The following is a 60,948-nucleotide window of genomic DNA, read 5'->3' as shown; positions in this document are numbered from 1 at the left end:
GCATTTACAGGGTAACCCTTAAATTCATCAGGCTTGACTTGTGCCCAGTTTGGCTAGTTTGGTGGGTTATTGTCTTTCCATTTCCAAATTAAAACTAAATCTTTATTAATGGTAAACAGTGTTGGGCATTTCAGTTCCAGAAACTATAAATCCAGTCCAAGATTTTGTTTCTACCAACCAGTTGAGCATAAAGAGTCACAGTCACAGAGGACTCAGCTAGTTGGGATAAACAAAACCTTGGTCTGGATTTGTACTCTCTGGACCCGAAATTCCCTCCACTGATGGTAAAGTATAGTATAATATATATATTCATTTGTACAATATCCAAAACAATTATACTGGACAAAATAATGACACACAACATAGTTAATCAATGATAAAAACAAAGTTAACTGAAAAAATCTCATAAATTACGTGCTAATGGATTCTCATCACTGAAGCTCAAGGTTCATTTTTCTATTTTACATAAACACTCGCCTGACTTCATTCTTGTGGAACTCTTGATACATAGAGCATCCTGACCTGTTATTTCCGGCATCCCAATTAAACTTCAGTATTTTTGTAGGTAGGTTGTAGGTTGCTACAGATAGTAGTTAACTATGACCAGCGTTTTATGTTAACACAATATAAGCACCTGGTGGGAAAGTTAATTACATCGCAAAAAAAAAAAAAATGCAAATGTTTATTAGCGGTTGGGGAAAATGTGTCGTGTATTCTGTAGGTGGCGCTGGACACCAACCTATCCTAATTTTTTACTTCCCAGCACCACTAACGTATTTGGAGTGCCTTGTCAAAGCAGAGAGAGAGGGGGGGAAGAGAGAGAGGAGAGAGGGGGAGCTCTGTACCATGTAGCAGTCTACTGGCTACTCGGCTGCCGTCACGCCGTCTCCCTGCCCATGTCATCACAGCCAGGGCTGCACCCACCTCAATGCACCGGCGGAGAGGCAGCGCGTGGGGCGGGAGCCATGCACGGCAGCATCCCTCTAAGCAGGGACGCGCTCTTCTCTAGGCGGGGCATGCACAAGTCCTTCTGAACGGCGAACTTCCCAAGGACTATTTATAATGTCATCTATAGAGGAGAAAATCTCAGTCAGGAAATCTCATCATTTTCTCTAAATACGCCGTTGCATTTTGCGTGCTATTTTATCCCCGTTAAACAGGAGCGAAGATGGGTTGCGGAGAGACCATGCCACACGTATGAATCGCACAGTTTCGCCGTCGTAAAACGACTTAGGTTGAGCAAGAGTACAGGTTGACAGCCTTCGCTTAAACATCGTTAGCTTTTGTATCAGCGTTACAATTGTGCTGATGGAGAAACCCACACAACCACAACCTCCGCCACAGCAAGCGATGTCTAACAGTGCAGAAAGTCCGGCGGAAGACATCTCCAAGCTGTCGGACGAGGATCTGCTGAAGTGGAGCAAAGAGGACTTGGTGCGGCGTTTGCGAAGGGCGGAAGCGGAGAAGATGAGCATCATACTGGACCACGGAAACCTGATTCGGGAGGTCAACCGCAGTCTCCAGTTGCACCTTAATGAGATCAGAGGACTGAAGGTGAGCCGCCACACAGAAGCATCATTAGAGGATCCACACAGCAAGACCAAGTAATGCATCGCAATACGCTAAAGATAGATTTAGATAATAGGTGAAAAACTACACTTTAAGAATATCTGCGCAAACCTAATAATGAATTCCAAATCTTCTTAAAATTTCCAAGTTATTTAAGTGAAACGCGTCAACAAGGCAAAAATTTCGATTTGGTCGAGATTTTACAGATCGCGATGGGTGTTGCGTGGCTGCTTACTTGTGAAGAAAAGCTGTGATGTCTGTCAGAATGAAAAGGGCACGGAAGCGCATATCAGAACTATGGACACTAATATATGCTGTACTGAACATTTGCTGCATTACCGTCAGCTACTGCCAAGAACTTGGCTCAGCCTACGCTAGAAGAGCACCTGTTGTCTGTTGGGCAGTTTTTGAATACTGTGATCGGCTTTACCCTTACCTAAATGTAAAGGATCTTAAAATCATGCCAAGAATCATAGCATAATGTGCTAGAATGAAACCCACAAGTTAGTGCTAGAAATGCCTGCTGTAGGAGTTTAGGTTGTGCACGTTCTTTACCTAGCAAAAAGATCAATGCATTATGTAACATTTTCAAATGCTAAGGCTCAGAATAGAAATATATAAATGCTTATTGGGCACTAGCTTCTGTGCCAAGTTACATTATGTATTACATAACAGGACTAATGAGGAGGCTATGAATAAGGCTTAATGTTGTTCCATTGTGGGGGTGATTTGAATGGTTTATGTTCTAAAATGTTTGTTCATTAATGTAAATAGTCAGACTGTGATTAACCAATAAGGATCTCTGACACAAAAGAACAATAATGTCACCCAATCAGCTGACACGAGACAGAAGGTCACAGAGGATGACTGTGAATAAGTCCCGTATATGAAGGGGTGTGAAGGAATGTACTTTTCTGCAAAGGAGCCAGGTAGAATGGGTGGCACAACCTCTCGTGCCACTCCCTCTTGTGGCTTCAAGTCTTCCTCGGATCATTTAATTATATCGCCATCTTGTCTTGTTACGTGCAGGACGTGAACCAGAAACTGCAGGAGGACAACCAGGAGCTGCGTGACCTGTGCTGCTTCCTGGACGACGACCGGCAGAAGGGGAAGCGGGTGTCACGGGAGTGGCAACGCCTCGGGCGCTACAGTTCCAGCATCATGCGCAAGGAGGTGACCCTCTACCTGCAGAAGCTGAAGGAGCTGGAAGTACGCCAGGAGGAGGTGATCAGGGAGAACCTGGAGCTGAAGGAGCTTTGCCTCATGCTGGATGAGGAGAAGGGGCCAGGGGGTATCGGGGGGGTCGGCCCGGGGACGGCGGGCTGCCGCAACTCCATCGACAGCCAGAGCAGTCTGACCGTCCCCGGGGCGGGGCTGTTGCGGGACGTGGGCGACGGCAGCAGCACCTCCAGCGGGGGCAGCACTGACAGCCCTGATCATGTGCATCACAAGCAGCAGCTCCTGATTGCTCCTGTAGGAGGCAGTCCCGAGCATATTCAGAAGGCCAAGGACCTGGTAGGGGGAGTGGGAGAGGGGGTTATCCCAGAGCATCCTGGCAGGCACAGGAGCACCAGTCTCGATTACCCTCTGCCCTTTCCCCAGCCCTCCAGGCCACGTGGTGGCTCCATCTCCAGCCCCGACCACAAGTCCCTGCGGGGACTGAGTCCCGAGAAGCACAGCCTGATCCTGGGCCGTAGGAGCCCGGAGCAGCACCCCAAGCACAGCACAGAGACGCTATCACCAAAGCACCTTCTCGGGTCGGCGCCAGGGAGCCCGGAGCAGTTCCACAAGCACAGAGGGAGCATCAGCAGCAGGTGTGGCAGCCCCGAGCCCAAGCAAGCCCTGGCCGGTGCCACGGAGCTGCTGCACAAGGCCCGCTTAGGTGGGGGCAGCCAGGAGTCGCTCAGGCTGCAGTACGCCAGCAGTCCGGAGCACGTGAAGTTCGGTAGCCCGGGCAGGGAGATGGCGGCGAGGAGGCCGGCCGGAGATGATCTGTCACCCCACCACAGGAGCATCTACAACGGCATGAACGGTGAGGTGGCCTGGCGCTAGGAGCGGCTTCGTAATGCATCGTAAACTTCCCATTTTCTGTATGGACACACACGTGGCCACATGCTCACTCCTAGACACAGGTACAGCGTAGCATTGCCCTGTTATCGTTAGCTCGTATTCAGCAGCAGAAGTACAGTATTTATTTGTCTGTTTTCATTCAACAAGCATTTTAAATTGTGTGCAGTTTTATAAAGTTTATTGGACGCTGCTGTGATGTTAAGGTCGTGTTGCCATGCCATTAAAGTCCATAATTTGGAATTAATTGCTGGAGAAATGCTTTGTGTGGACTTCTTAATTGCTCTAATTGGTCTGGAGTATGATTTACTTCTGTCAGTTTTTACTGTGCTTGTGAGTCGCGATGTAGCTTTAGAGATTCTCCTCAAGGCCATGTATCTAAGGTTAACCTGACTTTCATGTCGAATTATTGTGTAGGTCAATGTCTCCATCTCTGAAGTGGCTTGCGATGGTCTCCAGTGGAGCTGGGGTGATCAGCTGATCCTATCAGGGGGGACACTATGAGCTACTTCAGCTTTTACAAACTACTTTAAAAGTGAAAGGCTCCTGTTCTTGGCTAAATTGTTTGGTTCGTTTTGTACTTTTACTGGTTTGTTTCCTTGATTGAAAGACTCATCCAGTGTCTCACATTAACATTAGTGGCACATGCGTGATTATAGGAGACTGACCAATCAGCACACAGCAAGAACTCAGTGCTAAAGTGAAAGCCAGGTCCTTTTAATTTATGTTGTTGAAATGGTAGTTTACAAACGCCGTCGTACCTCGTACCGTCTCTCCTGACATGGATTAGTTGGTCACCCTAGGTGGAACCATTAGTTGAAGGTGCTTGAATGAAAATATCAAAGTATTTGCCAGGCTTGTGTTTTTTTGTACCCCATGGTGGCTGGTAATGATTTTCAGGAGACACAAATGTGCTGAGTTGCCGACCTGAGTAAAGCCGCGGGATATATTCCTGGAGCGAACCGTTTGCCTTACTTAGCAGAAAAGAAATATATGGGTATCTTGTTTACAGATCACAGGCTGGGTCTGCTAGAGTAACAAGATGCACAGAACAGACACTGACCAAGACGCATCTATTCATACCCCAGGGTCAGTGAGTATCACTCAGGTCTTCAACCCCATCGCTGCCCCAAGCCGGCCTGCATTTTTGTTCCAGCAATAAAGCTAATTAAAGGACTGCATACTTAGTTGAAAATTAAAATCAGGTGTGTAGATGGTAGAACGGAACAAAAATGTGGACTGGATTGGGGGAAGAGGGCATGAGAGCCTAGTTGATAACCTGTAAAAAAACAATATAAATGTAGGTAGATGAGATTTCTCCTGAATTTCAAGAATCATTTTTAAAACAAGGAGTCAGAGTATAAGAATACTGAGCTAACCACTTAACGCTGTTGTAGGGTTTGGTGACGCTGTGATGCTTATGGTATTCCGCTATCGTTTCCCTTAAGTTATCTCTGGTTACTACAGTTACCGGCTGAGTGCCTTGGCAAAGACTGGGTTATAAACTTCGGAAACGGCAAACATTGAATAGACATGTAGAATACTCCTGTTTTGTAAAGAGGTACGACCTGCACCTTTGCTCTATGTCAGGGATGATGTTTTTCTGTCGAGGATTTGAAGCTTTGTGATGATGTGCTGTACTACGCTCCTTTGGAAGCCTGTCAATGATGGCTTATCCCAGAGGAGATTTTGAAGGAATTACTTGGGATTTTTTTTTTTTGGGAAATGTGTAGCCTTTTCTGACTTGATATGATCTCCATGGTCTGTAGAATTCAACAGCAACCGTAAATAAGAGCCCAGATCTTATGTTTTCTTCCAAACGCCTTAAGAGCAGTAAACAGTGTGAGGTATTTCTGAACTGCTTCTCCATGCTTGCATTCTGAGTAGCACATGTGCTTTAATATCTTCCTTTGAACGAATTTAAGCTGGCTGTGGCTCTGGGGCTAAAGCTGTTTTCCAACGAGCCTGTAGCGGGGTAATAGTTCAGGGTCTTAAAATATGTATTTTATTTACGGACCTAATTCACTGAAGAGTATGTCACTTGAAGGAGGTGCGTTTTAGAGGAGCATTTCGACTGCTGTGTGACTGTGTGTGTGGCGGTCCTGCGCCTGGAGGATTCTGGGAAATAGCAGATTCAGAGGTGTGATCATCTCTGTTAGAAGGATCCTTTCTGCGCAGCTACGGGCAGGCGAATCTGCAGCGATTGTCGTTCCCTCGGTTCATGAATTGTGATTACCGTGTCAGATCACGTGACCTCTCCCGAAGGTATATAATCGCCCAGACAGAAAATCTGAGCAGCACCGCGTTCCCAGCTGGGACAGAATTTATCATGGGCTTATTATTACGGCAGAGGGAGGGACGGAGGGAGAGTGAAACCAGAGCACTGTGTGGATCTGCTGCCCAGACGCGACATCCACTTCTGCTGTGCCGGGGGGGGTGACGTAATCGCGCTCTGAAGGTCTGTGGGAGTGGCCCTGTGGAGGTTTAACTCTCCGGGGTCACGCGTGCCCCAGCTGAGCGTGGTCGGCCAGGCTGGCACGGCGGTACAGGCCGTACAGGTGGCTGCTGGGTGGGCTGTAGTACCGCAGCGCTGTATCCCTGCCACAGCTCCGCCGTGACCTTGAGAAATCCTCCGCTTTGATTTGCTCTCTAAATATAGCTCTGCTTCCCTATTGTTTATGCTGAGATTCCCTGTGTCATCCTCCCTATTAATGAAATGAGTGAAAACGATGCATGCTGCCTGTTATGTTCATGATAAATTATAGGATAATAATAGGGCCCAATTTAAGATGTTATTTAAACGTTTAATTCTTGTGCTTTTGTGGTTAATTTCTGGGCTGTTTAGGCTGCCTTGATTTGATATGGAGATCAAAGGTTAATAAATAAAGCAACTTGAGTTGTTGGCTGGAATGTTATTGTTTTTTTGTGAGATCTTGTGACCAGGGTCACGTCAGCTGTCATCTTGCAGTATCTTCTTGTGACCTTCTCCTCAAACTCGCTTTATAGCTAAGCTGGCTTATCTGTCAGAATTTGATTTAGAAGGAATCGGCGCTGAGATCTCTGGTCCTCATTTGGAGTTTTTAAGGTTCTGCACACTCATTTTGTGTTGCATTGAATGATTATGAAAACACTTCTTGTTACTTTTACACCGCAGAAGTATCCATTAATTTGTTGTGTTTGGATATAGGTGTGTGGCTGGTGGTGTAGGCCGATCACACCAGTGCACTTGGTGAGTGGAGCAAAGCAGCCTTTAGCTTGGAACGCTGTACTCACTTAGCTTCTCATGTTGGTCTATTAGATGACCAGCAGATTCATGTTTTAGGGATCTGTTGATGTCAACCCTATTGCCCTGGGCAGTGTTTCCTAATCCGGTGCTCAGGAACCCACAGCTGGTCCACGTTTTTGCTCCAGGAGCTGGGAAGGAGCAAAAACATGGACTGTCTGTGGGTCTCCATGGACCGGATTGGGAAACACTGGTCTAGGGTAACCTGACCAACATGCAGGCAGTCCACTTTGGCTGAAAGACTGCAGTGTGTCGAATCTTCTTGTGACATTACTTCTTGTAAGCAAAATGTTAACCATCCATCCATCCATCCATCCATCCATCCATCACTCCACTACTGCTTATCCAGGGCAGACATACCCAAGATGCTCAGATTCTATCCCAGGAAGCGAGCTACACCTTGAACTAGATCAGTAGTTATCAATCCTGTTCCTGGCGCCTCCACTGCCAGAATGTTTTCATTGCAACCTTTCAACCTGCCACATTCATTATTAGGCTATTAAGGACCATATAAGCTAGGTTAAAGTAGGGTTGGAATGAAGATATTCTTGCGGGGGGGGAGGGGGGGGAGCAGGAACAGGATTAAGAACCACTTGACTAGTTGGTTATTATGTTAGCAAATGGAAGTGTTTTCTAACTGCAATGAGTCAGTGCTTTCCTAGTGAAAGTCCTTTAATATCGATGAATACTGAAGCAGCTCAGGTTCAGCACCTACATCACCTGCCGCCTGTTTCATATTGGGCTACTCCTGTCTTTATGGAGTTTTCTACGTAACATGATACTGCAAATGCACGGAGTAACTAATACTGGGAGATGTGTAGCTTAGCAGCCGCACATGTGTTAGCCACAGGTTTTTGGTTTCCCCTCCATTAGCGCTGTCCTCGGCTTCGTAGCCAATCAGCTAACGGGAGCAAAGAGGAAGAGCAGGCGGTCGGTCGTATCATCGTCATGTGGTGCGAGTGCTTGGAAGGAGGCCTCACTGGCAGCTATGAAATTAGCATGGATAACCATCACGTCACCATCCGAGGCTGCGGACACCGGCGGCCGCTTTGAAAGTAATTTGTTTTTAATCAGGCCAGCCGTCACCTTTGGACCGATTTCTGAGGTGCGCCATTAAATCGGCACGCTAAATTTAAGCACTACAGCAAGGCATGCTGCCTTCTCCTTTCGACGACGCTGCGGTTCAGGTCCGGCCTTCCAGGCTAGTTTTGGGAGAAATCAGGAAGTCCCATAAAACCTGTTACTGTTTTTTAGGAACTAATTTTTGTGGTCCTGTTTTAATCGGCTGGCAGGACAAGCTGTCAGGCTCATAGTATTATCTTTGTAATAATAATAATCCATCCACTTTCTGAAACCGCTTAATCCCAACTGGGGTTGTGGGTACCGGAGCCTATCCCGGGAACGATGGGCGCAGGTAGGAACCAACGCTGGTCAGTCACCAACACACAGCAGGGTGCACACACACGCAGGGCCAATTTGGAACCACCAATCAACCTATACTGCACGCTTTTGGACCTTGGGAGGAAACCGTAGCCCCTGGCGGAAACCCACGCGAATACAGGGACCCGCTGCACCACTGTGCTGCCCAATAATAATAATAATAATAATAATAATAATAATAATAATAATAATAATAATAATAATAATGCTTAATGATGATTATTGTTGTTGTCATTGTTAATATTATTTCCATTGTTGTTGTTTTGTTGTTGTTGCTATTACTAATTATTATCCATGTTACAGGATAATGCAACAGATACTGGCATATCCCATGACCTTGACCAGGATATGCGGTTTAAAGATAAATAAAAAATTTAATAATTTTCTGGGCCCAGAGATAAGTTACATGAATATAAGACCAGATCTCTCAATCTATATACCATATATAATACTTTTTTAATGTTGTGTAAAATGAGTCTTAAACGGCAGCATCAGTTGGATGAATTCAAATATGTGAGCAAACTGTTTACGTTGGGAAAACCCGAAATACAACAAAAGGACACGACAAGAAATGATTACGTGTTCAGGATCACCAGAGTGCAGAAGCTCGCGAATAGAGCGATGATGGTTTTTCATATTGTCCTGCTGTCAGGCTGAAAAACATTCCTCTTTGGAAAAAGGTGCAGAAGAAAAGTAGATTTTATTTTTCTCGGCTAAGATGATTGCAGAGTGAAAATGATGGAAAGTCTGGATGAAATCTTGGGTGATGTTTTAAGAAAGTGCGCCTTGACAGTCCTCAAATAGGACCTCTGGCTTCCCGCTGGATCTGTTGTCTGATTTCAAAAGTCCCTAGAGCCTCTGATCTATGCGCCTTACGTTCTTGTTTCTTCTGCAGAATTGACCATTGTCCTACAAGTTGTCATAACTGAAACGGCTTTCCTGCAGCCCATATCGAGTTTTCGTGCTTTTCTGTGATCATGCAGAAAATGTGACAGTGAGGAATAGGACAACCAGGGAAGCAGAAAAGTCAGCAAGCGGATCAATAAAGAAACAGCCATCGTCTTATTTATCAAACTTCTGTACTGAGGCAAAATGTGGTCCTTTTTCATTTTTTTTAAAATAAAGCCCCAAATGTCTAAAATAAACCCTTTCCACCTTTACCGATGTTGCAGATTTCACATTAACTGTATGTAAAGAGTCACATAGCTCGCTGATTTCATGCCGGTACGAAGGAGTGGCGGTAATTTTCACTGTGGCGTGAGTGTAGGTGTGAATGCCCAGCCCAGGCCTGGCTTATGCTCCTCCATGGCCTCTTGGGAAGTGACATCCTCATTCCCTGAGCTGAGCTAATCTTCTCAAACGACTCTCTGCTCACATTCTTCTGCGGGGCGGATTTCGAGATCGAGGCCCCGCTGTCCTATCCCCGCCCCGCAGATCTGTGGTTAAGGCTGAGCCACACTCTGCTGGATGTGGAAAGGGAGCTTCTGAGCCCAACCTCTGCCCTCCCTGGGGGCTCTCTGACCTCAGCGTGACAGTGCAGAGAAGGCCGGGGCAGAGCCGTGCAGAGATAAGTGCTGATGCATCAGAGCCTGGCGGCCCAGGAGGTGACTTAGAGGTGGAATGGGGAGAGAGAGGAGGGCCTGGTAGGGGGTGTGTGGATGCCCCCGCACCACCGGAACCGGGGACACCGAGCCGGCTAACCCCATGCAGAACAAACACGTTCCACTTTCATCAGAGAGGATGCTGAAGACATCTCCCGGTCACCGTCACTGTTGATCCCGTGCAACGCACATCGCAGGGCAACATTAACCCGGCGATCCGTCGGATATTTTTCAGTGAATTCTGGCCCAGTTTAATGTCATTTTTATTGAACACCCCATCTGCCTCATTAGAATAAGGCGTGACCTCTGCAGAGAGAGACTACCTAAGAATTAGCTGCCCTGGAGAGAAAACCTGCGGGCCGAGCTCAGTCCTCTGCTGCGAAGAATTAAAAAAGATCGCATCCAGAGCCAAATAAAGTGTCTGCTATTCTTAAAGCTATTTTTGTGATCTTGTTTTTGCCCATTTTAATTGCCAAGCCGAAATATTATTCCTTTATTCCACTTTCAAAATCTCCTTTCGGTGTCTTGCTCCATGTCTGCATGGTTGTAAATAGTGCCGTGATAGGATACCTAAGGAATGTGCTAATGGATCCAATTGGACTGTTTGTTTTTAGGGGTGTGGCCAGAATGGAGCAGTCAGCAGACAGAGAGTATGCGTGTGCTGGGGTTCAGCTGCCTGTCCCGGTCATGCGTGACGTGGGTGGTGGGATATTATTATTATTATTATCTGCGATGGGTTGGCACCCCATCCTGGGTTGTCCTCTGCCTTGCGCCTGCACTCTCCGGGACAGGCTCCGGACCCCCATGACCCTGAATAGGACAAGCGGTTTCAGAAAATGGATGGATAGATGAATGGATTATTATTATTATTATTATTATTCACCCAAGACCTTGTCCAGCAGCCTGTATAACTATGATGGATTTCTTGCTAAGCTGGATAACTTGTTTAAGGTACCCCAGTTTAAATGGACTTATTCTTTGAATGCTTACATTTGGCCAGACTACCTTAAATCCGAGAAGTTATCCTGGTAAGCAAGAAATCCTGTTTCGTGCCGGATAAACAGATTGGAAGGTGTAATTATTATTATTATTATTATTATTATTATTCGTAATAATATCTGATGCCTGCGATGGGCTGGCCCCCCATCCTGGGTTGTTCCCTGCCTCGTGCCCATTGCTTCCGGGATAGGCTCCGGACCCCCCACGACCCAGTAGGATAAGCGGTTTGGAAAATGGATGGATGGATAATATCTGATGCATATGTTCATACGTGGACAGGAATGATGGGCAGTTGGCAAGATACCTGGAACGGCGCTGGGGTGCCTTTATGCCATATTCCCGCAGTTACCGTGATGAGGAAATGTCGTACTTCCCGAATGCTTCTTACAAGCTGAGCTGCAGGTGGTGGGGAGCAGGTGAAGAGCGCCGCCCTGCAGCACGTACTGAGGTGCCCTTGCACCGGAGGGAAGTCTCGTGCGCTGCGGCATTTGACGTGCCGAACGTGATGGGGAGCAGCATCCCCAGCGGTGCCCGTGCCCCCGCTCTCTCACTGTGCTTACGCAGAGGGTCTTAACTCCGAGAAAATATGACGAAGGCAACAAACAGGAAAATATAGTAGAAAACAATTCCACAAAAATAAAATTTTGATGAAAGTGCGCTTCATGAAAAGCACTTCTTAAGTTATTGAAATAAGCTGCGTCTTTTTTTATTCCGGCCTGATTTTTTTATTCGGTTGAAGGTGCCAGGAAGGTAAATGGACTGTGGAGTTGGCCCGTTTGAAACTGACAAAAAACATTAGTGATGTGTTCTTTTAAAGACAAGGGGACCTTGCCTTCATCTATTTCCTGTTTGAACTGCTAATAATTGAGTAGCAAAGTGAGGTTTCCAGCAGGTGTGTGTGTAAATCACAGTGACATCAAGCTGCACTGTGTAATATTCAGCCTGACACTCGCTACTGTAAAATCGCAGGTAGGAGATTTCTATGGCAAATTTTGCATGATTTTTGTAAACTGAGCACGAGAGAAACATGTTTTTTTTTAGCTCACTTACACATATACTGCTCAATTTTTGCTCACACTGCAAAAAAATCATAACAAATCAATCAATAAACAAACAGCACTTCATAATGTATCAAAAGCTGTCAATATTTTTTATTCCAATTTTTTTATGTGACATAGATGTTATGCATTATATAGATATAATTATGCATAATGCATAATAAACATGGCTATAATGTGTTATACCTTTTTATGAATAGTTATAGCTGTGTTTATAATACTTTATGAATGCATTATAATGTATTATGAAAGTTATCTATAATGCGTTATGATGACTGCTTTATGTGAAGTGTTACCAACATTTTACTTAGTACTAGATGCATGGTGGTCAATATAATGGAAACAATTAACAATTTATATATCGAGGCCTGAATAAAGTGTAGGGCCACCCTTTGCATACAGAACATCTACAGACTTTCTTAGAATGTTGTCATACATGTTCCGAACTGTATGCAGTACAGATATTAGGCCACTCTTCCGGAAAGTTCTTCCCAGGCTGAAGGTGAGGGCCATCGATTTGCCGATCTGCTTTTCAGAGCTTACCGTAACGGCTCAATGATGTTTCGATCTGGCGATTTTGACTGGAATTTGCTTATTAGTGTGCATCTAGTCCTGCTCTGTGGCCTCATAACCCTTGGCTGTTATTTAGCCATTGCGAGTTTTCGTCGGACCTGATAACTCCCATGAGGTGGCTGCCCACAGCAACAACAGTGGTGGGTGCGATCATCCTTCGTCTTTTCTTAGTCAGAAAGATGCATGAAATGGAGAAAGGTGACTCAGTCCATATCACATTTCCTCCCATTGCTCAGGGGTCCAGATTTCATGCTCCTTACAGCAGGTTACGTCCACTGGATATTTCCAGGATTCCGCACGTCAGTCCTGCCGTAATTCCGGATATGTGAAGCCATGGTTTTCGTTGAGACTGGGTTGCAGAGGTGCTGATTCAGTTTTCTGGTCATTTTAGAGGCCAGAGTATCCTGGCCAGAGTTTGTCTCTTCCTGAATTTCAACTGTTTCTCTTTGGTAATACAGTTTGTCCGTGATTAGCAGAAGCACTCATGATAGCTGAGACGTTCCTCTTGACGCTCACGATAGCTGAGACGTTCCTCGACGTTCATGATAGCTGAGATATTCCTGTTGATGCTCAAATAGTTGCAATGTTCCTCTTGACGCTCATGATAGCTGAGATGTTCCTCTTGACGCTCATGATAGCTGAGATGTTCCTGTTGACGCTCATGATAGCTGAGATGTTCCTCTTGACGCTCATGATAGCTGAGATGTTCCTGTTGACGCTCATGATAGCTGAGATGTTCCTCTTGACGCTCATAATAGCTGAGATGTTCCTCGGCACATTAAATGACTTTTTTTGTGATCGATCCACCTGCAATTTGAGCCTTTTTGTTACTCTGCCACACGTTGTTTTGAAAATGTATCAAAGCGAAGACTGTCTCACTTATATTACGTGCTGCTAACTGGCCATTAATCTGATGCGGTTAATTTTTAAGGGTAGACCTTGGTAGGGTGGTGGTGGGAGGGAGGGGGGGTGTTCACTGCCCATTGAGCTGAAGCTAACTTAGAGGGAGGTTCAGACTTGTACTTTTAGTTACCTGATCAGTCATTAAAATGACTTTTGGGGGTTCATACCCATCATTTTACTACGTGGTTATGTGACCGACCCTTTCTAAAGTTTAATCTGAAATTTAAATTCTGCTTTCTCAGAATTTAAATGACTCTTTTTTATCTTGGTAGAATATATAAAGCCACCTCTGTCCGATTCCTATTGTACAATGTCGACTTTAATTCAGACGAGGAAAGGGAGGGACACAGTGGTAGCATGGTAAAAGGCCAGTGAGCGAATGCATTAGGCATGTAACTGGTGAGGTGGCAGGATCTCTGTGGATGGGTTCGCAGAGAGGATCTACGGAGCGTCCCTGGGGAGCCGCCGCTTCCTTTGTGCTGGAATGAGAGATCGAAGAATTCCTCACGCCTCCTTCTCAGCTCCGGCTTCAGGGTTTCCTGTGGTTATTTTTAACCCGTTTGTCAGATGGAGATGCGATTTCAGCCTCCTCAAATCGGGCCGCGGGACCAAAAGGACACGGCGAAGGGGAAGATGGGTGTAGAGCATCAGCGCGGCGCCAACTGTGGTGGCTGGATCAGGGTCCCATCCAAGCCGAACCAAAAACGATAAAAGCGAAGTAATCCTCAGTTCCTCTACTGTAGCTTTCAGTCGATCTATCACATGCCCATATAGAGTTTTCATAATTTCTCCTGATTTTTTTATGCTTAGCTTCAGGTAGACGCTGGACATCAGGATAGATTTGGTGTGAGAGGAATAAAGTCAGTATTTGTCAAAATATATGAAGTAGATAAGTAAAACTGACTGTTCTCACTGAGGCCTGCACTGTCGTATGCGGTCGTGCTAACATGCCACATTCTGTGACTGGTCATCTCTTTAATGACAATTCTACTGCATATTTGTATTGTTTGCTTGATATTTGCCACAGTTTAGGGCGACAAAGTACACTTAACAGAAATTATAATTCTCGTAAATTAGCGACTTCAGGTGGATTTGAACATCAAATTCGCAAAAATGAGTACCCAGGAAGAGTTGTAAGTGCAGTGGTCTGAGGACGACTGCAGTCACTTCTGCAAGAGCAGCTGTATATACATGCTGAGCGCATTAGCACACCGTGCTGTTCCTGGCTAAATTACAATTCTGTGTGCAGGGTTGCGAGTTTTAGATGAAAAGCATGCATCTGGGTCTGTAAAAGGCACCACTGCGTTGGCCCGCTGTCTACGGGTGATTCTGCGGACTCCGTCTCTCTGTAGGGCTTCTTTTTGGGCGCCTCTACACTTTTGTCCTGCATCTGTCCCTCATAAGTGAATCCCCTCCAGGAATTCCCATTTCTGTCCCGTGGACTGGGATAAATGGAACAAAAGCTGTACAGAGGAGCTCAGAAAATGGCAATAAAAGGTCTAATCGTTTTTTATTTTGCCCTGGGGCTCACAGGTCACTGAGGTCCTCATTCCAAAGATATTTGGAGAGAAACTAATCAGTTTTGGATTTGGTGCTCAGAGTGATGCATGCTGGGACTTCGGTCTGTCCAGATGCCTGTAGGAAGTTCTCCTTTAGGTCTTTGTTATGTGTGTATGTATTATTTATGTGTTTATTATTACAAAGCAGCGCTTATTAGTTGGGGGCCAAAGCCTTTCCTACTATTGCCTTTATGTCTGGAGTGAAGAAAATAACAGATTTGTGTGTTTTCTTTAGGCAAAAAAAATCCACCTCACAGCCTTCTTTCCACTGCTTTGCTGCATTTATATTTGTAGACTGACTCAGTTTTTTTTTTTTAGTATAAGAACATTAATTTTGCGTAAATAGTATGATATTATTTCCGAAACCACCCGCAGACGCCTGGCCACTTTTCAGGGGGTGGGAATATAGCAGCCACCCCGTTGATGATAGAACTGCATCTGAGGGATTTTCCTCTCAGTCCAACACCAGTGACAATCTATTTATAACAAGTTCATGAGTTCAGCATAAATGACATGTGTGAGGCTTACAGTGGGGGCCAGGGAGAGAATCCCCTCCCCCACGCTTCGCTCTGCCACCCTGATATTTGTACGATAACTTGAAATATAGGCCACTCCACTGTAATCCACATGTAATACCAGCTTGTAGTCTACATTCCGTAGTCGGTGGGCTGTGGGAGAGGTTGCCATTTTAGGAGACCCAGGAGGGATGATCGAACGTCAGGCCTGCACTATTCTGCATCCCTCCATGCCCGTGCTCCCTGTGCCAGCCATGAGTCGTGGTTAGCAGCTGTAGTGTTTACCATGCATGTGTGTGCAGCCCCCTGAGGTTTGAGGCTCCCTGTTGGTCACAAACAGTCATTACACTGGGGGAGGTGACTTTCTGATTGGAGTCCCACAAAAAACAAATCTGCCCCTGGCAGTTAGCCAGCTGTGTGTTGGCAGCACCTCCGCACTTGGGGTGCTTCAACCTATTAGGCAGGGTGGAGAGACACTGGCTGAGCAGGTCATTACACAGCAGCAAGCCAGGTGCGGTGACCTGCAGCTCGTTAACATGTGTTAGGCACGCCCCCATCCTGTGTTTAGAGGCATAACGTAAAGCAACCCAGCTGAATGTGTAAATAAGCAATGCATCATGGCAGCTGGAAATATGTATGGTCAGACTCCGAGAGGCAGGGCTCTGCCTGCACTGTGAGCGGGAAGATTTCGAACAGGCTAGTTAAATTGTCTCCCCTGGTCATTAATGTCCATCGCAGTGACACTTCCTGTCTGGACAGGAAGTATGTGTCACTCTTCCTGTCTGGACAGGAAGTGCATGTTGCTCTAGGGTTATTCCTCCAGTAAGATCATCTGTCTCTCTGAGATGGATGAAGGGGCACCTTTGCTGTCCTTATCACTTGTAAGACCTGCCGGGATGTGGGTTTGTGTGTAGGAGGAGAGACAGAGGCAAAGGTTTGGCTGCAGGGCGCTTTGGCTGGCGTCATGGCCTGTAACCCCTGCCTGTATGGGGCTGATGGTGCTCTGCGCTCAGAGAACCTGGAGCAGGGAAATCCCCATGAGATCAGAGTGTGCGAATCAAAGCGTAACCACACGTTGTTATGGCATGTTATGGCATGTTATGGCATGTTATGGCATGTTATGGCATGTTATGGCATGTTATGGCCTTTCAGCTCTGTACGTGGCGTTTAAAGGTCACTTTGATGGTGCAGGAATAAACATGTGGAATACGTCACTCGTAAAAGTCAAGGGGGACAGTAACAGTGTAGCCCTCTGCTGTGTTTGCATGTTCTTCTGGCTGTAGCCGTGAGGTTTTGGCTCCTTTTGTGGTGCCGTTGATCTCCTTGTACGTGTTCCCTGGCAGGACACACTGTGTAGTAAACGCCAGCTCCCAGCGTGTGTTGGCATTATTTTTTAATCAGATGAATAATTGATGATGTAGACTTAAGATGATCTTAGCTGCATTGATTTCAATGACTAAAGCTTTGATAAGTACATGAATAAAAAGGGATAAAACTTTTCATCGCGAAATCTGTGTTTTTCCTTATTACAGCCTGTAAAACCGAGCTTTTCTGCAATGTGCCATTTTCAGCTTTTGCGGTTCATTATAATAATCAGCGATAAAACCAATTAATGAGGTTCACATCATTCACCTTTAATTTTAAAGCATGTAATGATTCAGAGCAAAAGCATATCATACCACTTAGATTTTCACTATTATTAATGGTGTTAAAGGGTGACAAAGGTATTCCCTTGTGAAGAAGCACAGTGAATCAGGTGTGTTTACCTCAGGGGCACTAGTTCCAGCTGAAAGTTGATTGGCCCATGGAGTGTTCCCTCCCCTGTCACTTACTGATACAAAACATATGATTGGCTAATGATTAGGTTGATCCCATCAGTATGAATTATGGCACCCCACTTATGCTCATAGAATTGCTCCTGCAGCTGATGTATTGTAGGGTGTTCATAGCAGGGTGCAATTATATGGCAAATTTCTGGTAATTGGTAATATATATTAGCTATAATCTATGTAACTATGATGAACAAAATTAGCATTACTTAGTAAGAAACTCTCTCACAGATCACTAATGTGCTTACATTTTTACATTTAACGTACTGTATTTAGCAGAAGTTTTTATGTGTAGCAACATACATTTTTGAGAAGTCAAGCAATTGGGATAAGGACCTTGTTCGGAAGCCTAGTGGTGAGATTTGTGTACCAACTCTGGTATTTGACCCAACAACCTTCTGAACACAAGCAGAGAGTCCTAACCTGCCATGCCAAACTCCGCCCCCATATCACTTAAGAGCGCCATCAGGTGTCTGTCTGGGTAACGGGATGGGATCTGAACCAGGTGCGATGCCATCACCTTTTCTGGAATGCAATTTACACCCCGCAAGAAGGACTGAGAAGCACAGCATGGATGGAGAGCTCTGACCAGGGCACTACAGATGCCTTCCGTAAAAGAAGAGATGCAGATGCCTGCCTCTGATGCACATTGTAGTTTTTTTAATTACAAAATATTTTTTCCCAGTTCATTCCCTGCACTGTCTTAATGAACTAACACATGCAAGCTTGCAGTTTTACCCAAGTCATCTCACACACACATACACACACACACACACACACACACACACACACGCACGCACGCACGCACACACAGGCTTGTAATAATTTCTTTATGGGGACTCTCAATTCATTTCTATGGGGAAAACTCTAATCCCAACATGATGATGTTAATACCTACCCAGCCCTAAGCTTAACCATAAGTAACCAAACAAGATATGAGACTTTTGGCATTTTTACGCTTTTGAGTGCATTCCCAGATCTTTGTGGGGACCTGAGAAATGGTCCCCATAATGTCAAAATAATAGGTTTTTATCACATTGTGGGGTCAGAATGTGGGGTATACCTTAACCCCCCCCCACACACACACACACACACACACATACAAACATTTTAAATAAACTATATTCTGAGATTTCATGGAAATGAGGCGGGTATTGGATTAAAGAAAATAGCATTGATTTTTTTTCCTGCATATTAAAATTGGCCTTGGATTTAGATGTCTTGGCCATTCGATAGCAATACTAATGTTACATTTTATTTTAAGGTTCCGTGAGATCACGCCCTTTCCCTTAAGTATGCAGACAATGAGATCACATTTAAGGAGACGTGTTTACATCACCCCAGACTTAAAGCCGCCTAGTACACTTGTGTCTGTGTGTGGGAGAGAGGGTGAGAGAGAGAGAGAGAGAGAGAGAGAGAGAAGAAGAAGAAGAAAAAGAAGCCTGTCCAAGCTGGCACTAAGGGAAGGCAGTTTTCAAAAGAATATTAGCTCTATCACACTCCAGTGTCTTGGTGCTTGTGTCAAATTGATAGATGCTAGTTGAGAATATGGAAGGTGAAGTATATCAGGCAGATAACATGAGTAGAAAAAATGATGAAGTGAGTATGAAAGGGCTCGGAAGGCAGAAGTATGGTAGATGTCACTGGTGTTGATCAACCATTGATTGAAACATGCAAGACAGAATGTTGCCATGGAGACTGAAGACGACTCCAGGTCTTGGGATGCTCTCCTTGGGATGTTTTAAATGCATGTCATCAAATGTCTATACCTTCTGATTAAGAAAGTCTTTTCAGTTAGACAAAAATGGTGATGTCACTGTCGATTACGGCATTATTTAGCCAACTTGTAGTCAATGAAGTAACCAGTGTAAAGACAATTATACCAGAACAATATGGTCCATCTGACGCTGGGTCTACAAATCGTTTATGTAATCCAGTACAAAAATACAGGGGCTTGTAATCGTTGTTATTCAATGAGGTGATAGCTCCACAGCTTTCAAGGTGTAAGTGTAGTAATTATCGATTAGTACATTTTCAGGGAAATATTGAGTGAGGAATGTTTTAAGTGACCCATTATGATATTAATGTTTCAGTTATGCTTTAAATATTTGTATTACAGTTTTGATCCTTGACCTGCAATTCTATCTATAGCATAATATGTGTGTAACTATGTATACTCTGCATGTAGAGTAGTAATAAACAGCCATATATACAAAAGTAAGTACTGTATGCTATATAATCCTGTATAAACGCCCAGTGCTTCTTAGCTGGAAAGGTATTGAGGATGCCATCACCATGAGGTGTGGAGAACTTATTCCTGGCTATTTCTCATCCATCCATGTACAAAACCTGCCTGTCTAATCTGGTTAAGCATGCGGCACATCGCCTCTGACGGAATGCTATGCTATTCCATAGCAGCATTCCTATGGCTGCATGTTCACTCGCACTAAAGGCAAGTCAAAGCCCATCAGCTCATGTGCACCGCACTTTGGTGCGATCGTGTGCATTGGGAGCCGGAAAGTAGAGCAGAAGAGGAGCAAATTGCTTTGGGGATCAACACCTGAGTGTCAACATTGATATGTATTTTTCTCTATAAAATGCGGTTCTTTTTAAGGTATTAAAAATATAAGTTGTGGGTGTAGCGAATGTCTTTCCATTCGATAACTCAACCTTACTCTAAATTTAACATCCTCCCAGCATAAATATATAAGTTTAAGTTGCGTCTGCACAGGAGTGCATCATAAATATATTATAAATTCAGATTGTCTCTGCAATGGTCTCCATTTATAAACCTAAGTTTCCTGTCGGTAATGCAATGCCATTGTAAAGTATTAATTGATGTAAGAGCTAACTGTAAAAGCTGAACTTTTAGCTGAGGTATTTTATTGTTATTTTTGAATTAACCATTACATTATTAATTTGTCTTTGCAGGAGAACTGTTTCATGAATGTAAAAGTGATGAGCACTGTGAATATCTGTATGGTATTGGCCAGGACTTGCTTTGTTATGCTCACCTAGCTATAGCACTGATTAGCAGTCACATTTGCTTCCATAACTGCTTCAAGGATAAATTAGTTGTTCATTCAGAGAAGCTATTTTGTCGTATTCAGCTGTTATTTTTACACTTGTGACCTATTAACAAACTTGGCCATGTTCCGCTGACCTCTCTCATTAACGCGATGTTTTCAGTCGCAGAAATGCCACCGGCTGCATGTTCTTTGCTCATCCCACCGTTCTCTGTAAACTCTACACACTGTAGTGTATGAAAATCCCAGGAGGGCGGCTGTTTCAGAGATGCAGGAACTACCATGACTGGTAGCAACATTCGACACGTTTAAAAGGTCTTAGCCATCCAGATTAGTGATGCACTGATAAGGAAATTTCTGCCAGATACTGGTAGTCAAAGAATTTCCAAAGCTGACACCGATTCTGATACCGATTTTTTGGGACGTTCTGCTTAAATAAATTTAAAGGTACACTCCACCCAAATAAATAAAAAATAAAATTAATTATGTTTCAAAAATATTAAAAGGTATTTGTTTTTTGGTTATAAAACACAAACTCTGGCATGCAACAACAGTCCCAGAGTACTATATTTTAAAGCTGTATACATGTTATATATTCATCATCAAGTGTGATAACCTGGGCAATTTTCTGAGTAAAATCTTTTGATTTTGCACGGTCTACACTGAATTTTCTCCACGGTGAAATGTTTTCCTTAACGAACTAGCGCTATTCGGCGGTACTGCAGGATTTGTTCTTCAGAAACACTTCGAACTCTTCCGTCTCACCTTAAGGTGAGCAATCAAATTTGTGTTGGTGAAATGTTTATTAATAGATAATTCTCTTTAAATTTTTGTCAGAGTGATGTTTGAAAAATGCATTTCTGATGTTATTTTCACTAAAATTAAATAACTCCACCCAGCAGACTCTCCTCTAACTGTTTAGTACTGTACGTGGGTGTGCAAAGCAATATGGGTCACCGTTTTAAATGGTATTATCGGTGGTAAATATCGGTTCATTTTTAACTATTGGTCAATGACGATAGTTGCTATATCGGCCAATACAGATAGTTGACAGTCGGTGCATCTCTACTTCTAATGCTTTGCATACCGGTAACGGAACTTTTTGACTTTGTCTGTGTGCTGTATGTATTCATTTGCAGTCACCCGATTGGCTATTCGAAGGACCAGGTTGTTTGCGCTGACTAGCAGGTTACCTAATAAACCTGCCGCTAAGTGAATTCATTGCTACTTCCCTTTCAATACATACACACAGTGTCTTACTCGCTTGTTTTGATGTCTTATTCCGCAGCTCTGATATCTGCTGGCTGTTGCACCACCAACTGTAGAAGTGTAAAACTTTGGGACAGGTAAGAACTTTCTGGAAAAATCAATAAATTACTATTCCAAAATAATATAGCCGAGTAGTCTAAGCCTGCGTGATAGAGAACATCTGATTTATTTAAAATATCTCAATGTCACGAATCACATGGTGTTCCTAAATTTCTTTAATCTTTTTTAAGTCTCATTTTAAAATAGTAAAGCTCCTGTTGTGTAAAATATTCTTGGAGAAATGTAAAAATAAGATATCAATTAGCCATTAAATAGATTTTAACAAATATGTAGCAATAAAAAAAAAATTGAAAAACAGATTGTGTTGTGATTTGAAATAAAGAGATTGTGAGACAATAAGAGTGGAGAAAAGGATAGAAGACACTACAGGCATGCATTTTTAAAGTATATCAGAACTTTGTTGTATTTTTGTAGATTTCTCATTGGGATGATCAATGAAATGGGAATCAGAATCATGGATGCAGTCATCTCATCTTTCTAGATCATTCTTATCAGAAAACCATAAATCTCACTATGGATTAATTATCACGTACAATTAATCTTTCAAAATATCCATCTTTTAATATATACATGGCTCTGTATGCAAAGGAGTAGCATTTATTAATTGAGAGCTGTGTTACCGGGAACAGTTAGGCAGGTGGTGATTACAGACATTGAAGGGATCTTGGCGAAATGAATAACTGCACACGACAATGAACCTTAAACAGCGTCTGACGTGGAAGAAGCGCCGCACCATCGCCGCCTCAGTCGCAGGGCCGCCTTCCGTGCAGAAGCGAGAGCGAGACGGATGCCGTCTGTTTTCCGTGGCGTGTAATAACCGAGACATGGCAACAGGCTTATGAAGAGCGAGACGGAGGTCACTCTGTCCGTCGCTCTCCTCCTGAATCTGGTGTTAATATTTAATGACTCAAAGGCAGGAAGATGCACACCTCCCCTTTGCTGCTACAGCTTAGAAGTGGGCAGGACTGAGTTAACATGCACATCGATGAAAAATGTCTAGTATCATGACATCCATACAGCACTATTACAGTTAAAGCAGAGGTGGGCTTTCAGTGACCAATCAGAAGATAGAATAGGTGCTTGGCCCCTCCTCCTGGATGAAAGGACGATCTGAAGAATAAAAAAAAAAAATAGACTCCAACTCATTCTTTATTTAATTCCTGTTAATTACTTGCTCATCTTTGTAAAATAGAGTATTTATATTTGTCTTCTGTTCCTTACAGCTTTGACGCATCATCTTGACCATAGTATTGCCCGGCGGCTTGTGACGGAGTGGGGGGGGGGGGGGGGGGGGGGTTGGGGTTGTGGCCTGGAAAGCAGCCATATTACCTCCCCTGCCCACTTGCTCCGAGTGAAAAGAAAAAAAAAATGAATCCCCAACGCTGGATAGTGTCGCCATCGATGGCCGTGCGCTTTTTACAACAGACCGAACCTCCACATCTCTCCCACATTTCAGTTTCTGCATATCGAAGGTCTGGATTTCCAGTCATTCTGAGAGCGTGACTAAATCCCCAAGACTGCCGGGGGATGTGAGCGAGGTCCTCTCTGCCAGCGTATAACAGTGTCCTACCTCTTTAAAGGGAAGAAAAGGAATTTTGCTGAGGAATAATAGCGGGATTTTTCAAAGCGATCAAACCTATTGTTTACAGCTACATGTCAGCAGAAGCGGTCACACGCCGGGCTAATTCGGCTTCAGCTCCCTCCTCCTTGGACATCTTGTACTGTCTGCTGATTGGTCTGCCTGTGGATGCCCCCCCCCCCCCCATCGTGACCGGTGATGAACCAGTAACAACTGAACATTCCACTGTTGCTCTCCTAGGCCTGCACCCCAGCCTATTCTGGTGTGTAAAAATATTTACTATAGAAAATCAAGGGTATTGGACAATACCTGTAACTGTTCCTTTGTTGTTGAGGAGAGCTGTTGGGAAACGTTCCTTTCCAGTACGATAGTCAATAGCTACTTTGTAACTTTTTTTCTGTGATCTTTTTTATTTTTGTTGACAGATGAACAGAAAAAAAAACAACAGAGGTTAAATTCAATTTTATGTTTTTAAATAAAATACAGAGTAGTTTATTGGATTAGTTTTTTAAATATTATAATTATTATTTTTGACTTACAAGTATTATAACAATTATATGAAAGATGTATGTATAGACTAATAAAGTTTAATCTTTATGTAAAATGGTTATGCTTGAAAGACCATTGAATCTCACATGGGTTGAAAACGCTTCCAGGTGCAGAAAATGACGTAATGTTTTATTCATACATTTACTGCTCACTAGAGGATTGTTTTAAATGGGTGTGCTAATGTTTGTGGGGAGGGGGGTGGGTTGCTAACATTCATAGAGCTGCATGTCTAATTCTAGTCCCCCCCCCCCCAAGCTGTTAAGTGTAGTTGGGTCCAGATATAACAAAAAACTACCCTGCTCTTTACCTGCAGATGTTGATCGATGGAATTAGTTAATAATGATTCGACGAGGAGTGGAATTTTAGATATAAAACACACTTTCTGTAAGGGCTGTCATTACTGAATTGATCTGGAACCTGTTTGTAAATGTCTGTGAACGGGGCCCTAATTACCCCCACCTGTCCTGGCGGAGAGTACAGTCCAAACGTAACTCTTGGCCTCCCTTTAGTGCTGTCTAAGAACAGAGAGCGTAGGGCTTAAGGTGTGGCTGTGCTGTGACGTCACGCATGTGCCCATAGGTGCTGAACGAGTCCCATCATCATTACAGAGGTGCCTGATATATCACGTTTATTAAAGTCGGTCCGGCCATGGATACAGCGTGACTCCCGAGCGCAGCCTGCCGTGCTGAGCTTTCTCAAGTACGTTAGCGCAGGTGTGAGGGGTATGCAAATGAGGGGATTACATCAAAGCCTACCCCCTCCCACCTCGCCCCACCCTTATGCGAAAAGTATCCTCTGGGCGCAAGGTGATCTCAGAGCAGTAGCTAGAGGTGGGGGGCTGGGAGGTGTGTGTGTGTGAGTCTGGACCTCCTGGCAGAGGCACCCATGGCAACGGGACAGGATGGGGGGGGGGGAGTGTCGCGGGCTGATTAAGACGTATCACTGGCAGGATCTCCGGAGCAGGTGGGGGGTCCGTGCTGCATTGCAGTCTGTTTCACTCCCTCATGCAAGGTCATGCCGATCAGTCATCGATAGAGCCGTGTATTGCCATACATGCAACCAGTTCACATTCAAACATACACACACATACCCTCCTAAGGTTTTTTCAGGTGTCTAGTTTAATGATGAGCTATGCGAAGGGAGCAGGACGCAGGGGAAGTCCCGGCTTGACGCAGAGTTCCTTGACCGGCTTGTTGGTGCAGTGATGAGTCTGTTGTCCGATCTGCTGTGTCTAAAGGTATGATAGAAAGCTCTCAACATAGAGAGAATTTCTCCTACCGTATAAAGGCTCTCATAGAATTCCCCATCTTCAGCCAAGCCTGCTGGCGATCGGCACATTTTTAAGTACCTTGTTTGTAGATAAATCAAAATTGAGGCCTGTATGCGTCTCTGCATACCTGAATAGGAGCCTTGTCTTTGAAAATAAGTCATTTCCGTAAGAAACTGCACCACAATTTACTTTGCTTTGCAGTTGTGTTGGTTTAGGCCCCTGGAAGTAGAGAAGCTTTTGTGATTGTCCTGACAAGGCACGGGTGGAAAGACCTTTTGTGTTTACCTGAGCATTTTCCCAGAATCCCGCCCTACTAAATATGCTGCCTCTACTGTAAGGTACGTGACTTCTGTGTTTTTAACTACCCCTCCCAAAATATGTGGATGCGGTTTTTGTGTTGCTGCCAGGATCTGCTATGACATCTGATCAACGTAAAGGAGTTCAAGCGTCAAAGAATCAGAAATCAGACCTTCGCTATTATTAGCTGCCAGATAAAGGCGGTTATCTCTGTTGAAAGAGTTGCAAGTCTCACGCGTTCCCTCTGTAAATCTGAAGGAAATCGTGTCTCTGAGGACTCGATATAAGGCCGTGGCTGGCAGAGTGCATCGGACATCTGCGTTTAAGCACACTATCGTTAGACTGCCTGCGAGGGTACCTCAAGCTTTGGCTACAGCAGAATGAAGCCCACAGAGGAAAATTTAGTAATTACGGAACACGTTAAACACCCAGAAAATAATTCCATCTGTTGACCAAAATCCCATCCAGTAACATGAACATATTCTTATTAAAAATTTACTGTCTTAGGCGGCTGAACGGGAATTTATCCCAGAGTAATATCGTATCCTTTCTCTCATTCCCAAAGCATTGACCACCGACACACACACTGGGCAGGATTTTTTTCCCCTCTTCAAAAGCTTGGGATGTGTCAAGATGTCACGATAGCGACTGGCAGTGTACAGCAAGCAGCTTTGGGGACGCGTGACGCGCCGGGGGCTGCGGGAAATTGCGCATTAAACATAACAGATGACTGGAGTGCCACCCAGGGAATTTTAATTGCCGTTTGCATGGTCTCGCCGGATGCTCCCCTCGCCCGAGGAGCGCTAATATTTATTTACGGAGCAGAGTAACGTGACGGCTGCAGTCGCCGGGGGAACACCGGAATTTATCTGGAACTTTCCATCCATCTGAAAGACAGGCCAGTCTGATGTTTTTCTTTTCTCTTTCAGTGAGTTAAACTTTCCCTCTTTGTAAGTAATCAGGCACTGTTGGGTGCAGAGATGTGAGAACAGTCTCCCTGGACTGATGGCATGTTCATTAGCGCTCTGACTTCCACCGCAGGTGAAACACAAGATGACAGTGATTCCTAAAGTATCTACAGGACATTCGCCCTGTCAGGTTTTGTTGATTTTGGGACTTACTTGGTGACAACGGCATAGGAGAGACTTGGATGTTGAGGAGAGGGGACACAACTTAATCATATATGATGTAATGGTCTGTTTATAGAGGGGATGAATGAAGCCAAATGAATGAATGAATGTTCAGTTAAATCATTCGATGCCATGAAAGGCAGTGAGATAAGCACATGTACAAGTCAGTATGCCGAGGAGTCACTAAGCAGCAGGCTATGGGTTATAGATGATTTTCTCCTTATTGAACATGAAATCCCAAATAGCATTCCTTACTGTCGTGGTTACAGTACTGCATGCCAACCAACAACAGCACGCTTGTTTTTTGTTGCTATTTGCTAAAGATCTGTACTTCAAACAAGCTGTCCAAGGACAATATTTCTGATGAGTGAATTGTACCCTAAATACCAGAGCACATTCAAAGCAGTAGATTCACTCTTTCAGTCTCATTGGCTGCAAATGTGTGGTATGCATGTATTCCTGGAAAACAAATCATATAAAATACTTTCTAAAATACTAATATATATTTTTCAAGCAGTTTTGGACAGTATAGATGTATTCGTTGGATCACTGGAGATCTGCATAAAAAGGCAATTAAGATTAAGATTAAATTTATTGATCCTAAAGGGAAATTCTGGATTTTTAATTCAAAGCAATTTCGAGTTTCCATTTAAAACAAAAATGAATGAAAAGAAGCAGGTCATTTCTGTATAGGAAGAAATTTCACAAATTGTATATACTTATTCTGTACTTTTGCCTGGCCAGTCGTGTTCATTAGTTTTCACTATAAATCCTGTGGCATCATGGGGGATGAAGTTCTATTAGACAAGTGCCTAGTCTCTCTGTCAACCTGCCAGTGTCCTGACTCACATATTTTTAGAATTTTATGCATCCATTTATCCGTATTCCAGCAATCTGGTACAGGGTTGGGGGGGGGGAGCTGGAGTCTATCCCAGGTAGCACAGATGGGACACAAGGCGGGGTTCGCTCTGGACAGCAGTCCATTGTAGGGAACATATTCAAACTCAGTCACACACTATGGGCAATTTAGAGATACCTGTTCACAGAACCACATGTCTAACTGCCACCCCTGGGGTTGTGAGGCTGGTGGGTTATTATATTATACTGATATGAGAAAATCCCCCCGGGGGGGTTAGTAAAGCAGAAACAGGAACAGGTGACTTGATATTGCCTGATTCCCTCCCTCCCCCGAAATAAATTATTATGGACAATGCCATTGACCCAGACTTCCCACCCTTACAAAAAGGGAAAAAAGTAGAATATCGAATTAATGCCACACATTGGCAGATATATTGACAGATATATTCCAGATCAGACCTCTTTGCCCGTGGTTTTAAAAAATGGTCTTAAATACGGTAAATAAAAAGGTACCCCACCTAGTATATAGCTATAAATTTAACGTAATATTTTTCTACATTTACATTTTATCGCTATATTATATGCGATGTCCCGTGTGTTTGAATAGATTTTTGACACTGGTTTATTGTAATAGAATTACGGGGAGGGGAGACTCTGCTAGATGCTTTGGTTTATCGGAAATTACAGTGTAGTTTTCGTTCGGTGCTGATAAAAGCAATGGGAAGATTCACCAAGAATGTATCCCTTCACATTTTTTTATTTTTTAACAATATAAGGTAATATTTAATACATGAAGTATGTTAAAGATTTACAGAAGCTTCATTTCGATCATTTCAAATGAGTCGGCTCTGTGCCTCTGGATCACGAATTTTTCCTCCGGTTTATGAGTCATTTAAGCACTTGGGGCTTTCGGGTGCCGAACTGGAACAGGGACCAGGGTTATGACTATGGTCAGGGAGGAGCCACTATGAAGGGAGGGGAGTGGGGGGTGGGACAGAGCCAGTGTGGGTGGAGTTTGCCAGGCTGGTAAGGGCCCTCCCCATCGCATGGGGGGCGTAGCTAGAAATTCTGGGCCCAATGGCTATTTTTACACATTCAATGGTCCCTGTGAAGTGCTGGGGCCCCTGAATCTGCCAGGGTATCCATGCCCCTACTGTGGCCCCTGTAAAGTGCTGGGCCCCCTGAATCTGCCAGGGTATCCATGCCCCTACTGCGCTCCCGATCCCGTCGCAAAAACCCGTCTGACCATCGCAGCTAGCAGAGAGAAGCGCAGAGTGGCGCCGCATGGCGAATCGCATTATAGCCCCCTTTAGCGATGAATCACGCCGGCTTCTTTTCATGTCTTATCCATCTGAACCTTGGCTGGGCAGCGCATAAGGGTTCACGCTCACATCAGAGCCCTTAGACGTGGGCTAAAGCGGGAACTTGGACACGTGCAGGTTAACGAAGGGATGAAGCAGAAGCATTTACATGCATGAATTTGCATGAGGCCGGGTCTTCGGCGGCGTAGTCTTTTTATCATCGGAGATAAGGGAGGCAGGCGAGCGACCTTAATGCCTCTCCCCGGTCACTCGGGCTCCTGCACTCGCTTTGAAGTCCCGGGCCTCACTGAAGGGGGGTGGGGGTTTCAGGAGGTGGGGCAGTGCAGTGGCAGCGTGTTCAGACCACCATAGTTCTGAGACTCCAGGTACATCGGTGAACCGAAACGGGAAGGTGGAGGAGCATAAAATGCAGGGTGAGATGCCAGTGGCAGTGACGAGCCACACCCCAAACCACAACCAAGCTGTCTTTCTAGGACCCCTGATGGGCGTCCAGAATTTAGCCTGAATGTTAAGCGCATGATTTAATGAGAAAATATTAGCGTTCCCTCCTACAGAGCATGACAGACATCTCCCAGAAAATCCCACTATAATGATTTACTCATTCAAACCACCAGCAACTCCGGTTTTATAGCAGAGCTGTCCCCCCCCCCCCCTCCCGCCACTGCTCCATACGGTGGCCAAGTCAGCATGCGGCGCTGCCAAGTTATATTAACATTCACCACCCCTCCTGCTTACAGTGTAGAGAGCAGAGGAGGGGGGGTGGCAATGGGTCAGCACAGAACGTGGACCACAAGGCTTCCAGTCCTGCATGTGAATTGTCCCACCACTGCGTTTCACAGTACTCAGAAATTTCCAAGGGTGATTCTAGCATTAGTTAAAGCGGGGGGCATAAGACGGGCCAACCTTATCATTAGCCAATGACATGTTTTGAATTGCTGAGTGAAAGAGGATGGGGCCAATCAGCTTTCAGCTCTGGACCAGTGCTTCTTTGGCTTCACCCCTGTATACACACTAGGACATTTTTGTCCTCATATAGGGACAACATCAGCTGGATGAGACACCATCTGCCTGTGGGCTCCTGTCTCGCATCTCCTGTCTTATCCCCGGTCCTTCACCACCGCAGCTCTCTGTGATGTCACGACTTTCGGACCATCCTGAACACTGATGAGAGGCCTCGGTCGGTTTGCACTGGCACCTACACCTCCAGCACCGTCACGCTAAGCACGGGAGTGCCTCAGAGCTGTGTTCCCAGCCCACTGCTCTTTTTCACTACTCACCCATGATTGCTCAGCGAAGTTCAGCTCGGATCACATCATCAGATCTGCAGACGAAACGACGGTGGTGGGTCCCATCGACAACAGTGACATCTCATCATACACGGAGGAGCTGGCTAGACCTGCTGCCTGGTGTAAGTGCAATAATCTGTCTCTCTATCTTAGAGATGATAGTTGACTTCAAGAGGACAAACACTGCCCACCCACATCTCACCATTGATGGCACTGCTTGCCAAGAAACTAAAGAGAGTGAGGCTCCCCTTTTCCTCACCTCATTCTATAGGGGAACTATGGGAAGCCTGCAGTGCAGCTGCTTCACTGTCTGGTATGGGAACTGCAAGGTTTCAGCACTGCAAGGTTTTCACTGCAGCGGATAGTGAGGACAGTGGAGAAAGTCATTGGGGTACCCCTACCTCCCCTGAGGGACATCTATCACGACCACTGGTTTTGCAGAGCTAGCAACATCATGGAAGACCAATTCCACCCACTACATGGACATTTTTCTTTCTTTCCAAGTGGAAAATGGCATCGAAGTGTTTATGCTGGTTCCACCAGATTGTGTGATAGCTTCACACTACAAGCCATCAGAATCCTTAATGCGCATTCATGAGCCACTGCTTAACCAAATGTCATTCCGGTACACTATCTGACTGTTTACCTCACAATAACTCCATTAGTATTATACTCTTAATGGCATTTGCACTTTACTTATAACTCTCAACCAGTGCTGCTATAACCTCTTTATGTGCAATAATTTGATTCCCGGCATGTCGCTAAGTGGCTCTCTGTCACACTTTACCGGTCATTTCATTTTATATTTATACTTACATACAGAAATATCCATGGCCCTATATCGCATATTGTTACACTGTTTAGTGTTGTTTTTGTCTGTGCGCACATTATACTTTTGTTATATGTCGATGTATGTCCACGATCCATGGAGAAACATCGTGTCGTGACACTATGTATGTGAACACAGCTGCTGCTGATGATAAAGTACCTTGAACCTTGAGAGGGATCAGGGATGTTGGGCTGAACGGTGGCCATGATGACTGACCCATTTCGGTTCAGGACACGTGCACACAAACGGAGCGCTGGACGGGGATGACACCCAGACACCCGTCTGCTGGAGATGTGCCCTGCACTCAGCTGCTTGGCAGTGAGCTGGAGCTGGGCCGTGTTGGTCAATAAAACAGCATTTAAGAGTGGCAGCCCCACCGGTTTTCCATCGTCTATGAAAGACAATCCTGGCAGTCTGCAGACATGAAAGGGGACCTATTGTGTTTAATCTCATTGTTCATAATTTTATTTGTGGGGTCTACTAGAGTAGATTTACATGCTTCAGTGTTCCAAATACACATTATTTTTCTCGTATTGTACATCTCGATTCATCCTCTGTCTGAAACACTGTTAAAGTCTTAAGCCCCAGTGTGCTCTGATTGGTCAGCTTACCCTACATGTCCCGCTGCTATCTTGCAGTCTACAGGCAGATCCTCGAAGGTAGGTGGACATTGAGGATTGTGATACGGGGTGACCTCAACATGTCACGGAAGTAAGGGCTGGAATTCCAACAAGGCGTTTCAGGCAGATTAGGGAAGAGCGGTTTCTGTGGTGAGAGTTACTCTCCTTGGCATGTATTTTGGGCCTAGGGACTTTAAAATATAAGGCAGTTTATTGAAGAAGAATTACCCATCTGGCTCTGATAACTAATTAAGGTGTTAAGTGAAAATCAGAAGCATCTACTATTGTTAGTGATTAGTGCTAAAGGACACATTAAGTTTTCAAAATACTGCCAGATGCTTTTTTTTTTAAAAAAAAATAACTTAAAAACTGCAGCAGTGTTCAGTTTAGTTGCAGTGCCAGTTTCAAAACAGGGAGCGCCGATGAAAATTTAATGCATCTACAGGTTCTGTTAAGCCCTCAGCCTCTCCTGTCGTGCAAAGATGCACGGTAAAACTTATTTACTTCTAAAACTGACAAGACACAACCCCCCCTATGATGCCGTTCCATGCATGATGCCAGGGTTCTCTGCCTGATGGTCTCCGAGGTTGCCGGACGGCACATGGAACATGTCGGCAAAGGATTGAGGAGAATCGGAATAACCAATAATGGGAAACCAGTAGATGGAGATGGAAACTCAAAGAAAGAAACCAAAACAACAGTACAACAGTTAGACCCAGGAGCCGTGCTTAGCTGGATAACTTGTCGGATTGAAGGTACGCTGGTTTAAATGCACTTTATCTTTATTCACTTACATTCAGCCCTGACTAACTTAAATCTGCCAAGTTATTCAGTTAAGCCATAAATCCTACTTCGTGATACAGGCCCCTGGTCTCCTTGCACCATGAGTGTGGGGCTCCAGGGAGCCAAAACTAGGAACCCAGAGAGAAGATACTGATGAATAAGTTTCACAGACACAGAGAGAAAACTCCAGTGGATTAAAAACAGCCTTAGAAACACAGAAGCAGCAAATAGAACCAAGTGCTGTGTTTTATACCCAAAATGGGGACTCGACCCAAGCTGCTCAGTCTGATTAGAAGCTGGAGGCTACATTTCTAGTTAGGAGCAAGATCACCTGGAGCTGGCTCACTCCTGTGATGAATGAAATAGTCACATCTCCTTCGCATGTGTCAGTCCAACCACTTATGTATCAGCTCAATAGTCCTTCAAACAATAACCGGCTGGGTGTCATTAGACACCTGGGCCTTGATGCCACACTTGCCGGCTCCGTGACCTGGTGCGTGCTTTGAGTTTGTGTTTGTGTCCCCTTGTACTGGAGCCAAAAGAAACAACCAGCGTTAAGGCATCTGACAACTTGACGTCTCACGACATCTTCTGGCATTTTCTTATCAATAGTTTCTGTGTCGGTGCCGCATGTCGGAAATGGAGCATTTTCTCAGGGCTGTCCAGGTGATGGACTGGAGACTGGAAAGCAAGCAGGTGAGTGGTGATAAACCCCCGTTCCAGCCCCTCTTCCCAGGCCTCTCCCTCATTGCAGCCTCATCCGTGTAAAAGGCTCGCCCCAGGAGGTGGAACGTGGCCGCCAGGCTGTCCACCGTCCGAAGGGAAGACGGCGGAGCGTGCTGTCAGGTGTGAATACCATGTGTTAGCATGTGATTCAACACGGGTAAAAGGTACAGTGGTAAAACACAAAAAGTGTCAATGAACTGTATAACATATTGCAAAAAGTTATTATATGCACAGAATGTGTAATCTTATCATCAAATAAGGAATTACAAGAGGTGTTAGGCCAGAAGTGAATCCATCCATCCATCCATCTATCCATCCAAAAGCATAGGTTTGGTTTCAACACTGGTAAGGGCTAAATCACCCCAAGCCCCCCACCCCCATAAACACACACACACTACTCCCATAATATCGGTTGGGACATATCCTTAGCATTCACACCCAAATCTATGCCCCCATCCATCCATCCATCCATCCATCCATTCACTCTCCAGGGTTGCTTATTTATTACAGGGTTGTAATGGGCCTGGAACCTTCTCTAGGAAACACTATATGAGTTGGGGGGATGGGATGTCAGTCCATCACAAAGTGCATACAATCCTGTGAAAGTGCAGTATATAAAAGTAAACGGGGGAAAAACCTCATAGATGTAAATCTCAGATGCTGGATCAGATTGGCACACGGTTTCTCCACAAGCTGCTGGAAACCTCTGTGAACCTCACCAATGCTTAATTGGATTGGGGACGGACTTCAAAGGCGACTGTGAAAGTACTATTTCTCGGTGCCATGCAATTAAGCAGGTACCCTGTACATTTGAGCATCATCGTCCTGAAATACATCCTTCCCAGCAGGGGGAGAGGACAGCTCATGCTACGGGAAGCGGATAATTGATAAGCATGGTAATGTACTGTAAGATGTTGCTTTCCCTTTGCCTGTAATCAGAGCAGCTATCCAAGACCTTTTTTCAGATAATGCATCGACCATTAAAAAGCCACTCACAACATCCTTTGTTTAGACCACACGCTGCACTGTAGAGCACCTTCGTGCGTTTATGCACGTGTCTAAAACAAACATTGATTTTTGTTTAGATTATGGGATTTCCATGCTTATGAAAAACGGTGCTAATGTACCACTGTGTGCCTGCAGCTTCATGATCATGGGCAATGTATGTCCACACGGGTTACTGAAAGGTTATTTACGCCTCAGTATATAAACAATTGCTTAAAAATGTCCTTATAATGGAAACTGTGCTTACAACCCAGTGACTCAAAGCACCATACCCAGCAGTACTAGCAAATGAGTAAACATGTTTGGTTCTCCAGACAATGCAATTATGGCAGATGGAACGTGCAGATGTGGAAAGATGGGGATTGCTCTGAAATTTTCTACACAACTGGATAACACATCTATATATATGTGATATATCAGGAGAACTTAAAAACCAGCCCAAGTATGTAGAAAATCAGGAGCTGTGAGAAGTATTTGCAGGAGGAACATGTAAGGGACACCCTGGCCAGAATGGGGAGAAAGCATCTCCAGGGTGTTTCTCCATCATGGAGAAATGGCCGGCAGCCTGTGGACTTTCATGCAAACCAGCCTAAACCTGAATCACAGTCACCTGACTTCTCTCTTCTTTAATTCCTAAGACTGTTGGTGAATGATAGACAGTGTAGGTTTTTCTCTAACAACTGAATCACGGTTATATTTTTAAATAGACCATATGCTTAAACAAAGCTGACAAGCTGGGCGAAATTGCAACAATTAAAGTACAAGTGTACATACCTGTACCTCCAGACTTAAAGAAGTTCCAGGACGATTTCAATCCATGGTTCTAGTTTTGTGATTGGGTCTTTGGGTTAATAAAATTAACACCTACCATTCCATAAAAACTGAACCACACACAGTTGTCTGGATTCAGTGCTCAGTCTTCGACGAATAGCCAAAAGACACCTGCATTAGTCAGAATTAAAGCCTCATGAATCACTCGTGAATTTTCTTCATTCAGTGAAGGCAGCAGAGACTTTGTACAGTGGATAATTTCATACCAGATCTTCTCATAACAAGCTGTTACCACATAGTTGAATCTGCTAAGTAAAACAATAGTTTAATACTTAAAGGGGCAGCTTCCCAGACACAGATCTGTGACTAAACCAGCAGTTTAAAGGGACAGGCTGTCAAAAAAAGAAATCTGAGAAAAACTGGTTGCAAACTCCAAAAAACAGAAGAAACCTACATTTCCACACCCAGAACTTTGGTTGTGCAGTGTCTTAAGTGTCAAGTATGTTGCATAATTTATTTATATACAAAATGAGATAAATGGTCTAAAGATGGTTGATACAAACCCACTACCAGTAGAGTATGTTTGAAATATCGATGGGGGGGCGGCTCCTCGCATATCGACCCATTTGCATAACGACTTACTTGTAGGAGCAGAATTTGGTCGTTAAGTGAGGAGTGTCTGTACTTAACTTTTTCCCAGACCATCCCTTTAAGAGGTTAGTCTAAGATTAGGTTTGGGGAGAAAAAAAAAGCTATTTACTAATATATGTGAAGATGTCATTTCTATTCAGTTGCAACCACTGTTCTTGTTCTTCAAAATGCTGTTGTTGAAAGTGTTGGAGCGGCACTCCTTCCAGAAGCTTCTCAGTGTTAAGGAGGCTCCCCTTCCTGCGAGTACGGCGCAGGGGAACGTGTCTGTCTCACTGTCTGAGAAGGTCAGTGGGAATACTACACCAGGCAGGTCTAATGTGCTGTGGGGAAGGCTCTCTCTAGGTCAGTACAGCAGCAGGGAATGGGCTCTGTCCTTCTCCTATTAATAAATCCCAGAATGATCGAACGCAGACAAATGGCACCTAAAATAACCATTGTCCTTAGCGATATGGCCCAACATTTTGCATCACAACCAGAGCAATTCGATTCTGTTTTTTTTTTTTTTTTCTCCTTCGACTCCGATCGATGAAAGGGTGCGCTATCAAATGGAAAGTGGAAAGTTTGACTGAGGCTGGGTAGTCAGGCATTCGGAGCTTATCTCAGGGGCCGAGAAAGACCTCTGTGTACATTCAGTAAAAACAGCAAACTGATAAGATTTAGTGTCTCCCTTTCCAAAACAGAAGCAACAATGCGATTGGCTACACAGCTTACAGTTTACAGGGTGTACAGCCTGGGTTATCATAGTCATAATTCTTCCATAGCTGAGTCATTTCTCTCAGTTTTACAGTGAAACATCTTAACTAAGTGTGTCAGGGCAGCTCAGCACCTGAGACTTCAGGTCGTACGCTTTTCTCCTTAAGCGCCACTGCACCGGCAGTACAGAGGAGCCAACAACTCACTGGACAGCTAACAAATGAGACAAGGACCAGAAGGAGCAGTGATCGATACCTGATACGAGCAAGAAATGTGTTTCTGACATAGACAATCGATTATAATTAAAACATGTCATAATGTTCACCGACTGAGATAAGAATTTTTGACTGAGTTCTAATCTTTTGAGACAACTGGGGTGTGTGTGTGTGTGAGTGGTGTGTGAGTGTGTCCTGAGATGGGTTGGCGCCCCATCCTGGGTTGTTCCCTGCTTTGTGCCTATAGCCTCTGGGACAGGCTCCGGACCCTGCGATCCTGCATAGGACAAATGGTTACAGAAAATGGATGGATAGATGAGACAACTGGAATGAACACATTTCAACTGCAAACACAGTAAAGCACATACAATGCAAAGATAACTGTACATTAACGTGGGTGGGGGCCAGATGACTCTTTGTACTGCGTTTGGGGATTTCTTAGTAACTAACACGTCTGGATGTCCATTGTTTTTACTGTGTTTTTTTCCGAAACCCAAAGACTACCACAAATTCATCTTACAAGTTTAAGTTAAACTCGATTGCGTAGACAGTAACATCAACTGTCATGTCAAAACTTCAACAAAATTAAAAATAATATTACTTTTGAACCAACAGATCAAATTTATAATTTTATATAATCTAAAGAAGCACAGGCAACACAAACTGATATTGAGGCAGTGCAGTTTGGTTGATTTTGCTGTTAGGTCACTTCAGAAATATCTACTAAAATCTATAACTATTGTTCTGCGCTGCAAAAACCTGAACTGGAAACTTGCAGCAGAAAAGTATAATAGAAGTATAAACAAAATATTCAGAGCAGAAAAAAATTGGTAAAGACCTGAATACAAAACTGACAAACCAAATGTTCATATCCAGATCAGAACCTTGCACATGCTCTTTGCTGTCACCTGCTATGCAGTGGAGCAGTCAGGTGACCTCATGGGTCCAAATACAGTGTGGAAAGATGGCAGAAAAGTGCACTGCAGTATTCATTGAAATTCAAGTAGGATACCTGGAGGACTATTTTCAAGTATGTTTTTCTCCCAAATAAGGGTACTTATGCATGAATATGAATTTGCAGTACTTTCTCCCAACACTGGAAGCTAGATTAAGCTGTATGAGTGTGCAGGCATTTCAGATTCCGAATCCTAAATCGAAAGTTTCCGAGCAAAACCACTATCAGTGGGCTGCTGAATTTATTGATTTAGGCCACATGTCACACCCGATGTGGACAGAGTCAAGTGGGGGCCCACAGTGAAGTATTGCCAATTGCTGTATGATTGAGTTTTGTTTCTTTTCGCCTCCAATAAACACACCTGGGCCTTGATGCCACACTTGCCGGCTCCGTGACCCGGTGCCTGTTTTGATTTTGTGTTTGTGTCCCTTTGTGCTGGAGCCAGAACAGTACATTAACGTCACATGGTTGTGATTTCCATCCCGACCTGAGCTTACACTGCCCCCGATCAGCCGACTGCGATTCAAAGCATCACTAAAATACTGGCCTTCTCTGTTTAACAGGACTCATATCCTATATGCAGGACAGATACACTGCCTACAGCTGGTACTTAACGCAAGTGTAATAAAACAATGATCTAATCAGTTGAGTATAAAGAGTCACAGTCACAGAGACTCATCTGGTTGGTTGGAAAAAAATCTTGGTCTGGATTTGTACTCTCTGGACCTGAAATCTCCACCTCTGCATTTAATCCACAATTGGTTAAAACAAAAAGCATTAAAAGAGGACATGACAGTAGTTGCTCTTTAAATGCTGGCCTTAGACCAAATGACTGTTCAAGCAATTTCCAACGTTGGAATAAAATAATGAGTGATGTTGCATTCCTGTAATCTCGACGGTTTGGCCTAGGGTCATCGGGATAGCCGTCCGAAGAAAAGAAGCCAGTCTTTTCCTCATCTTGATGTCCCGATAAAATCAACTGTGTTTAATATTATCATAAGTCCTTAGTCGTGGTTCAGGCAAATAGTGATGTGGACATTGTCAAGAGCTAATAGGTGAGCTCTCTCCAGCGCCAAACAGGAGGCAGCAAAGCGGGTTCAGGATCTCAGGTCGGGTAGATAGACTGGAGGAGACTCAGGGGAGGCTTTGGAAGCTGCGGTTCTCCTGGACTGTGGAAAAGTAGGAGAAATTGGTGGCGTGAGTAAGAAATAATAAGGAATAATCTCAAAAAGGATCTTGTTGCTGTCTTGCAAACAGTGACCCTGCAAGATCCTCAGCGTTTGCAAAATCATACTCTGTGACAAAACACCCTGTGACTAATGACACATTGTCTTTAGATGTGAGCGGACGTCAGATGTTACTCTCAAAACGTCTTTTCAGCGTCTTCTAGTGTAGGATTATCATAAGACATTCTGTTTCATATTGAAAGTAACTGTGACAAAATGGATGGCTGCTGTTTCAGCACTTTGTAGAAAATTCAGTTAATGTAACGTAATATTTTCATTTTACATGCAGTAACACATAGCAGACAATGTAAGATACAGGAAGCAGTGGCACCGATGTTTCAGTGGTTTTGTTCATTCAAAAGGTATTTTTATCTGCCCATCTATCTTGCAGCCATTTACCTCGGCTGAGAGCCCAAGCCAGGCGGCAAAGGGCAACTGGCCGGGTCCCCACTGGACAGCGGCCCAATGCAGGGATCACACACACACACACACACACACACACACACACACACACACACACACACACACAGAGGTTTGCAATTATGTCTGAGTTTTGCCATTTTTAGTGTTTTGATTGCAACTTTGTTGGGACCTGAAAGATGGTTCCCACAATGTCAAAATTACACATTTTTATTACATTGTGTGGTACATTTGGCCTCCTAAATGTAATATCTATATAAATCTAGTCCAGACACACACACATTTATATTCATATCTTTGTGGGGACTCTCCATTCATTTCTATGGAGAAAACTGCAATCCCAATATGATCACCTTCACATTGAAACCAAACTGTAAACCAGGATAAGATACTGTGTTATCTTAGAGTAAACCAAGAGGCGTGCGTGCATGCGTGTGTGTTTAAATGTGCTCTGGCATGTGGTTTAGGAAAGAAGGAAAAAGATGCCTACGATATGAACGTTAATGGTGAGCTTACACAACCTCACACAATCACGCCTCTTACTACCAGCATAGTTTGGCGGGCATTTAAAATGATGCTTGTCCAGAAATATTTGAAAATTGAGCCATTTTAAAATCATCCATGGGAAAAAAAAATCATGCTCTGTAAACTGTTTATCTATATTCTACTTCTACATCTATTTTTTCCCTACAAGAAAAATCCATTTTACATCACCCTTCTTTGAGGATCTCCCATGAAGGCCCTGAACGGCCGGCCAATCGCACAATCAGTCATCATTAAAACATCCAAAATAACATATTTTAATGATGGTAATCATAACTAGTGTTTTTAATTTGGTTGCTAATAGAATGCAGTCGTAATTACTAAAGCGATAAACATGCATTTTTGTGGAGAATCTTCAGAGGGACCAATTACCTCTCTTAAATGTATGAAGTCTTGCTCTCTGTGTGCTGAGAAGGCCTCCTTGATTCCACGTTCAGTTAAACAGCACAGCTGTGCTTATACGCAAAGCAGTGCCATTAGTAACCCATGTGTCCCACCGAGTACATGGCCAATAGCTACGTCGCTGCCTGCATAATTTATGAGCGGGGAGCCGACCGCGCTCATTAAGCCGGGCGCAGTGCTGACGTGTCCTTGAGGACCCGACGTGCGGCTGGGGAGCTGCCTGAGCTGACGATGCAGGGCCAGCTGAACCGACACAGGGCCGTCCTCAGCTTTCTGCATGAAGATCCGGAGCAGCTTTGCAACCGGGCGTGAAGAATTACAGCACTGAGGGAGCGGCCAATGACACGCTCTCACGGGGCCACCCAGCACTCTCAAAAAGTAAGCAGACAGAAAAGTACATGCTTGTGATGTCATTTTCAACATCTCCGGCCTCAGAATGTTGGGTGAGCAATTATTACATGAAAATGTCCCATAATGCTCTGATGCAAGTAATGCTAGACAGTATTAAACGCAGGGGTGAGGCTAAAAATTTTACGTATTCAAGGGCCTGTGTAATGTGCTGGGCCCCCCCAAATCTGCCAGGGTATCCACGCCCCTCCGGCACCCCTGATTACATCTATAGGCTTTACTGATCCCAAACACAGAAGGCCTAATACACATGAGTCGTTAATCACGACATAATTTGTTAATTTCACTGGCCATGCTATTGTCATATTCCATTTTTTATTGCCCTGTATTACTGCACCGTTTAAATACCAAGATACTGTACATTACTACTGCAGGACAGCAGTTCAATGTATGTAAGATTACTGGAATTAATGCTGAAAAGTGGCTTTGTAAATGTTGCCATTAGAAATTGCCGTAACAGGTTTTTCCAAAGTCTTTCCCATCAGCTGCACAAATTTAGCTGAAGGAGGATTTATCGTTTTATTTAACATACAGCACTATAACATTGTGCTTTTGGTTACTTATGGTTAAGGTTAGAGATGGGTAGGGGTTAAGGTCTTCATTGTTGGGATTAGGATTCTTCCCAATAGGGGTCCAAATAGAGTATATATGAGGAGTGAAAGTATGTGTACAGCGTTCATTTCCGTGTGTCTAAATGTTGGGTGAATGTGTAAATATTTGTTTCGAATATTTAATATTTATCATAGAAATTAATGGAGAGTCCCCACAAAGATGAACACAAATGTGTGTGTGTAGACGTACAGACTCGTTCATGACCTGGGGGCTGCCTCTGTATATTTTTGGAGCTGTTGGAGTGTTTGTTTTTGCATTTGAATTATCTCATTATTTCAGATGATCCAGAGAGGCATGTGGTGTTATTATCGGTGCTAATGTACAAAGGGGGAAAAAAATAATGATCATTGTCCATCCATCCATCCATTTTCCAAACTGCTTATCCTTCTGGGTCGCGGGGAGTCCGGAGCCCATCCCGGAAGCAATGGGCACGAGGCAGGGAACAACCCAGAATGGGGGGCCAGCCCATCACAGGGCACACACTCACACACCAGTCACGCACACATGCATAATGATCATTGTTTTTATTCAAATTATTTTACACTATTGTTTTAAACACTTTAGGAAGACTTGCATTGACTTTATGCCTAAGAGGAAGTTCGAGAACGAATCAAATGATGGATATTTGTGCATTTGTAACATTATATATTGTATGTTATGCAGTTATGTTATGGTTGGCACCTTTCAACCTTGGTTCTGAGCTTTCCTGGGTCAGCTGAATAGCATATCATGGATTTTCTGCTCCTCTGTCTCTCAAAACCAGGTCATGAGTCCCGCTGTTATCATGTGTCACACTTCATAGCAGACCCACATCTGCCGGTTTGCCATCAGCCGCACACTCTGCGCGTACAAACAGAAATTGCCCCGGCCTCGATCCCCTGCCCTACACTCATGGAAACTCCCATTTCATGCACAATTGAAGTTAAATGAAGTCAAGGTCAGTCCTGCTTCTGGTGTGCCTTTGTCTAACCGTTTGCAGAAGAAATGATTTCGGGGCTATTTTGACTTAAATTAGATTTGAAGGTAGAATTCTTCCTCCGGAAACTGGAGCTTTGCCGTATTTTTATTTCATAGTGGAAGCAAAAGCCTGCCGAAGCCTGCTGTGAAATGCAGAATCACGCATGCCTGTGTCATTCGGAAGGTACGTCGACACTCTCATGCACACATACAGACAAAGACATTGACATGTCATCTCTAACTGTTACTGAACAATTTCAGGTTAAGTCGCACTGGTTCTGGGTAGAACACCTTGTGTCATTAAGTGACTCTAGTCAACATGATACATACTAGATTCATGCAATGCATTGTGACATATTTCCTTCCCACCTCTTGCACGTTCCTCTGTCCTCCACACTCTGGTCATATGTTTGCGTTTTCATTGGTCACACGGATGCGTTACATTCTGCCGCTTTCTTGCCATGACCAATCTCTCTCACTTGCCATACCCAGACCTACTGTAACTCCCCCCCCCTCCCAGGAGCGCCATCTTCAGGCCATGCTGGGAACACTTGCTCAGGAATCAAAACTTTAAAAAAAAATTTTAATTAAAACTTTAAATTTTTTATGTCTGGTGAGTTGCATCCTTTGCTCTCAAGGTTAATACCAGCAGAGATGAATTACTCATTATTAGCCCCTCATTTGATGCCCCGATTTTATGAAGCTGGGGTCTATCTGTCTGGATCTGCAGTATCTGGGCTGTTTTAGTACTGACTAATGCCAGCTATTCTAAATGGCCCACATAGTTTATTGCGAACTGAGCCAATTATCAAAGACCTTGGCAGGGTATATTTCTCATTATATAATTATTACTCAACACAGGCATTTTTGTGCAGAAAAAGTGTATAAATTATCATAGGAGTAAAAATTTGATAACAGTAATAATTTTGTTTTGTCCTGCTGAGACCACAAACTTACAAACGTTATTTCTATCCATCCAGTGTCCAAACCGCTTATCCATCTGGGTCGTGGGGGGTCCGGAGCCTATCCCGGAAGCAATGGGCACGAGGCAGGGAACAAGCCAGGATGGGGGGCCAGCGCATCGCAGACAAACGTTGTTTGTGTTACACAAAACCCATGCATATTAACTTACACAGCAAGCATGAAACAGCATTTTATGTTTTTTTTTGTAATTTAATCAATAATCCATCCATCCATCCATCCATCCATCATCCCAAATCACTTACATAAATTTGAAACAAACTTGATTTTGGAGATTTTTTGTCATATGAAAAAGGTTTATTAAGGCTTAGTGGTGCAGTGGTTAGCACTGTTACCTCACACAAGTCCAAAAACATGCTGAGGCTAATTGGAGTTGCTACATTGCCTGTAGGAATGCATGTGTGAGTGCATGGTGTGTAAGTGTGCCCTGCGATGGGCTGGCCCCCCATCCTGGGTTGTTCCCTGCCTCGTGCCCATTGCTTCCGGGATAGGCTCCCGACCCCCCGCGACCCAGTAGGATAAGCAGTTTGGAAAATGGATGGATGGATATTCATAATGTCAGATTTTGTTGATAGGCCAAGCTGTAAGGACTGTACTTAACATTAAGAGAGAACAATATAGGGTGATTAGGCAAAATAAATAACTTAGCATTTACCTGAAAAGACATTGCATTTCAAATAAAAAGTCTGTGCAAAAATTCCCCATGTAAATGCCCACTGCACCTATTTTTTACAATGTACTATATGTGCAAATCCTTATGCAATCTGTACACTGGTTTGACTGGTTCCTGGGGTTACAGAGTGCATGTGAAAATGAAATCCGCCTTTGTGTGTCCTTGAAGGTTTAGGTTGGCTCCCGTCAGCATCACATGTCAACAGCACAAGCCACACCCACTGGATACAGCACTGATTAAACAGCCACCATGTCGGAGATGGGCGGGGCTTTCCTGCTTTTGTGGGATACCTGTCCAACACGCGGCCTGGAACGCGATGGAACGTCTCAGCCCCCAGTAAATCACTCAAGCTGGAGATAAGGGGCCTGTTTCTCAACCCCCCCCAGTCCCCTTTCCTACCTGTCAGAGGGGGATGATTCATGTTTTTTCGGTACATGGTGCTCGACAGGATGCATACGGCCGAGAGGACAGGTCACGGCAGGTCGGCTTCTCGCCACGTGACAATGCTGACATGTTGTACCTTCACGAGGGGGGGAGGGGGGCTTCTGGTGATGCCCTTGGTTTCCAATGGAAATGATGTCAGTAAACGGCACGGGGTCTTCCAGCCTACCTTCCTGCCAAATGTTGGTGAGCCACTGCTACCCAAGGGAGAACGAAGCAGGTCAAGGAGGTGGCATGCAACCCTTCCTGAAGAGTGAATATGATTTCGCTGGAAAATTCAATCATCTCAGTGTACCGGACATACAGATGGACCTTGATTTTTTCCACTTGGGACTTTTTTGAATGCTCGTCCTGAGAGCTGCGGCTCGTGTTGGATTTTGCGTGATCTACGGGGTGTTGACAAAAGAACGGCACGCGGATTTTTTCTTCTGCACCACTTCTGCCTCAGTCAATCCTCGCAACTAAAAAAATGATTTTTCTCATTTTTATTTGTCATGGAATATTGTGTTTTCTTTTGAGAAAGAAGCCTTAGGACCACACCATCCCCCCAGCTCAACATCTTCACATTCACATGGACTTAGCCCTCCACGTGTGAGCAGAATTTACAGGGCGTACGCAACTATACCTCCGACGGCTAGCATGCTAATAGGCTAAAGTTTCCGTTAATTAACACCTGATGCCCCCTTTGTCTAACTGGACATACAGTCAAAACAAATGAGATATTGCGCCAAGGTTTAGCCTTGTATTTGGATAAGAAATAATAATAATAATAATAATAATAATAATAAACGATACTACTGCTTAGGAATCTTGAACCAGTAAAGGAATGTCATGCTGTTCCAGTTCCACCAGTACTCCCCATTCTCTCTGGCAGCAAAGTTTCCAGCTATATGACTTCTCTTTCATCGCTATCCGATGAAAATCACATAGGTCCTCGTTTTGACGATTATGACTTTCTCTGCCTGGGTCACATGTGTGCAGAGTTTGCATGTTCTCCCCTTGTCATCGTGGGGTTTCCTCCGGGTACTCCGGTCCTGGCTAATTAGAGTTACTAAACTGTGCATGTGTAAGTGTGCCCTGCAATAGGCTGGTCCCCCATCCTGGGTTGTTCTCTGCCTCATGCCTGTAGCTTTCAGGATAGGCTCCAGACCCCCTGTGACTGGGAAGGATAAATGGTTTGGAAAATGGGTGGATGGATAGTTAGCATTTCTATCGATGATGCTCCTTTGTAAGGATTACTTTATATCACTAACTTTAACAACTTATCATTGATAGCCAGAAAGATAGCTAACTAACACCTTTGAATGCATATGTATCTAAAGCGAGATTAGTTTGTATCCTGTTGACCCTGACATATTTGCTTGGCTGACAACAATCCACGCTAGTTCATTTAAATCATTCAACCTTCCACTGGAAGGTTGGTTGCGTAAAGATAGGGTTTGATTTGTGGTGCTATTAGTGTCCAGTTGCATTGATTTTAGGTTTATTTTGTAAAGCAGTTTTTCAGAAATGCATTTTTTTTTCCAACTCTCCTGAAACAATTTTAATACAAGCTGCAGTCTGGGAGGCAAAGCAAGTATTTGGAAAGAGTGTTGGACACTTGTGGATTTAGAAGACACAGAAGATATGTACATTTTGGGGTTCAAAGTGACTGTTTGTTTGCACAAAATTATGATTGATTCCTAATATAATAAATGAGGTGTCTAGTGCCGGGGGCCCAGAGAATGACCCGCAACACAACAATACTAATGGGCCTTAATGATATCGTAATTGCTTCTTAAATTAAGCAATGAGGACACACTGAATGTACAATGAAGCAGGAAACAACTAACAGAAGAAAAAAAAACTCACCCTTCCTCTGCCTCATTGGGAATGGCTTCTAATAACAATTTTATGGCTCACATGCAGTCTTATCAGGCAAAGTATTTAGCAAAGTATTTATCAAAGTACTTAACAAAGTATTTGCAAACCTGAAAAACGGGTCTGGGGTAGAGTCGGACAGTCGAGGGCTTTACTGCTCTCTTACTGCACCTTGGTCTAAGCTTTGAGAAGCCTTTCATCTCTCCTGTGACGGTGACTGGGACATCACGACAGGGAGAAGATTGCATAAATGTCCCCCAGACCTATTGAAGGAAAAATACATTTCATTCATTTGATTTGACTTTTTTAAATTGTCTGACTCAAGAATGTTTTTTTATTATATCCAGTCTCATCTCAATCATAAACTGTAAAGTGTTTGATTTTTTATGCCAGGTACTATATATAGTCAGAGTAAGAAGAGAAGCGTACATGAACTGAATGGGGCCTCTCCGCTCTCACGCTGATCACCGCAGGAAAGGTCTTACCGTAGGGATCAGGGTTTGGTGGGGATCTGGGTCAGTCAGCTGGTGTCCCCTCTCCTCTCCATGTACGGTTATTGGCTGAGTAGCTACGCGGCCGTGGAGTGACCTGAATGAACAAACATAAGCATTTGCGCACGCACCCAGATTTGTAATTATATCTTTGTGGGGACTCTCCATTAATTTCTATGAGCAAAACTCCAATCCCAACACGACGACCTTAATCCCTTCCCAGTCCTAACCTTTTTATTTTGATTACATTCACAGATCTTTGTGGGGACCCGAAAAATGGTCAAAAATCAGGTTTTTATTACATTTTGGGGGAGATTTGATTGTGACACACACACACACACACACAGACAGAGGTCTGTGCTGGTATTCCCACCTCCTAACATGTGGATCTCATACGTTGAGGGATTGATCCATAGCTTGTGATAAATGGGTTAAAATTATTGCAGAATAAAAAATAACCCATCCCTATCTTTTTTCAGCAATTTTTTATTTGATATGATTTAATTCACATCATAAAGTCAAAAGGAATGGAAATCAAAAGGAATCTCCCATGGGAAATAGACAGCTTACACATTCCTTGGGTAAATTGCTTTGTAATCTTTTAAGATGGTTCACTTATAGTGGAATCCAAAGCAATGCCCATAATGAAAGTGTCCCATTGCCCAGACCACAGCTCTCCCCAAACCCTGCATACCTCTGTATTTTACTTTCTTATTCCTTAGGTTTCATATTAAAAAGTAACAAAAGGGCAGAGGTATCCCAGATTACATATAATTCTGCTGAGTCAGTGACGAGGAGCAATCAATAAATCAATACAGCACATGGAGATGGTGAGCTTGTAAAGCACACGGCACACTCCTCTACTGGGACGCTAGAGGCATACAGTCACAAAGAATGTGCAGTAACTTACCGATTTAACGCGTACGTTACTCTATTGATTTATAAGGACGTTCAAAACGTGGTGGTAATAATCTAATCATAAACATCATGTGAATTCAGAATTTAAAAGCTACAGAGAAGTATAAAATATATATTTATATACATATATACACACGCATATACGTTTACTGCACAAACTGAACAGAGGCAGGTGGATTGTTTTCCCCGGTGGAAATGACTTTGCAATGTGCTTTAAAGAAGCACTCAGTGCCCAAGCCATAGACAAACCTATTGATCTCACCGTGTCCCTCATGCAGGAATGTTCTCCACCAACACGCTGAAATACAGGCGGCTCCTGGGTATCCGGGGCGAACTCCCACTCTCCTTCTCCCATCCCACAAGGATGCTCAAAGTGCCTTTCATCTGTGTTTGGTATTGAACAGCTAGCTATGTATACAAAGCAGCGCAATATAAAACGGCCTAAGAGATCAAACACTGCTAAAAAAATGCTAAACAATAATACCCAATTTCAAAATGAACTACAATGTTGGGCACCAAGCATTTGCACGGCACACACAACATTCACGCATATTCACACCTACCGCCAATGCACCTTAGAATGTTTTTGGACTTGATGGAATAATATTTCTACATAGGAAACATCTATGTAGGTCTGCGAGGACCAGATTGGGGAACACTGGTCTAGGGATATTGCTTGGTATTTCTGATCTGGTGGGAGATAGTACAGTACATCGCTAAGGGCCTGAAACAGGCTGCTGCTGCGGTATGATGAATGACTGACAGCCCTTACGTTGGGAGGTACCTGGTTTAATGAAACACAGGTGACTGGTTGCCTTGTTAAGGATTAACAGAGTCAGGTGAGTGGATTCAGGAGATTTTGGAAGCTTGAGCTATGCTCCCAGTATGTCTTGTTAGGCTGGTAATTCAGCTTTGCCCTGTTTTGTTGAATTTCAGGGTTTTTTTTATTTTTTTTTTCATTAAAGTGATCTTGATATAATTTTATGCCCTCCCATCAAAAAAAAATCCACTCCACATCTGTCAAAAACTCTGAAATATCACCTTTCCTTATCCCTTTTTCATATTCTCCCTCCTGACCAGACAAGATCCCTCTCAAATGGAAATATGAGTACACTGCTGCCACTATGTAATAACAAAAACTCCTCACCTACAAACTTCAGTTGGTTTTCTATCTATCTATCTATCTATCTATCTATCTATCTATCTATCTATCTATCTATCTATCTATCTATCTATCTATCTATCTATCTATCTATCTATCTATCTTTAGATAGATCTAAATAATATATAACTAATTGTATAGATGATAATACAAAATAATAAAAATTAAATTAAATAATTAAAATAATGTATCTATGGAAATATCTATCTAAATATAGATAGATAGATAGATAGATAGATAGATAGATAGATAGATAGATAGATACCTTATGGAAATGTACATGTCCAGTAGCTCACACATACAAAAGACGACAATGCAAAAGAATAACAGGAAGAATAAAGAATAATAAACTAAATAATGAACAAAGCAAGTCCTTCTTTCTCCAGTCCTGCATAACAGAGGGTTACTAAATCGTGTTAAATGTATGTTTTATATTCCAAACTCTTTTGTCAGGTTGAACAGATGGTCCTGCAGAGTTCGGTTCTCGAAACTCTCCTTGCCTTATTGCAAATGTTACCTCATATTACTTATTGACAAAGAGAAGATTCACTGCGCAAACAAATCACATGCCTCAGTGAAATCAGTTTCTGAGCCGGATAGTTGCAGATTTACTGCCACAGTGGCTGGTTACCTTTCATATTTATAGTTCTGCCCCTGACCACCCGCCCCCCTGCCCCCCCCCCCAACAAAAAAAATGCAACATGGAGCAAATATAGTTTTTAAAATTAAATAATTTGTCAGGTTAGGGGGAAATCCTCATAACTAGCTGTACCAGAGGGCTGGTGGAGAAGGGAGCAATGTCATCAGCTGCAGCTGCTTCTGTGTACTGGGGGGGGGGGGGGCAGGGATGCACTGGGACTTTGTGTGTCGGGGGGGGTGGGGGGGGGGGTGGCATGTAGCTTTCCTCATCACCTCTACGTGCGTCACACCTGCGATCGATATTGGGATTGAATAGTGAGTGATCAGCAGAGGGAGAGAAGCCAAAGCCCCCGTGTTAGTCAGCAAACTGGGGAGGGAGGGGGCTGCACTTGACACTTCCTGACTCATTTGGCTTGGTGAATAAACACCAACCATCCCAGCAAGTGCTTGATTCATCAGCCTTAGTGATACTCTGTCCTGACCGATTAAATCCACAGCAAGCAGCAGCAACTGATGCACTACACTATATATTATGGTGTTTGTACATACATGTTAAACTTTTAATATATTTTTTGTTTTGTTGGATCACTACTGATATTGTCCAGAGAGACAGAGAGAGAAGGAGCGAGAGAGAGAGAGAGAGAGAGAGAGAGAGAGAGAAAGAGTGAGAGAGTGAGAGAGTGAAGGAAAGGTTTGACCTAAGCTGTCTATGACTTAGCATTTTTTGCTAATTAGGAGAGACGACATATCACCTTTCCAGAACCTTTCTTGCATCTGGAAAGGGCTCTTAATTTGGCACCAGAGTTGTTTAACGGGTGACATTTTAAAAGTGAAACCAAGGATGGCTGGTGGGCAGCCCTTGGTCTTTTGAAAAATTTAATACAGGGATACTTTTCATCAGATGTGCCAGTAAGCGAGGTGGAAAAGGGGATGGGTTTTAAAGTGAGACGCGCAGGCCGACTTCGTGGACAGAGCAGAGAGCGAGCGGCTGTGTTTCCACGTTAGCACCTGCCACATCGGTCGTCTCAGCGTCCTCTTCTCCCGCGTTAATGAGAGTAAACAAACAGTCCTTGCCTGCTGCCTCCTGGAATTTAATTGGATTCATGTTACGAAGAGCGCATTTTAATTTTGTTGGGGTAACACAAACCCTGCGTGCTCTCAGGCAGAAATCCCAGCATTTCCCAGTGTTTTACGTAACTGTTATCATCATATTTTGACAGTCGCTATCCTTCATTGTGATTAAAAGGCAAGATCTTTTATTGTACGTGAGTGTTTTTTTTTTTTTTTGTTGGATTTCAGGTGGCAAGCCTGTGGGCCTTCTTATATCCTGACGTCCCTCTGAGGGAGACTGCCTCTCACGTATTCACTGGGATTGACTCCAGAACTGCGCCAAACCGGCACTGGAGAAGCGCTCACAGATCATCATCCTCAAAATGATCAGATTTGTCTAAGTTACAAATGATAAAAGCACATTTTTTAGAAAATTGCCATTAACAAGCGATATCTAACTAACCTGAAGGAGCTGGAACAAAACTGCCATGAAGAATGGGCAAAATTCATTCCTGAACACAGTAAAAAGTTGATCGCTACTTACTCCAAAATACAAAAGGTGGCTCGACCAAATACTAATGTGTAGGGGTCAAATACTTAGGCAAACAGCATTTTCAGTTTTTAATTCTCTTTATAGGATTTGCTGAGAAATAATTGATTTTGACTTTTTACTGTAAGTGACTGTAAGTGAGTTTCAAATAAAAAAAATAACGACAGAAAGCACGTGTATGTATTATAATCCAGGCAAATGTAATCATTTTGAGGGAAGTTCAATACTTTTACAATGCACTGTAGATTGTCTGTTTAAATCATTTATCTCGCTAATTACTAAACTTAGTAGTCATAACTATATTCCTGTTAATACCATCTGTAAATAGAGAATAAGCATCCCTTCTCTGACTGTTTATTGAGTGTCCTGTTATTAGACTAAAAAAAATGCTGTGGGTGATCGTTCTGGGTTTATAAACCGATTTAACATACAAACCAAAACATAAAAGGCTGTGTTACAGTACACTGAAGAACATGTCTGTGAACTGATGCAGGACGTGAGTGCCTCGTGCAATAAAGGTTCACATTTAAGTGACACAAGAACAACACTGGTTCGCAACCAGCTCGGTTTATTCACGCTTTCTTATTAATATTAATATAATTAATATTCAAGAAACTGGCCAATCAGGTATCAGAGTCTCGTGGATATTAATGAGGTCCCACAACTTACCCTGTATCAGGCAGCGCTTGTCTCAAGAATATTAAATACACACACACACAAAAACCTAATGGTAAAGAGTGAATATTTACTTAAAGGAAATACAACAATAGAAACATAAATGAAAAGAGATAAGCATATTCACGCAACTTACTATACTATTTACAGTAAGGATGAATTTAGGTCTGGCTATTCAAATGGGATGGGAATGGAGTGGGAGACGTGCATTTGGGAGAGTCCATGAAGAGAAAGGAGCAGGAGATGATGTAGATGATGAGGGAACGGGCAACGGAAATGAAAAGGAAGTCGACGAAAATGTGGAAGTTGGGAAACTTGCTTCTGGCTGGGGTGGTGCCACTTGGGGGCCGAGCTTGTCGTCCTTGTCTGGTGAAGCGGAGGGGTTGGCACTGACAGCACTGAGTAGCCTGCTGAGCTTCTTCACAAAGGGCCTCTTCTGTCTCCTTCGTTGTCCTGGCTGGCCTCGCGCTGTATGACCACGACGTCCTGCACCCTGCCGTCTCCGCCTGGTATCGGCTGCTCCTTAAGAATGATAAAGATAGATGGCGGCACATTTAACTGAATCCTTTATTGTCACTGTACGACTAAACTCCGAAGTCAGCACTACATTTCCTGTAGATTTGCAGAAAGTAAGAATCAAACAAGGAATCAAAACTGAAGAATGAGTGTTAAACAACACAAAATTACTTACAAAATACAATGGAAAATACAAGTATAAAATATAAATGTTTTCAGTTGATGGCTGTTAGTGACAATCAATGTAACACTTGGCAGGATGTGTATAGCAGTCAGTATTGCACATTGTACACAGCACTACACAAAAGAACAAAAAATACTAGTGTGTCATTGGAGACAGGAGGTAAATGCTTGGGAGACTCGCGGGTCTTAGATTGGGCCGCTGGCGCATCAGCTGGGGAGCCAGACCTATAAAAACGCTTGTTAGTCCGCAGATTCCCAGATCTACAGAATAGCATTTGCTGTAGCTAAAAACAGCACGGGAGGGGAACTGGAGCTGCAAAGTCATCGTTCGTCTCCATCAAATATAGCAGATCTGTCAGTTCTTATGCTGGCATCAACAAATAACCATTAAATCAGATCATTTATACATTGTACACTTTCCACAAATTGCTGTCTTTATTTATATAGATTTTAGTGATTTCGTTATACTGTATTATACACTGTATTTAATCATGTAGACAATAGCCTTATAGCGTGTTTACTGTTTCCATGGTAACAAATTACTGTATTCATACACTTTCGATTCCTTTACAAATAATACAATAAATAATGATATTATAACTTTATTTGTCAAGTTTGAATGCTATGCTAACAGCGCTTTTGCACTGCTGCTAAGAAGTATAAGCCATACCGCAGCCGTACAGCGAAAGGACAGTTTTCCCTTGTAAATGATGTGAGCCATGCCCGATCACGAATTTTATTCCTTATTAAATCATGTATTTTGACTCAGAAAAAGAGAGAGTTAAATGAATAAAATATTCACTACAACACGAAGGTGAGTGTTCTGCTTATACCAAGTCAAAAGTCCAGATCTAAATCCCACAGAGATCTTGTGGTGACCTACATCCAGTTTGAAGGACATGGAGCAAATCTGCCATGAAGGATGTACAAAAATCATTGCTGAACAGCGTAAGAAGCTGATAGCCACTTACTCCAAAATACTTAGAGTTGTTCTAGCAAAAAGTGATCCTACCAAATACTGATGTGTGCGGATCAAGTTTGTAACACTGTACTTAAGACATCTATAAAGCATTATAGATACCTTCATAATGCATTATAATAGTCGGTATAAGAATTCAGGATGCTTTGTACTGCATTATGAAGGTATCTACGGTCAATTATAGATGAACATTCATAATGTATAATAAACATGGGTATAATGTATTATGTGTTATGGGAAAAAACATTTATATTTGGGTCAATACAGTACTTATTGATTATATATATTTAAAAACTGGGGTAACATGGTATTTCACATGAAGAACACAAAACGTGTTTTTGGTGAAAATGTGTCCATCTCGAAAATTGATGCCTTATTTTGAAGAAGGGAATGACTAGACTGGTCTACTTTGCCACTTCAGTTCCATGAGGAGGGAGTTAGTGAAATACTGAAAACATCTTTAGAGTATCAAATTATTTGTGTGTCAAGCTAATGCATTTCTTAGAATAACCCATTACCCATTTTGAACTCTGTACAAAACCTCTTCTTGGTATGTTTAATTTCTGGATTTTTGTGTCACACACACATAGCTTTGTAATTATATCTTTGTGGGGACTCTCCAGTAATTTCTATGGGGAAAACTCTAATCCCAACATGGCGACCTTAACCCCTACCCAGCGCTAACCTTAACCATAAGTCACCAAACAAAATATACTTTTTTGATTGCAGTCACAGATCTTTGTGGGGACCTGAGAAATTGTCCCATCAACGTCACAAAACAGGTTTTCATTATATTATGGGGGACATTTGGTCCCCACAATGTAATATAAACCTAACACACACCCGCACAGTTCCCACATTCAAATACCTACATTTAACAAACATGCTAGAGTTTAATTTTTGCAAACCAGAATACAAACATTTATCTGCTGAAAATATGCACGTTTATTGAAAATTTTTAGTTATATCTGCATTAAATATTATTTGTAACATGATTCAGATCATCCTACTGTACAATCTGTGGATTCCCATTAAGTGAGTATATCACTAATGTATCACTTGTGTCACACGCAGACATTTGCTCTCTCAGATTGATAGACACAATGCAGGTCATATTCTGTCCATCTTTGTTATGAGACCCTGATAACCCGAAATGTGTAACCAGGCGACGGCCATGACTTCACGGCACCTTTCTCCGCAGCAGCGATTCCTCTGCACAGTAACATTCCCCCCGCAAGGCCACAGTGTCGAAAGGTCAAGAAGCTAACACAGGAGATAATATCTAGACAGCTTCCAGATGTCTGCGGTGCAGATAGATGACTGCCATTACAGATTCAAATGGGTGATGCTCGCAGAAGATCGGGCAATAATGTGCCCAGGTTTTGGAGAAAAATGTCTTTGCCTGAGTAAAGTGACAGGCTTTCTGCTGCAAAGGGGACAAAGTGCTTCTCCCTAGTTTGGTAGGATGTCACCACCGGAAATAGCTGTGCATGTTCCATAGGGGAATTACCTGCTGCATTGATACTTGATAAATAAGCACGAGAGGTTTTAAAATACAGCAGTCAAAACACAAGAAGCCATTCAAACCATTTATCACAGTTTATTTTCTCCTCCACTTTACTGGGCCATTTGAATAAATCGTGCAATTCGCAATACGAGTGTATTGGCTTTATTTGATCTGCTTATGCAAGCATCTTGTGCAACAAGCTGCTTTAGTTCCCGAAAATAAATCACTGATACGCAGCATTCGTAATTGGTGCAAATATAAACATTTCAAAAGCTATCTCTCAAGAGAACTCTCTTTCTGATTCGGTGCATACCGATGTACTCTTTCTACATTGTATTTTGATATCAGGATTGCTGAAATATGTACGACACTTACTATGCCTGCTACCCGAAGGTAATTTAATGATGTGATCATTTAAGGTAAGGTTATCAATGCTGATTTATCTTGGGTCCAATGTAACTGCAATCATTGGCCCCCTTACTAACTACTTTTAGTATCAGATTAGCACAGGATGCGAAACACCGCACTCTGGAAGGATGCGATTCAGAGGCCAGAAATACATCCTTCCATCCATCTTCTACCGCTTTTCCGGGTCGGGTCACGGGGACAGCAGTCTAAGCAGGGAATCCCAGACTCTCCCCAGCCACTTCGTACAGCTTATCCGGGGGAATCCCCAGGTGTTCACGGGCCAGCCGATAGACATAGTTTCTCCAGCGTGTCCTGGGTCTTCCCCCCGGGGTTCCTCACAGTGGGACATGCCCAAAACACCTAACCAGGGAGGTGTCCAGGAGGCATCCTGACCAGATGCCTGAGCCACCTCATCTGACTCCTCTCAATGCAGAGGAGCAGTGGCTCTATTCCGAGTCTCTCCCGAATGACCAAGCTTCTCACCCTATCTCTAAGGGAGAGCCCAGTCACTCCCCAACCCGAAGAGAGCACTCCACCCTTTTCTGGCTGAGGATCATGGTCTTGGATTTGGAGGTGCTGATTTTCATCCCACCCGCTTCACACTCGGCTGTGAACTGCTCCAGTGAGAGTCGAAGGTCACGGTCCAATGAAGTCAACAGAACCACCTGTTAAAAGCAGAGATCTAATCCTGAGGCCACCAAACCGGACACCCTCAACGCCCTGGCTGTGCCTAGAAATTCTGTCCATAAACGTCATGAACAGAATGAGTGACAAAGGGCAGCCCTGGTGGAGTCCAACCCTCACTTGAAACGAGTCCAGCCGACAATGCAGACCAAGCTCTGACACTGGTCATACAGGGACCAAATAGAGCTCATCCACTGATCCACACCCAGGGTGAAAACCACACTGCTCCTCCTGAATCCGAGGTTCGACAATCCGACAGACCCTCCTCTCCAGAACCCCCAAATAGACCTTACCAGGGAGGCTGAGGAGTGTGATCCCCCAATAGTTGGAACACACCCTCCAGTTCTCCTTCTTAAAGAGGGGGACCACCACCCTGGTCTTCCAGTCCAGAGGCACCGCCCCCAATGTCCACGCGATGCTGCAGATGCATGAGAACCAGGACAGCCCCACAACATCCAGAGCCTTGAGGAACTCAAGAACTTGAGGAATCTCATCCACCCCCGGGGCCCGGCCACCGAGGAACTTTCTTACCACCTCATTGACCTCCACCCCAGAGAGTCCACCCCAAGTCCCCAGACTCTGCTTCCCTCATTGCAAGGCATGTCGGTGGGATTGGGGAGGTCTTCGAAGTATTCCTTCCACCAGCCCACAACTTCCCCGTCCTGAGCCACCGGATGGTGGACCAGAATCTCCTTGAAGCCGTCCAGAAGTTGTTGTCCATGGCCTCGCCAAACTCCTTCCATACCCGAGTTTTTGTCTCAGCGACCGCTGAAACCGTATCCCACTTGGCCTGCCGGTAGCCGTCAGCTGCCTCTGGAGTCCCACAAGCCAAAAAGGCCTGACAGGACTCCTTCTTCAGCTTGACGGCATCCCGCATTGCCGGTGTCCACCAGCGGTTTCGGGGATTGCCACTGCGACAGGCAACTTAATATTCTGGGAAAAGGAAAAATTTATATTGAAAATAAGCAGCGGTAAGACTTATTGGTGTACAGTCACAAGCGTACAAATAGCTGGATATCAGCGGAAGGTCGCTGGTTTGAATCCCGTGTTTGGCAAAGCAGTCATATTTCTGTTGGAGCCTCTTTTCCCTCCTAAAAATTTTCCAGGGGCTATGCTCTCACCTCAACATGTGTGGGTCTTAAAAAAGGACAGCATGATGGGAAAGTATGACATACAGTAGGAAAGTACCTATACAAATGACAAACTGTTTTATTTCTTTTCAAAACCTATACAGTGGTTATCCAGTTAACGTGAACAGGATATGATCCATTCACATTTACCCCCAAAGGATCTGAAGAGGGTTCCTGATTGGTCTCCAGAAAGGACAACACTGAATGGATGGCGTGTCCTGCATCGTAATGAAGTTCGATAGCTGGGCTTCCCATAATGTTTGCGGGTGTCATGATTAGCTAGCTGTAGTGAGCCAAGCTAAATTATCGTGCATGTGTGGCGCGCGAGATCACGTCTGCCCTTGAAACAGAGAGTACTCATGTGACATATGTGTAAACGTGAGTCACTGCCGCAGTGGGACTCAGTGGGTGTCACGACAGATACTCTGCGTTAGTCACATGACTGTCGCTGGGCGGGAACGTGGCACAAACATTTCTCTGAATGTGAGCATCTTTGCGATGAGACTGAAGTGCAGACATGAGTCTGGGTCTTTGATCCTCCTCAGGTGGCGCAGTGGAGATCCGTAGCTATGAATTAATCATGCAGAGCGGAAGGCGGCCGGAGCCGTGTGCAGTTTGTTTTCTGGTATCTCCTCCACTTTCTTCTCAGGCCACGGGGCACTGAGGCGAGACACAACTGGTAGGCGGACAAGTGTGCTGAGAAAGGGGGGGGCGGGGGGGGGACAAACAAGAAAACACGTCACAAGTGTCACACCCCCCACAGCGTCATGCTGCGCACCTTCGGGTGCCTCTGCTGAAATCAAAGAGCAGCTGGGCTGGCGCCTTGATTAACGCTCACAGGCCTGGAGTCATGTGACCTGCTGTCACACAGCAGGCCTCAAGGGACCCCCCCCCTTCCCCATAATGGACCTGAACTGCTGGGGGGGGAAGGGCTGCCTTGCTTCCCATGGTGACGTCACCATGCACGCTTTATTGGAGTGTAGCTCAGTGTGATAGGATGTTTTGCCTATAACTAGAAGGTCACTGGGTCAAGTCCCCAAATTTCCAGCGTGAGTTCATCATTAGGCCTCTCCCCCCCCACCCCCCCCCGATCACTCCAGGGACAGTGTGACCGTTTTCTCAAACATGCACATCACGTTGGCTAAAAGTGCATGTCACATGAATATGAGCGTGTTCTCAGACTTCATAGTTTAGTTATTTTGTGGTCTCTCATATTTTCTGCATTTTTCAATCCTTTTATTGCTATGAAAACAAGGACCACATTTGCTTTATTATATTTTAATATAATTTTTGCATGTTGTTTTTGCTTAGGATCCTACCCAAAATAACTGGCCACGATTAGCAGCTAATTAAGTACAGCATCACACAGGGACATTCCAGCAGCTGATATCATACAATGTTACAAGATAAAATCCCAAAAGGCACAGGGAGAAGAACAAGAAAAATGGTGATCAGCTAGCTGCCCAATCACGTTACATTTCAGTTTTGCTAAGCTTATACTATACGTTAATCTTATTTATACAAAAACGGCGGGGAGAGCACAGCGGCACAGTGATCTCTTAGCTGTTACTATATTAGTTTAGCCATCAGTCTTCCTAAAGCATGTCTATAAGAATCTATGAACACATTCATAACACATTAAAATGCATTTATGAAGCATTATAAAAATGGCTATAAATATTTATAAAAAAGCATAACGCATTATAGCCATGAGTCTTATGCGTAATCAGTGGTGGGGAAGTTACTTAAAAAAGTAATTCATTACAGACATTTCAGGTCCAGAAAGTACAAATCCAGACCATGGTTCTGTTTCAACCAACCGGTTGAGTATGAAGAGCCACAATCACAGAGCACGCAACTGGTTGGTTGAAACAAAACCTTGGTCTGGATTTGTACTTTCTGGACTTGAACTGTCTGTAATGGATTATTTTTGTGAGTAACTTCCCCAGCACTGTGTGTTATGAATGCTTCATGAAGAGAATTATCATCTACTGTATAATACACATTAGCCACACTGTTATATTTCCATGTGTATACAAAGGACAAACAAGAGGGTGTTGAAGAGCACTTATGGTGCTGTGCAGAGGAGTAAGCAATCTGTGTAATTGGACTAGTTAGTTAGCTAAAGGTTTAGAAGGTTAGCCAGTGATTTGGGTCTGATTTGTATCCTGTGCCCGGTGAGTGTACTCTACCCAGAAGCCCTAAAGCCGACAGATTGTCATGGGAGGTTGTGTACACAGATTAGCAGACATATACACAGACCCGACTGCAAAACCACAAATGTGAATGAGGTAATAATGGTTGTTATTGACCAATAAGAGGCTATCGTTCAGAATGAGAGGGTACCAAGGCTAGTGAGAACACTGCATTCCCTTTGGGGTATATTTGTGCTACAAATGACCTGGTAAGAACCTAAATATTTCCCTTTCTTGCTGGTGATGAGGTTCTCTATGCTCGTTTTGTTTCTACCCTGAGATTTAGATCTCATGAGTATTAATATGGTGTAAGAGCCTATTAATGTCTTTATAAAGAAAATAAAATGTGACTGCCTTTTCTGACCAAGTAATTGTGTTCTGATATGCTCAATTTTTCTATAGGCATTATTGTACCTTAAGTTTGCTATTAAACTACGAGTTTTAGGAAGTTTTCATCTTCTAAAAGTCATTCAATTAACACTCCCCATTTTAATTTGCCATAAAATACCTTCCTTCATGTTATTAGAAAAACAGCAGAAATTAATACAGATTAATATGCAGATAAGGCCCAAGCTTAGCCCGTGATACATAATAAACTTTGACCTCTGACCTCTGACCTCGCCATGCGTAACAGCTGCTTTTTTCCTCAGAAGACACCCAGTGATGCTGGGAGCTCAATGCCATCCTGGGAGGGAAAATAGCTTCCAAAGTACAGCACCAACACTGTCCTCTTACTACAGCACACCAGTCACATGCATGGCGGGTCACATGCATGGCCAGCAGCACTGAGAATCACTGACAGCAGTGCTTTAATGCACAGGCTTACCCAGGCTGAAGCCCAGGGGCCTCTGCAATAAAGAGGTCTCCCCCCCCCCCTCCAGTGAAGAAATTTTACCATCACCACCTTGGTCCCCACAGCCAACACACCATCGTAGAACATGACAGGGGGGCTATTGACAACTCAAATACCGGAAGACCCCTAATCATGTTGATGTACTTCTGACAAACAATTTCCTTTAAACACATCTGACCCAAAATCCCACTTCGAACAGTTTAATGTAAGTTACAGAGAAAAGGCAGATCAGAAAACACTTTTGCTACCGGCGATTTTAATAAACAAAGTATCCATCCATCCATCCATCCATCAATCCATCTGGGTCCAACTGGGTCCCAGAGGTGTGAGGCAACAGTGCTAACCACTGCACCACCATGCCACCCCTAAACAAAGTATAAAGAATATAATATTATCACGGCTCAACTGCAACTCCTCACTGAATTCAAAAAGCAAGTCTTATGTAATGTGGTTATCCTTCATGTTGGCTCTGCGAAGGAAGATTACAAAAAAATCTTCATTAGCCTTTCATAAGAACTGACATTTGGAAAAGTAACTCCATATGGCAGACACAGATGTTATCATTCTCACGATAAACTTATTTCCCAGGTGACTGAGCACAGATGAAAATGTCCTTACCCACATCCAACAGCAAAATGCATACAACCCCAATACATGTTATTATGTGTCAACAACTTGCTGAAGAATGACAAGGCAAAACTGAACGTTTATTATTAACATTAAGATGGACTTAATGGAAGATGGAATTGATTCCAGGGGGAAATTCTGTTACATACAGCAGTGAGAATGTACAGTAGCGCACAGACGGACATACATATAGCACCAAACAAATTGAAAAGAGAGCACACACTGAACACAGTAAATGTGGTGCAAACAAACACAAGAAGTATTCAGTTCAAATATAAAATCCTGATATTAAGGAAATAAACCAACAAACAAATAATAATAACAGTAATAATAATGTCCATTGCAGCGCACACACACACAGGTAGGTATCGTGTGGGGACTTTCTGTGGGCAAAAAAAATCTCAATTATGACAGCCTTAAACCCTACCAATTATTATAATTATTAATATCTGCAAATAATAAATGATCAATTTGCATTTGCATTACAGGAGGGTGGAAGAAGGAAGAGAATATTTTTGTGTTTGAGTGGTATGAAAAATCAATTACAGTATGCACTTTCATATTACGT

At 43.6% G+C, this 60,948-nt stretch overlaps 1 protein-coding gene across 4 annotated transcripts; it reads left to right on the top strand.

The window, feature by feature from the left end:
* Positions 1-798: 798 nt before the first annotated feature.
* Positions 799-23,936, top strand: LOC125725463 (coiled-coil domain-containing protein 85A-like). 4 transcript variants are annotated; one of them, XM_049002395.1, is made up of 5 exons: positions 799-1,554; positions 2,599-3,084; positions 3,172-3,601; positions 21,711-21,768; positions 22,166-23,053. In XM_049002395.1, the coding sequence occupies exons 1-5, from the start codon at positions 1,309-1,311 to the stop codon at positions 22,230-22,232; spliced, it is 1,287 nt and encodes a 428-aa protein (XP_048858352.1). In that variant the 5' UTR covers positions 799-1,308; the 3' UTR covers positions 22,233-23,053. The 4 variants fall into 4 exon arrangements, 3 of the variants coding, with proteins under 3 accessions (XP_048858352.1, XP_048858350.1, XP_048858351.1); XR_007387494.1 differs by adding an exon at positions 4,649-4,725 and having other exon boundaries at positions 804-1,554; positions 2,599-3,601; positions 22,975-23,053; XM_049002393.1 differs by having other exon boundaries at positions 804-1,554; positions 2,599-3,601.
* The last annotated feature ends 37,012 nt before the right edge of the window (positions 23,937-60,948 follow it).

Source organism: Brienomyrus brachyistius, unplaced genomic scaffold, assembly GCF_023856365.1.
Source record: "Brienomyrus brachyistius isolate T26 unplaced genomic scaffold, BBRACH_0.4 scaffold67, whole genome shotgun sequence".
In the NCBI taxonomy this organism is placed as follows: domain Eukaryota; kingdom Metazoa; phylum Chordata; class Actinopteri; order Osteoglossiformes; family Mormyridae; genus Brienomyrus; species Brienomyrus brachyistius.
This window is presented reverse-complemented; position numbering and strand designations above follow the sequence as displayed.

Coding starts and splice junctions, on each gene's coding strand:
- LOC125725463 (XM_049002393.1), top strand. CDS start 1,309: ATGGAGAAACCCACACAACCACAACCTCCGCCACAGCAAGCGATGTCT. Junction 1,555..2,598: donor ATGAGATCAGAGGACTGAAG/GTGAGCCGCCAC, acceptor TGTTACGTGCAG/GACGTGAACCAGAAACTGCA. Junction 3,602..21,710: donor CATCTACAACGGCATGAACG/GTGAGGTGGCCT, acceptor CTTATTCCGCAG/CTCTGATATCTGCTGGCTGT.